Below are 72,089 nucleotides of genomic sequence, written 5' to 3'. Positions count from 1 at the left end.
TGGACAAAGATGATTGCGTTAATGCGATATCCCGGGTCACCCGGGTTATCGTGTTAATACAATCATTCGGATCCCGGCTGACATGCAGAAGCAGGAGAGAGACAGACCTGGAAGAAGCTTGCTGGTGCTGGGCACCTCCTTGCAGGCCAGACCCAGGAACTTTTGCCTCCCCCTGCCCCCCTTTTGGTGGCCCTGCCTTTGCAGCAATTCCCAGAGGCTGCCCTGCCGCCGGTCCTGGCCTCTTCTCTCTAGTACAACCCACCTAGTACAACTTCCTGTTTCCTTGGAGGTAGGCCACAGAAGGGGCCAGGACCAGTGGCAGGGCAGCCTCTGGGAATTACTGCTTCTGCCTTTGAAAAAACAAGAGTGTAAAGGTAAATTGGTGGAAGGGGGCTGGTGAAGGAAGGGGAGAGATGGCAGACTATGGTGGGGGGATTTGATGTGCTAACATTTCATTCTTTGCCTCGGGGGGCAGTGGCGGGGTGGCAGCAGCTCATTCCTTGCCTCAGGGGGGTGGCGGCGGCAGCTCATTCCTTGCCTCAGGTGGCAGATTGTCTTGGGTTGCCCCTACATCAGGGCATATAAGTGGAGGCACCCACTTATAGAATTACCATAATGGGCCCAATATTCAAAGGAAGGGCCGAGAGGGGCGGCAGGGGGGCAAAATTATGGATATCCTAAAAACCCGACTGTGGTTCCCAGGGCAGGTTTGGGAAACCCAACTCAGGAGGTCCTGTTTGCTAGAACTTGATCTATGTAAGTTATGCATAAACAAATCCAGCAGAACCAAACACTCTAGCTGATGCTCCTGGTTTCCTGGGTTCAATGGTCGGTTGGTAAGACTATCTATCCTAGTCAAAGATCCACTGTGTTCTGCCCTTTATGGTGGTCAGATATCCTCCCCTCTGGTCTCGGCTGTGCTGCATCACAGGTTGGCACAGGAACTTAGGTGAGCCATCTTGGATCTTTTTCTCTTTGTTTTCATCTCTCAAAGACACGTTGGGGCCCTTCTACTAAAATGCGTTTATGCGCACTATCACAGAATTTTAACACGCAGCATGTCCAAAACTAATGCTGCATCATGAAGGAGAATTCCCACTATTTTTTGTTGGCAGATCGTGTGTTAACATTCAGATGAACCTGCGGTACTTGCTCCCAGTTAATGCCAAAGTACTTAGAACCTCCTATTTAGGAGAACATAACATAAAAACAATATAAGAATAGCCATGGATTCAAGATGGCGTCTAGGCAGGATGTGGGCGACGGTTGTTCCTAAATAGTAGTACTGATTTTCCTTTTTCCTCGCAACCATGTCGAAAAGGAAGAGTAAACTCCTCTCTCTAAGCAGACCTCCTCCTTACCGGGACAACAGTCAATGTCCTCATTTTTGGTGGTGACCTCAACTCTACTACTACTACTTAACATTTCTAGAGCGCTACTAGGGTTACGCAGCGCTGTACAAATTAAACAAAGAAGGACGGTCCCTGCTCAAAGGAGCTTACAATCTAAAGAACGAAATGTCAAGTTGGGGCAGTCTAGATTTCCTGGGTAGAGGTGTAGTGGTTAGGTGCCGAAGGCGACGTTGAAGAGCTGGGCTTTAAGCAGTGATTTGAAGATGGGCAGGGAGGGGGCCTGGCGTATGGGCTCGGGGAGTTTGTTCTACGCGTGGGGTGAGGCGAGGCAGAAAGGGCGGAGCCTGGAGTTGGCAGTGGAGAAGGGTACTGAAAGGAGGGATTTGTCTTGAGAGCGGAGGTTACGGGTAGGAACGTAAGGGGAGATGAGGGTTGAGAGGTAAGGAGGGGCTGCAGATCGAGTACATTTGTAGGTTAGTAGCAGAAGCTTGAATTGAATGCGGTACCTGATCGGAAGCCAATGAAGTGACTTGAGGAGAGGGGTGATATGAGTGAATCTGTTCAGGCGGAAGATAAGACGTGCAGCAGAGTTCTGAATGGACTGAAGGGGGGATAGGTGGCTAAGTGGGAAACCAGTGAGGAGTAGGTTGCAGTAGTCAAGGTGTTTCCGTTGACGAGGCTGGGAAGATATTTCGCTCAGCCCGCTTGGACCTTCGACCCCACCGCCACCGCAACTCGACGGGGCTTCTGTTCCAAGACCCGAACCAGGAAGCTCGAAGGGGTGGCGAACTCCGTCGGAATCTGTGGCTTTCGCGATAATATCAAAGCAAGTGGCGGGTAGCCAAGGAGCACCGGAGATGGCAACAGGGGAAGTAACGGAAGACGCGACTGCGACTGCACAAGAAGTTCTTCTTTGTTCTTCAGCGATTCAACCGTTAATTAAACCGCAAGAGGTGTCTTTGGACTCCATATGGACTGCTCTAGAAGCCATGCATAAGGTCTGTAATGCTTTTATTACCGTATCTTTAAATAATTCCTCTCAAATAAAGAATTTAAAAGATAAGGTGGAAGGACTTTCAGTGAAACAAGCCAAACTTGAGACCACAACTGTTAAATTGCAAGAACAACAAGCACAGATATCTGGAGATAGAATGATTGTATAACGAAAGATAGAAAATTTTGAAAATTTTTCAAGAAACTTAAATCTGAGGATTTTAAATTTTCCAAAGAATCAATTTACCACACCTAGAGACATGTTTGTAAAATTTCTGAAAGAAGTGTATAAATACTCAGAGCAAGCCCTTCCACCCACTCAGAGAATATATTACTTGGAAACTTTGCCAAAATCTAATAGGAATGCTCCAGGAATTCCTGATACTTCTGAATCATTAGATTTAACAAATATCCTGGAACAATCAGATGAAACTATTGAGACCAGAGCTACTTTAATCGTTTCATTTGTTTTCTTACAAGATAAAGAAACTCTGTTAAGACTATATTTCAAAAATATACACCCAGAATTCAAGGGTGTTAAAATTTCAATTTTTCTGGATATATCTCGTTGGTCTCAACAGAGGAGAAAGAAATTCCTTGAGATGAAACAAGAAACTTTAGCTATTAAAGCAAAGTTCCAACTATGCTTTCCGTGTAAATCTGTGTTGACTTTGAATGAAAAAAGATACATATTTTTTGAGCCCGATCAATTGCGCACGTTCCTGGATGCACAAGGCGAAAAGGGTTAAGCCCATATGAAGAAAGGTCATATAATTAAGGGGTAACCTCCTGCCAATCTTAAGACCTTTGAATGATTTCTTCCAACTTCCACTGGATTTTTTTTTTTTTAAACTATCTTGAATCCTTGATTGTATCTTGTGGACTATGAAACTAAGATTATTATTAGTATTTCCTTTTGAATGATTTTCCTTTGTAAACATGTGATAATGTAGTATCTTATCAAAGATGATGTCTTTCTTAAATGAAACTAATAAACAAATTAAAAAAAAAAAAAAAAGAATAGCCATACTGGGTCAGACCAATAGTCCATCTAGCCCAGTGTCCAGCTTCCAATAGTGGCCAATCCAGGTCACAACTACTACTACTACTAACTAACATTTCTAAAGCGCTACTAGGGTTACGCAGCACTGTACAATTTAAACATAGAAGGACAGTCCCTGCTCAAAGAGCTTACAATCTAAAAGACAAGAGAACAATCTAAAGACAAGTGTACAATCTAGAGTCACAAGTACCTGGCAGAACCCCAAATAGTGGTAAGATTCCTGAATCCCAAGGAGTACAATATTTCATCCTACCAATCCCAAGGAAAACTGTGTCTATCTCAATAGCAGACTATTGACTTTTCCTCCAGGAACTTGTCCAAACCTGTTTTTAAACCCAGGTATGCTAACCGCTGTTACCGCATCCTCCGGCAACGAGTTCCAGAGCTTAACTATTCATTGAGTGAAAAAATAGTTCCCGCATTAACTGAGTTAGCCAGTTAGCGCATGGTAAATATAACATGCTAGCTGGCTAATGCTTCCACTCATGCCATACCCCCTCACAAAAAAATTCTAAAAAAATCCAATAACATATGGTTTAATGTGTGGAAACAGGCAAGTAACTGCGAAACCCCTTAAAATAGTTGCACAGTACCCTATTTACATGTGTTAATTGCTCATTGGTAAAAGGACCTCTTTATTTGTAGGATGTTCCTTTTCTGGCTTTTAGGGACGTGCACTGGGTTTGGGGTTTTAATTTGGAAAATGTTATGCATGTAAAAATGCACACTAAATTGACTTGACATGCATCTATTTCTGAATTAAATGCACATGCATTAATCAAATTTCTGAAGGAAACTGAAAACATATCTGAAAGTTGGACAAAACATCCAAAAGTGATCTAAAAATGTACTGCCTCTCAATTTGCTGAGAGGCCCACATTTTCATTCCTAGGTAGTGAAATGGTGTAGGCCAGGCTCTGATCAGCTTTTTAATTCAATAGCGTTCACAGCTAGGGAACTTGGTGGATGGGGACAGAGGTTTGTTTATTTGGGCTACGCCAACTGAAAAGTAGTCTGCTGCCCGGCCAGAGATGCCAACTTACCCAGCTCCAGGCTGGAGATTTTGAGAAATTCAGCAGAAATTCAATGCTGCCCATTGAAATCAGTGTTGCATAAAATCTTTTTTTTTATTCTTTTGGGATCTTGCCAGGTAATTGTGACCTGTATTTGCCGTTGTTGGAAACTGATTACTGGACTTGATGGATCTTCGGTCTGACCCACTATGGCAATGCTTATGTTCTTATCTTATGTTCTTGTAATGCACCAGGATGGGATGGTCAGAAATCCAAGACTGTCCCAAAATCTCCAACCTGGAACTGGGTAACTTGGCATCTCTGTACCCCTGTTTTGCTGGGCATAAATTCTGGTCTTCCCCTTTGAGTCCAACTGGTCCCTATGGGGTTCTGAGCTCTGGGTTCCTCTTTCACAGCTCCAAGATACAAGTTGAAGAAATGGAAAGCAAAGTATGCTGTTTTGACCCCTGAGGCAGAAAGCAGAACCCCTTAGTAGCGGATGCTAAATTAGTTTCACAAAGTGACTAGTGGTAGTATAGAAACAGTTTATATTATTGTTCTATACTGTGTAGTTCAAAGTGCCAAAGCATCTTCATTTATTCTCTGTATCTCTTAATTAAAAATACGGTCATTACTTGCTTCTGTTTCATTTTCTGCTAGGCATGGATGATTAACCATAATGCTTTTAAATTGTGGTGTGGGTTTGTAAAAGCACATCCCACATGCTTTCAAAGTGAATAATGAGGAAGAGCTCCTTTAATTTCATTCCATCTCTTTGTAAAGGAAATGCATCTATGATCTGCTGCTGTGCAGAGAGGCCCATTGGCAGCAAATCTTGAGGCCTTTAGGCTAGAACTGATTAAAGGTCTTCAGTATTTCCCCCATCAGTACTTTGAGATGAGGCAGAGAGTAAGTGAGATGTGAGCAGTGTAGGGTTGCCAACTAGATCCAGATTCACCCAACAGGGTTGATCCAGTCCTGTGTTTACCCCATTGCATGCAGGGACCTCAGGTTCTGATTTCCTCATTGGATTCCCTAAGAGAAGCAAAGGCTACAAGTCCCTGAATGCAGTGGGGTAAGTAAGTCCAGGTCTGGAAAAACCCTGTCGAGCGAATCTTGATTCAGTTGGCAACCCTAGAGCAGTGCCTAGCCAGAGAGGAAGTCAGGATATTCACAACAAATCTACATGAGTTTAATTTCCATATACTTAGGTTCCAGTGCATGCAAATGGATCTCATGCATATTCATTATGGATATCATAAAAACCTGACAGTGGCTCCCAGGACAGGTTTGGGAAACCCCAACTCAGGAGGCCCTGTTTGCTAGAACTTGATCTATGTAGGTTATGCATAAACCAATCCAGCAGAACCAAACACTCTAGCTGGTGCTCCTGGTTTCCTGGGTTCAATGGTTGGTTGGTAAGACTATCTATCCTAGGCAAAGATCCACTGTGTTCTGCCCTTTATGGTGGTCAGATACCCTTCCCTCTCACCTCACCTGTAGGGCTGAAGACTTAACAGCTGGTGAAAGGAATCAGATGTTAGTACTCACCCCGACTGGAGAAATTAAGCAGAAAGCACAGAAAACTGAGCAGAGATCTGTGTCTGTATTTTAGTTGGATTGCCAATTGGAACCAGATTTGCCTGACTGGGTTGATCCAGTCCTGAAAGAGAGCACAGGCATCAGCACGTAGCCAATGGCTTCCAGTAGATTCAGAATGAGGGAGAGGGTCAGGGAGTGGACTTTATTAAATTTGTGGTGCAACAGCAACTCAACTTGAAGTTCAGCGTGGGCCTTTCTGCACACGTGCAGGCAGGCCTCAAGGTGCTCCACCCCTTGCGCAGGTTTCCATGGTGATAGGAAGCTCATGCCTAGGGGAAAGCACATGATTGCAGAAAGGCTCAAGTCAATGCCTGCCAGCTCATGATCACAGAAAGGCTCAAAATTTAAAAAGGTAAGTTCAGAATAAACCTAGATGTAAGGCATTTGAACTTAAAATGATCAAATACTTCAATACTAACAAAAAAGGATTTAACATTGACTTGGGGTTTTTAAACCACTACCAAATATAGGGTCCCTTTTGCTAAAGTATGCTAAGCCCTAATGTGGGCTTAGCGTACCAAAAAAGGTTTATCACAGGATGTGCTAAAGTATCTTGCGGTAATTTCCCTATTTGTGTGCAGTAATTATGCACAAACTAGTCTTTACATTTTTCTGAGGGGGTGTCTCATGAGCAGAGAGTGGGCATGGAAGCACGAACCAGCTAGTGTGCTCACATTACCATGCGCTAACTGATTAATGCAAGGTTAAATAGGAGCCAGTAAGTGCTCCTGTATTAATTATTCGCAGTTGCTGTGCACTAATAACAACATTAATGCATGACCCACAAATAAAGAAATGGAAAAATCCCTGGATTACTGCTGCAGTAAAAATGAGCTTGGCGCATGGGAAAGGTCCTTGTTAAGATGCTCCAAGCCCAGATCTTGCTGCAGCTTAGCCAAAGGGCCCCATAATTAGGAGAGTGCAGAACAAAAATGTTTGATTTTGTATAATTTTTGTTTTATTCAGGGTTTTAAATTGTATTTTGTTTTAGGGGAGAGGGGATGTCTTTTAGTGGTCTGTACTATTGATAAACAATTTTTTTTCCAATTGTTCCAATGCAATATTTCTCTTCCCAGTTCCCCACTGAGAGGTTGTTCCATGCATCCATCAACCCTTCTATAAGGAAATATTTTCTTATATTATTCCTTATTCTATCCCCTTTCACCTCTACCCAGTGCCCTCTTTATTATATCTCCCCTCTGTTGCCTTTCTTCCAAACTATGCATATTGGGATCTTCAGGGCCGGTCTTAGGCCGAGGCGCCCAAGGCGGCCACATAGGGCCTCACGCTTAAGGGGGCCCCGTGCGGCGCGCCTCAACTCTGCCTCCTCCGCTCCATCCTGCTCCCGCACCGGCGCTCACAGTCCGCTGCCAACCACCCACAACCCAGACCTAGCCAGACTGCACTGCTGCGCGTGAGCCGGCTGCCTGTCAGAGACTTGCAGCAGCCGGGCTGCAATGCTCCCTGGCCCTGCTCGCCCAGTCGCCACTCTGGACCGTACCTCTCCTCCTGAGTGAGTCCACACCTCTGACCCCCCCGGGCCGCGTGGCGTGATGGTCGCGACGCGTGCTGCGTGCGTGAGTGCCGCAGACTGTCTACAGCAGAGCAGTAGATCCGTCCTGCTCAGTCCTCCTGAGTGACAGTCCTGGTCTGCCACTGATGATGCGGCCCACCCCCACGACAACTTCCTTCTTCAAGGGCGGGCAGTGCGGGATGGGCAGAAAGAGTTGAGAGAGTTCCAGTTCCAGCTTGAGCTTCTAGCCACAGCCAGTCAGAGACAGAGTGACAGACAGAGTCGGAATCTTCTTGAGTCAGAGAGTTGTGGTATATATTTTAAAACAATTTTAATATCTTGGTGGTATTTATGTTTTTATATTGTACATTATATTTTACACATCACTTTATTTTATTGTATATCTTTTCATTTCATTTCTATTTTATTGCACATATCTATATTATTTTTGCTTATCAATGGGGTGGAGTTAGGGTGGGGCGGGGCTAGGATGGGGCCCTACCAACTTGGTCTGCACAGGGCCCCGCACTTGCTAAGACCGGTCGTGGGGATCTCTTTCTGCATTTTATGATGGAGACTACTGTCCATTTTATGTGCAATCCTTTGGACTGACTCCATCCTGATTATATCTTTTTGAAGATGTGGTCTCCAGATTTGTACTCAACTCCAAATGAGATCTCACCAGAGACTAATACAGAGGCACTATTAATTTTTTCCTGCAGGCCATTTCTTGCCCTTTGCACCCAAGCATCCTTTTTTTTTTTTTTGAGGGAAGGGGGGGGGGGGACATTTTAGAAATGCCAGGAAACTGACAAAACATATGAGTCCTGTTGTGTGTACAGTGAAAAAAAAACAGACATGAAACTCTTCTGCGGCTGAGAGTGATAAATAAAAAGAGTTTATGGGATTATAGCATAGCAGAAGCCACACAAGTGCACCCAGGTTCCATCCACATATTCAGGCCTCAGAGCTGTCAGAGGCAGAAAAGATATTTTTTTAAAAGCGTCTATATATGTAGGTAGGTGGGTGTTAGTGGGCACGTCTGTAGGCATTAAAGGAGCTCCTTATTCCCATCCATGATCTTTCCCCGTCCTCTGTCTTTATCTCTGACCTTTCTTTCTCCTCTTTGTCCTTAGATCTAACATCTTGTTCCTCCCCTCATCCTTCAATCCCTAAAATTCCTCGCCAGTAAAACTCCTACAGGAACAAAAAAAAATTTTTCAAAACACAAAACAAGGCTAGAGAATTATTTATTTTTATTATGTAAAATAAGCTTACATTTCATATACACACCTCCAAAGTTACTAAGGTCCTTCCAAAGAATAATTCTAACCACACCCTCTCAAAAGGACATCACTCAATGAGATACCTGTCAACGAGCCTTCTCTGGAGTAGCCCCCACACTCTGGAATGCACTCCCTGAAAGACACCCCTCAATGCAAGACTACCTCTACTTCAGGAAGCAAGTGAAAGCTTAGCTCTTCTCCCAAGCCTTCAGTGGAAGAATGAATTAACTTGCTAGTCACACACAAGAACCCACTTCTGCCCTAGCTGAGATTATATTCATGCACCTTTCTTGAAATTAGTCCCCTTTTTTCTAACTCCTGTTACTCTGTCTTATCTATCTATATGCTCCATCATCACTTATACCCTATGTTGTCTATTATGTTGTTCATTGCTTATTGTGTTGACAATGTAAATAGCATACTATGCCATACTATGTACTGTTATCTGAATATTTTTACTGATGTAATTGTCCTCTACCTACGTTTGACTTATTCTTGTTCGCACCACCTTTGGTGAATTTCTTCAAAAAGGTGGTACATAAATCCAATACATAAATAAGGGGCCCTTTTTACAAAAGCGCATAACGGCCTACGCGAGTCCAGCACATGACAAATTAGCATTACCCCCAGGCTACCATGTGCCTCAGGTGGTAATTCTGAATTTGGTGCACTCCAAAAACACACAGTAGAAAATATTTTCTGTTTTCTACCAAGGGGCACCTACCCGGTGGTAAGAGGCAGTTGGCGTGTGCTGCATGCTTACCGCCCGGGTAGCACGTGAGACCTTACCGCTAAGTCAATGGGTGGTGGTAAGGTCTCAGACTCAGGCCAAACATGGACACGTGCTGGTTTTCATTTTGCCGCACGTCCATTTTCCGGCCCATTAAAATAATGTCTTTTTTCCAGATGTGGTACAAAAAAGGATCTGGCGCGTGCCAAAAACATGCACCCACACTGCCGAAGGGCCCCTAAATGCACTACGTAATTGCTGCAGAATTTGCAACTCCTTGCTGAAGAATTCTACCCCCTGACCTGTTGCATGAAACTATGGCTGTAATAAGCTATTGAAAATCAATAATCAGAGAGCTGGGAGGGGAGAAGAAAGCAGGGACAGAACTGTGGGAAGATGGAAATGGTGGGGTTAAACTGTGGAAGATTGGGAAACTGTTGTAACTGGCTTCATGCTGCTGTCATTCCCTGAAAGATATTCACCCATTGGATCTGCACACAGATTTCTGCAGCTGGACATCTCCCATTTAACACTCAACCAGTTTCCACTGTTCTTATAATATCTGGAAACCAACTCTGCTATTCCAAAGGATTTTATTCAGTATTAACTGGAATAAACAGGGCTGCTCTCTGGATACAGATCTGCCCAAGAGGGTTGATTCAGTCCTGGGATGCAGGAGGAGGAGGATACAGCCCATCATGGTGCTGCTCTCCTCTGGAGTGGGGGTATCCTGGGGATTGTAAAATAGGGGTTGATATGTTGGCGTTATTGGAAACGGACTGGGGGAAAGGAGTGAAAGTAGGGGGACTAGAGAATGAGGCAATGTTAAAGAGGAGCAGATCTGTTGTGAAAGAGGGAATGATGACTTAGCTATTATATAAAGAGTGGATGGCTTGAGCATGGCAAAAGAGCCATGATGAGGATAGATGCATATATGTGGGTGTAGGCACCTGAGTGGAACAGAAAAAGGATTGATGGATGAAGAGAAGGAGAGAGAGAAAAAGGACCAAAGTGGGATAAGGAAGGAATGGGTAAAGAGGGAAAGTGTGTGTGTTGGGGGGGGGGGGGGGGAGTCAAGGTAGGGATACATCCTTATTTATGGATACACCCCCTCCCCGCACCAAGATCCCAGAATCTCTTTCCCTCTCCCTGCCCAACCCCCAAGATCCTAGAACCTACCTTCTCATCTATACCCACCAAGATCCTAGAATTCCATTCCTTTCTTCCCAAGGCTGGTGACAAGTTATAGTAGGTACCCTGAGCAAATCTTCAGCCTCACCCCTCCTTCTATGACTTTTCAGTTCCCTCACCTCCCTTCCTTAGATTTGGAAAGATAAACTCATCAGTTGCGACCACTCCATGATCAGCTTGCCTAGAACAATGTTGTAGAAGTGCATAATTGAACATCATATTTTCATATAAATACCAACAACATTCCTTCTTTCTAGTACATTAGCTACCTGCTCTCTGACTCCTAGGCCAGCAATGACTTTCTGAAATATGCAGACAAAATTGATTTGAGCTTCAAGCAAAACACATTTTGTTAGTTTTGAGAGCTCTTTGTGCTGATAGACAATTTCTGATCCGCTGTCTCTTTCTCAGATGTGGTGATACAGGTGGTTGTGGTGATGGTGATGGAAGGAGAGGGGACTTTCATATTCCAAATACAATTACTATTATTGTTATTATGCATTAAGCAGAATGGCCCAGCGGGATTTATGCTTAATCGCATTCATCTGATTTTAAGTGTCTTGGTTGTTGATTAAATTCAGCAGGAAAACTGTGGATCTCCTACCGTGTCACTGACATTTAAGACCACAAAAAGCTCTGAAGGGAGCAGAAAAGGCACCTTCTGGTTCAGTCTGTCCACAGCTGTGCTGTGGAGAAAGAGATAGCACCAGGGATTAAGATTCCCAGCTGGTTCCATTTCCCTCAGCAAGTTCATCCAGTCCTTGTTTTACCCTCTGACATGAATAGATTATATAGTTCTAATTTTCCTATGAAAGTCTTTTCAGTTCTTCCTTTTTCTAAGAGGACTAAGGGGCCCTTTTACTAAGCTGTGTAAGGGCCTACGCGCGTATAGTGCACGCCAAATTGGCAGTACCGGGTGGTAATTCTGAATTTGGCATCTCCTGAATCCCTCGGTAGAAAATTATTTTCTACCACGGGCTGCTTACCTGGCAGTAAATAACAGTTTGCATGCATTTATTTATTTGGATTTTGCATGCACCTTTTTCAGTAGTAGCTCAAGGTGAGTGACATTCAGGTACTCTGGATATTTCTCTGTCCCAGGAGGGCTCACAATCTAAGTTTGTACCTGAGGCAATGGAGGGATAAGTGACATGCCCAAGATCACAAGGAGCAGCAGTGGGATTTGAACTGGCCACATCTGGATTGCAAGACTGGTGCTCTAACCACTAGGCCACTCCTCCACTCAGCAACATTCCATGTAGAATCACCAATAATAGCAACATTCCATGTAGAATCTCAAATAGTAGCAACGTTCGATGTTCCATTGCACTAACCACTAGGCTACTCCTCCACTGGCAACATTCTATGTAGAAGCCTGCCCTTGCAGATCAGCAATGCGGCCGCACAGGCTCCTGTTTCTGTGAGTCTGACGTCCTGCACATCAGACTCACAGAAACAGAAGCCTGTTCAGCCGTGTGGGCAGGGCTTCTACATGGAATGTTGCTAGTGGAATAGCAACATTCTATGTAGAATCTCAAATATTTATTTGGATTTTGCTCACACCTTTTTCAGTAGTAGCTAAAGATGAGTTACATTCAGGTACTCTGGATATTTCTCTGTCCCAGGAGGGCTCACAATCTAAGTTTGTACCTGAGGCAATGGAGGGTTAAGTGACTTGCCCAAGATCACAAGGAGCAGCAGTGGGATTTGAACTGGCCACCTCGGGACTGCAAGACCGGTGCTCTAACCACTAGGCCACTTCTCCACTCGCATTGCATGCTTATTGCACAGGTAGTGTGTGAGACCTTACCGCTAGGTCAGTGGATGGCAGTAAGGTCTAAGGCCAAGAATGGACGTGCACTGGTTTCAATTTTAGTGTGTCCATTTTCCAGCCCCCTTTATAAAAAGGCCCTTTTTGTTAGACACGTTAAAAAAATGGCCCAGCGCGCATCCAAAAGATGCGCTCGCACTACCACAGGTCACTTTTTACTGCAGCTTAGTAAAAGGACCCCTAAATTAATTAATTGGGATCAGACCTGGATTTAGAAATAAGCAATATAGGCAGTTGTCTCCAGTGCCATTTGATCCCAATGTGTGAGAGTGATGTTTACTGCTCTATCCCTCCACTTTTACCCCTTCCCTTAAGCAGCATGTTAGGGCAGTGTTATTAACCAGTGGGTTACAAGCAGAGGCGTAGCCAGGTTTTGAGGATGGGGGAAGCAGACTTTCGTAAACTTGGCACTGCTCAGTGTCGGCCAGGCAGTAGTGCCAGTGTTGTTGCTCAGGTGCAGTGGTTGTGGCCAGCAATCAAACATATAAATGGCAAGTGACCGTACTCACTTGCAAATGCGCAATACAGACTTCCCTCTCTGTCCCGCCCTCGCATCAAGACATCATGACGTCAGAGGGCGGAACAGAGAGGGAAACGGAGTCGAATTGTCAGACGCCGCCGCTGCCGCCTGGAAAGGAACATCATGCGAAACAACCTCCACCCTCCCCGCCGCCGCTCCCGCCCCCCTCCATATCGGGTCCCCTGCACTGACCTGACAGCGCCTCTCACCTTCGTGTGGAAGCGCTGCAGGCAGCAGCAGAGCGATCTACTGCTGCCTGTAGCGCTTTCACACGGAGGTGAGAGGCGCTGTCAGGTCAGTGCAGGGTGCCCGGCACGGAGGGGGGAGGGAGCGGCGGCGGCGATGAGGGTAGCTGGACATGGGGGGAGGGCAGGGGGAGAGGCCATGGTTGCTGGACTTGGGGTGAAAGCAGGGCACAGAGGAGGGTTGCTGGATATGGGGGGAGGGGGGCGGCCAAGGGAAAGAGGAGGGTCGCTGGATATGGGGGGGAGGATCGGTGGACGGGGTGAGGCCAGGGGAGAGAGGAGGGCTGCAATACTCGCCCGTTTTTACGGGCTTAATGGCTAGTAAGTACATAAGCTGCCTCTGCTGCATCCCGCCTATGTTGAAACAGGAAGTTACATCAGGAGGTGGGACGCAGCAGAGGTCCCATGACAGGCTAGAGCAGGCAGCCTATCTTCTTAACTGCAAGTAAAAATATTCAAATTGTGTCCGTCTCCTCAGGAACAGCACACACCTTCCTTCCACTGCTAGACACTATTTAAATCAGATGTTTTTTTTTATTTGTGTGGTGATTCTATAGGATGTGGAGACCACTAGTCCTGAACACCTTTGCCCCAGAGCTTTCTTTCAAATAGGAAGGACCAGGCACTAAAAGGGTGAGTACAGAGGATGGGAATAGGGAACTAAGAAAGTAAGTGAAAGATGTGGAGAGGGGTTTAGGAGACTGGGGAAGGGAGAGACAGAGGGGGCAATGGGAGAGCTGGAGAGGGAGTTAGTAAAAGCCAGTAGGCAGATGAAAAATTAAATGGAGACTAAGGATTAGAGAGTGAGAGAAGGAAAGGAAGAAGACAGGGCAAGAGATGAAATGGAAAAGCCAACCTGGAAAAGAATTTAGGAGAAGACTGACATGTGGAAAGGATTGGAACCAGCCCATTTAGAAAAATAAAATGTTCAGACAACAAATACTTTTTGAGGACTGAATTGTGCCTGCTTTGTGAAATGTACGTTTTTTTTCCTATTTTTATGTTTTTGCAAAGTACAGGAGAAAATACATTTCTGTTTCTCTTTTACCAGTTTTTGCACTGCTTATAAAGTCTGGCTTTCTTGGGGATCTCCATTTCAGTTTTTTTCTGCATGTTTTTTATAGTTCCCTATTTTGTATCACATGAGACTCTGTCCATGTTCTGCATGTGTGATGGAGGTGAAGGATTCTGCTCACATTGACTGTGCCGGATCGATTGTGCTAATCTGGCTTGTTTCGTTTTACAATGGGTATATTGATGTTCTAGTGCTCACTGTAATATTTAGGATACTGCCTTCTCCTAGGTATACCCTTGTTATGTGACTCATGGATTATTACTAAACATAATCTAATATAATAATTTGCATCTCCAGCGTTCTCAAGCTGACTCCGTGGCAGTGTGGCAGTGAAGCCGTGTAGTGTTCGTAGGGTTCGTAATCACCCTGGCAACTCTGTATAGTTGCCAGGGAAAGAAACGTGACATCAGAAGGAGAAGGGACCAACCACAGGCCTCGCACTCACTCTCAATGCCCCGCCTCGGAGGGAAGGGAAGGCTGCATATAATATTCACCCACCGGAAGTTCGTGCCCTCCCTCTCAGTTCCAGCGTCGTCGTCCGTCCCCTCTCCCTCCCAGTTCCAGCATCCCCCCTCCCTCCCTCCCAATTCCAGGGTCCCCCCTCCCTCCAAGTTCCAGGGTCATTGTCCCTCCCTCCCTTCCAGTTCCAGGCCCCCTCCCTCCGAATTTTAAAAGTCATCCTGACTTACCTCGCGCGGTAAAAAGCATGCAGGCTCGGCACTTACTTCAGTTTTCCCTTCACTGTCTCTCAGCTCTGGTCCTGCCCTTGTGGAAACAGGAAATGAGGGCAGGACCAGAGCTGCGAGACAGTGAAAGGAAAACTGAAGTAAGTGCCGAGCCTGCACGCATTTTACCGCTGCTGCCAGCTGCCGTAACCCTGATGAGGTAAGTCAGGATGACTTTTAAAATTCGGAGGGAGGGGGCCTGGAACTAGAAGAGAGGGAGGAAGGGACGACGACCCTGGAACTCGGAGGGAGGGACGACGACCCTGGAACTGGGAAGAAGGGAGGGGGGACCCTGGAATTGGGAGGGAAGGAGGGGGGATGCTGAAACTTCCCTTAAAAACATTAATGGCAGAAGGTGATTACCTTGCTAGCGCCCGTTTCATTTCAATGAGAAACGGGCTTTTTTTTTACTAGTTTTTTCATATAGAGGAGGGGGTGTTAAAAAATGATCAGCCCCGGGTGTCAAATATGCTAGGTATGCCACTGGTTTACTTGGATTTCAGGCAGGAGAGGGGAGATATGATAGAGATATTTAAATACCTATGTGGCATAAATGCACAAGAGATGAGTCTCAATTGAAAGAAAGCTCTAGAATGAGGGGGAATAGAATACGTGAAAGGGAACAGACCCAGGAGTAACCTGAGGAAATACTTTTTCACAAAAAGGATGGTGAATTCATGGACTGGCCTACCAGTGGAGATGGAGGAGATGAAGATTACATCTGAATTCAAATATGCTCAGGACCAGTACTTAGGATCGCTAAGGGAGAGGAAGGAATAGTAGATGGTATATAGATGGGCAGACTGGATAGGCCATATGGTCTTTATGTGCCTTAATTTTTCTCTTTTTCTCCTGCTTAGGAGACTCCTAAATAAAATGACCAGCCTAGGAGTGGGCCTGGAAGCAGTGGACTGGACTAGAAACTGATTGAATAATAGACTACAGATTGTGGTGGTAGTCAACTGCATAAATCCTTTTAAATATCAGGTATTCTATACATCTCTTGGACCCAACCACTAGGAACACTGTGGCCAGCTGGAGTTGGGCATGCTATGGAGGTGATGTGTTAATTCTCAGGGATAGATGACAGGAAAGAGCAACACTGAAGGCAAGTCTTCCCTTCAGCCCTCCTGGCCACAAAGCGTATATATTTCACCTGAGCATAGCGTCTGAGGGGGGAGGGGATATATAAAAAGGGCAAAACAAAGGTACACACCCAATATTTTAACCCTAGTTTGAGATTCTTTTGCAGTTTCCTCATGTCCAATAGCTATCTAAATGATCTGTAAAAGTTCACAAAATCATCCACGGAGATGCCCCAGCCTACATGTCAGACCTGATAGACTTACCACCCAGGAACGCTAAAAGATCATCCCGCACATTCCTCAACCTTCACTTCCCTAACTGCAAGGGTCTAAAATACAAACTAACACATGCGTCAACCTTTTCCTACTTGAGCACACAATTCTGGAACGCGCTGCCGCGCAACTTAAAAACGATCTATGAACTAACTTCCGCAAACAACTGAAGACCCATCTCTTTAACAAGGCATACCACAAAGATCAACAAATGTGAACTCCTCCACATATATTCAATATTGTCCAATAATATTTGCTTGTTATACTAATCTCATGCTTTTTCATTATCATGCTACCCAAGATCCTTCTAAAATACTAAATGTCTATATTATTATATATCTCCACTATTCATGATGTATTGTAAGCCACATTGAGCCTGCAAAGAGGTGGGAAAATGTGGGATACAAATGCAATAAATAAATAAATAAATAAACTCAGGAAAGGAAATGGAGCTGCTTGAGGGAAGTTATACATCAAGGTCTAAATTACAGAGAAACTTCTATTGTAAACCGCATAGTCGCCTTATAGTTCCCTTGCGGTATATCAAGCACTGGAAATAAAAGTAAATAAATAAATAAATATTGTAAAAACTACATTTTCTTGTTAGAGGTGCTTACTGCTGTATAGCTCAGAGAAGGAAGTTTCGATGCGGCTGACCTTTGAGGAGGCCAGGTCAAAGTGTCTCTTTAATGAACATGCTTATGGCAATAAATGTGAATCTAGGATAGGGTTTTGCAACATTTACACCATGGGGAGTCATTAAATAAGGTGAATTTAAGTTTAGCATCAATACAGTAAAAGGTCGCCTTGTTTAATGACTCACCGTCCTTTGTTGATACTCGTGATAGAGTATTCATGACTCACAAACAGCACGGACAAGGGTACCATAGAGTCAAAGGCAGCCAGCATGAAGTGTTGCAAAACAACCCGGAGGACAACCTTTTGTTCTCTTTTTACATTTTTTCTCTATCTTGATCTGACCATCTGCAGTCTCTGGGGGCTGACTGCTTTTGTCTATTCTGGTTGTGAGGCATATAAACCCTGTCACAGCAGTCCAACAGATATCTGTGTAGTACAGGAAACTCAGACTTGGAAGTGTGTTACTGTTCTGTAACTTAATACTCTCAGACCATTTTGAAATAATAAGTTGTACTAGTTGTATCTCTAAATGATTAAATGACCCTTGTGTTGTATTCTGCGAACTTATTAAAAAAAAAAGAGAGAGAAAACTTAGAATTGCCTCTTCAGAGAATGGCTGTATCATCGATGTCATGTCATTTGTGGGCAACTGCCGATCAGAGATGTACTAGACATTGGAAATGTATCTTAAGAAAGAAGGGAATAATACATGTGGGTAAGAGGAACCCGAATTACAGCTATGTCATGCAAGGTTCCGCGTTAGGAATTACGGACCTAGAAAGGGATCTGGGAGTCATCGTTGATAAGACGTTAAAAACGTCTGCCCAGTGTGCTGCGGCGGCTAAGAAAGCGCACAGAATGTTGAGTATTATTAGGAAAGGGATGGAAAACAAGCACGAGGATGTTATAATGCCGTTGTATCGCTCCATGGTGCAACCGCACCTCGAGTATTGTGTCCAATTCTGGTCGCCGCATCTCAATAAAGATATAAAGGAATTAGAAAAGGTGCAGAGAAGGGCGACGAAAATGATAAAGGGAATGGAACGACTTCCCTATGAGGAAAGGCTGAGAAAGTTAGGGCTCTTCAGCTTGGAGAAAAGGCGGCTGAGGGGTGATATGATAGAAGTCTACAAGATAATGAGCGGAGTAGAGCGGACAGATGTGAAGCATTTGTTTACACTTTCAAATAACAACAAAACCAGGGGACATAAGATGAAGCTAGAATATGGTAGATTTAAAACAAATAGGAGAAAGTTTTTCTTTACTCAGCGTGTAGTTAGATTCTGGAACTCGTTGCCTGAGAATATAGTGACAGCAGCTGGCCTTACGGAATTTAAAGGGGGTTTGGACAGATTCCTGAGGGAAAAGTCCATTGAACATTATTAATTTTGGGGGGTGTGGAGGGGGGTTGCCAGGTTCTTGAAGCCACTGTCGGAGACAGGATGCTGGGCTTGATGGATCCTTGGTCTTTTCCCAGTATGGCGGTGCTTATGTACTTATATACTTATGTACACCTCTTAAAAAATTAAAAGGCCGAGGTAATCCACCAAGGAAAGGAGGCTATATGCACCAATTTTTATACTGTTGCAGGGCTAAGCAGGGTTTCCATGGAGGATGGCTCTGCTACATAGAAAAGAAACACTGAAATCAAACAATTCCTGCTGAGGTGGTAGTCATTGCTATTGAGATCTGGATGCAGATTCTCTGTTTAGTAACCTGACTCTTTGATTTTAACATTTGGAATAAATGTGCACAGTTCTAGCTCATGGATGCTGTAGGAGGTCTTTGCAATCACTCTATGGGAAGGCTATAGACTGAGATTGTTTTTGCTTGCTTCAAGTGATATCTCTTTGAAATATATTTTATAGTGTAAAGAATTATGTGATAGGGTACTGTGGAGGGGCATAATCGAACGCCGCCGGCGAAATAGAGATCGCCGGCGATCTATTTTGGCGGCGGCGCAACAGCTGGCCGGAACTGTATTATTGAAAAAGATGGCCGGTCATCTTTTTTTTGATAATACGGTTTAGCCCGACCAAATGCCAGAGTTCGTCGGGTTTGAGATCGCCGGCTTTGTTTTTCAGCAATAATGGAAAAAAATGCCGGCCATCTCAAACCCGGTGAAATCCAAGGCATTTGGTCATGGGAGGAGCCAGCATTTGTAGTGCACTGGTCCCCCTGACATGCCAGGACATGAACCGGGCACCCTAGGGGGCACTTCTAAAAATGTTTAAAAAATACAGAAAAGGCTCCCAGGTGCATAGCTTCCTTACTTTGGGTACTGAGCCCCCCAAATCCCCCCCAAACCCACTCCCCACAACTCTACACCATTACCATAGCCCTTATGGGTGAAGGGGGGCACCTACATGTGGGTACAGTGGGTTTGGGGGGGGGGTTTGGAGGGCTTAACATTTACCACCACAAGTGTAACAGGTAGGGGGGGGGTGGACCTGGGTCTGCCTGTCTGAAGTGCACTGCACCCATTAAAAACTGCTCCAGGGACTTCCATACTGCTGTCAAGGAGCTGGGTATGACAGTTGAGGCTGGCATACAGGCTGGTAAAAAAAGGTTTTGATTTTTATTTTTTTAGTGTGGGAGGGGGTTGGTGACCACTGGGGGACTACAGGGAGATCATCCCCCATTCCCTCCGGTGGTCATCTGGTCAGTTGGGGCACCTTTTTGAGGTTTGGTTGTGAAAATAAAAAGACCAAGTAAACCCAGCGAAATACTGATTAACGTCACTTTTTTTTCCATTATCCGCGAAAGCCAGCCATCTGGTAGCCACGTCCATGCCCGCCCATGTCCCTCCTTCGCTATGCCGCCGACACGCCCCCTTGAACTTTCACCGGTGAGGTAACGGGAAAGCGGCGATGCTGTCAAAAAAGCCGCTTTCGATTATACCGATTTCACCGCTTTTGAGAGATCGCCGGCCATCTCCCGATTTATGTCGGGAAATGACTGGCGATCACTTTCGAAAATAAGCCTGATAGTCTGTCACTTATGGTAAAGGGTGATGGATTTGATATGCTGCCTTTCTGAGGTACAACACTATATGCAGATACTTTCTGTGTCCCTAGTAGGCTCACAATCTAAGTTTTTGTACCTGCTTCAAAGGAGGGTTAAATGACTTGCACAAAGTCACAAGGAGCAGTAGTGGGAATCAAACCCAATTACCCAGATTCTCAGCCCACTGTGCTAACCATTAGGCTACACCGCCACTTAACTGGTGTTGATGCAATTGCAAAATTTTTTAAAAGAAAATAATGTGTTAGACCCATGGCAATTTGGATTTTGTTAAATGCATAACACCGAAATGTTATGAATCTCAGTTTTAGACAGTATTCGTGCTGATTTTGATCGAGGAACCCAATGTTTGATGGTGACCCATGATATTGCAGCTGCATTCAAAAGCTATTGAAGTGGCTGGAGGCAGGGGAGAACAGTTTTAGATTGGTTCATTTCATTTTTGGATCAGCACCAGTTTCGACTTTGTATTGGTACCAGTCTATGTGGAAGACTCTTTGCTCTACTGTTCAACTAGGCTTTGCCTTAATCTGCATTTCTATTCAATATATGTATGGTGTGAAGAAAGAATGTGTTTTAAGCCTGTGAAATGTATTGGATATTTTCCTGCATTAATTATGTTCTGAAGTGTATTGTTCCTGTTTGGTCAGCAAGTGGTGTTTCTTTGCTGTAAAGCTGTTACAGAGAAATGAATGTTCTTTTCTTCAATTTTAGCACACAAACAGAAAGCAAGAAGCAGTATATTTTCGAAATTTTCTTGTTCTGGGCTCTAATTGGCCCAGGGGCTCATTTTTATTTGAAGTTACTGGCTTTTGTCCATTCTTAGCCAGGAAGAAGAGAGAGGCAGATCTCTTTGCTGAGGCTCAGAAGAACATAAGAGTAGCCATATTGCGTCAGACCAATAGTCCATCTAGCCAGTGGTGTGCTGGTAAATGTTTAAGAACAGGCTCTCTCCCCGGTCCACCTGTGCGCCCCCACCCCGTCTACCTCTGCGACCCTCGTCCACCTCTGCGCCCCCCCCCCGGTCCACCTCTGTGCCCCTCATCCACCTCTGCGTCCCCCCCCCCCCCAAATTGCAGAACTGGCTATAGCCGGGGGGAGATAGACTGGGGGGGGGGGAATCTAATTCATGTTTAAAGTGGGATAAAATGTCATAAATAAGTAAATAAAAATAAACTTTTAATGTTGAGCACCTGATTCTCAAAGTGGACATATTCCAAATACTATAATGAAAATAAAATGATTTTTTTCTACCTTTGTTGTCTGGTGACTTTGTTTTTCTGATCATGCTGGCCCAGTATCCGATTCTGCTGCTATCTGTCCTCTTAACTCCGTTTCCAGGGCTTTCTTTCCATTTATTTCTTTACTTTCCGCCTTTCTTCTTCATTTCTTGCCCTACATCCGTAGGTAAAAGCTGGGTCCTCCGCAGACTTGATTGTCCAGTGGATCCAGCTTCTGCCTATTTTCTTCATCCATGTGCAGTTATTCTCCTCTCTTCCTTTTCCCTCTTCTCATCTCCTTCCTCACTCTTCCCTCCCCTCCATCCATGTCTAGCATTTCTTCTCTCCCCCTTCCCTCTCCTCCATCCATATCCAGCAACCCTCCTCTCCCCCCTGCCCTGCCCTCCATCTACCCATGTCCAGCAGCAACCCTCCTCTCCCCTGCCCTCCATCTACCCATGTCCAGCAGCAACCCTCCTCTCCCCTGCCCTCCATACACCCATGTCCAGCAACCCTCCTCTCCCCTGCCCTCCATCCACTCATGTCCAGCGACCCTCCTCTTCCCCCTGCCCTGTCCTCCATCCACCCATGTCCAGCAACCCTCCTCTCCCCCTACCCTGCCCTCCATCCACCCATGCCCAGCAACCCTCCTCTCCCCTGCCCTCCATCCATCCATGTCCAGCAACCCTCCTCTCCCCACTGTCCTCCCCTCCCCTCCATCTGCCTTCTTCCAGCCCCCCCCCCCCGCTCATCCATCATCCGTCTGCCATCTGCTCCCCGATAGCCCTCGTTTCCTTCCTGCGCTGCCGCCCTGCCTTTAAAAATTTTATTTTCCCTCGAGGCACACCAGCGTTGAAGACAGCAGGCTCAGCTTGGCTCAGCTCGAGCCTTCCCGTTCCCTTGCATCATGGCTCCGCCCTCACAGAAACAGGAAATATGTCAGAAGAGGACGGAACCATGATGCGAGGGAACGGGAAGGGAAGGCTCGCCGAGCCGAGCTGAGCCTGCTGCCTTCAACGCTGGTGCGCCTCGGGAAAATAAAATTTTTAAAGGCAGGGCAGTGGCGCAGGAAGGAAATGAGGGCTATCAGGGACGGGAGCTGCAAACCGGAGATGATGGGAAGCAGAGGCGAGCCGGCTTGCACTGGCTAACAACCGGCTCGCAAGATGCCAATAAATTTAACATCCGGCTCTTGCGAGCCGGTGCAAGTCGGCTCCAGCACACCACTGCATCTAGCCCAGTATCCTGTTTGCCAAACAGTGGCCAAGCCAGGTCACAAGTACCTGGCAGAAACCCAAATCGTGGCAACACTCCATACTACAAATCCCAGGGCAAGCCGTTGTTTCCCCATGTCTGTCTCAATAGTAGACTATGGGCTTTTTCTACAGGATTTTGTCTAAACCTTTTTTAAACCCAGATACACTAACCGCTGTTACCACATCCTCTGGCAAAGAGTTCCAGAGCTTAACTATTCGTTGAGTTAAAAAATATTTCCTCCTATTTGTTTTTAAAGTATTTCCATATAACTTCCTCGAGTACCCCTTAGTCTTTGTATTTTTAGAACAAGTAAAAAATTGATTTACTTCTACTACTTCTACACCACTCAGGATTTTGTAGGCTTGGTGAATTATATGTCCTGATCTTCCCAGGTACTTTTTAAAAAGTAAAACGAATGTTTAGTTAGTGTTATAATTGATCCATATTTCAGTTACCTGTTATTAGGCCCCTTTTACTAAGCCGCGTAAAAGTCTACGTGCGTCCAACACACGAAAAATGGACCAATGCACATTCAATACATACATCTACAACAGCACAAGCCATTTTTTGGCACACCTTAGTAAAAGGACCCCTTAGTGACTTGCCCAGAGTCACAAGAAACTGCAGTGGGAATCGAACCCAGTTCTCTAGGATCAAAGTCTACTGTACTAACCAGGGGCATAACCAGATCTCGTGGTGGGAGGGGGCCAGAGCCCAAGGTGGGGGGCATATTTTGGTCTACTGCCCTTCTGCCACCTCCCCCCCCCCCCCCGCTACTGCCCTGCCGCTCCCCACCCACTGCTGCAAGAAATACCTTGGCTGGTGGGGGTCCTCCAGGGGTCCTCTGCCGCATTGCCTGCTCCTGCTCTGTCTTCCCCTCATGTCCTGCATGCTCCTTTTAATGAAATTAAGCATGTTCAGTTTCACTAAAAGGAGTGTGCCGGACATGAGGGGAAGACAGAGTAGGGCAGGCAATGTGGCGGCGCCGGAGACCGGAACTGGACAAGGCTTCAGCTGGCGGGAGTTGGAGACCCCCCACCAGCAAAACCAGGGGCCCAGAGGAAATTTGAGGGGCCCAGGCCCCCATGGCCCCACATAGCTAGGCCACTGGTACTAACCACTAGACTACTCCTCCACTACATGGTGAGACATCTGCATATATTAAAGCTAATTTAATTTATTAGTTTGTGATATTTGTTTTTGTTACATTTACTATATTGTGTATGTAATTTTGTAATTCGCTTAGAATACCTGATGCAAAATATATGATCTGTTCAATAAACAATAAATTACATATTTGGGTATTATCATTACCTCATCATTATCTTTTAAGTCACATCTCAAGAGTCTTATTTTTTAAAACTGTTACATCCTATGAGAGAAATTTTTAAGTTCAACAAACTTCAGAACGGTCATTCAAGCCTTTGTTTTCCTTATTTTTGATTACTGTAATTCTTTGTTATTAGGGGTACTGTTTTCATCTTTTCTTGCATTGCAAGTTGCACAAAATGCCATGGTGAGGTTAATCTGCAATGTTTCCCAATTTGAGCATATTACTCCATCTTTGACTAAATTATATGGGCTACCGATTAAATGGAGAATCCAATTTAAAATTTTGTTATTAGGTTTTAAAGCACTACGTGATGAGACAGCTGCATATATTGCAGCTAATTTAAAAATTCATACCACTATGCATAATTTACATTCAGCTAATACGGGGTTGTTGAATGTACCATTGTTTAAACAAATATATATCAGGAAACATTTTTTTATGATATCTGGACCAGCTCTTTAGAATACATTACCAGTTGCAATTTGTTCTATTTCTTCCTTGTTGACCTTTTGGAAACACCTGAAAGCACATCTTTTTCAATCAGCATTTTCTGATTAAATAGAGATGGCCAGTGATTGTATGTTTATAACATTTTATTTTTTTTTTACTTTTGTTTTAAGGGTGTGATTATTAATGACATTTGTGTAATTATTATGTGTGTATATTGTAAGCTGCCTAGATTGGTAAATGTGGAGGGGCATTTTTAATATGACGTCTATATCCAGATTTGGACATCAAAAATCAAGTGATGAATATGGCCATTTTCGAAACTAAAAATGTCTATCTCCTTGTTTTGAAAATGGCCATTTCCTAGATGCTTTTAGACGTTTTATGCTCAGTATGTTTTTTTTTCTTTTTGTGACCATTTGTGGGAATAAAAATGTTCAAGGGGAAAACGCACAAAAACAAGCCATTGGGACATCGGGGGGGGGGGGGGGGGGTCAACATTCTTAGTAGACTGGCACTACAGACCATGGATGTAGCCAGACCTCACGGTGGGAGGGGGCCAAACCCGAGGTGTGGGGGGCACATTTTGGTCTGCTGCCCCCCCCCCCGCCGCCTTGACACCCTCCCCCTGCTGCCTTGCCGCCCTGCTGCTCCCTGCCCACTGCTGCCACAAATACCTTGGCTAGCGGGGGTGCCCAACCCCCGCCAACTGAAGCCTTCGTCCAGCACTGGTCTCCATCACTGCCACATTGCCTGCACTGCTGTCTCTTCCCCTCATGTCCTGTATGCTTCTTTTAGTAAAATTGAGCATGCTCAGTTTCACTAAAAGGAGCAGGGGCCCAAAGGAAATTTGGGTTTCCCAGGCCCCTGTGGCCCCACATGGCTACACTACAGACATCCCAGCAAAGCAGTGGGGCACCCTGGGGGATGTTGAAGTGGACTTCATATAAAAGGTCCCAGGTGCACATCTCACTGTTACCCCCTATATTGTATGGTAGCCCTCCAAAACCCACCAAAAACTACTGTACCCAGCTGTACACCACTACAATAGCTCTGCAGGTGTCACCTATATGTGGGTACAGTAGGATTTTGGTGTGCTCACACTTTTCACTACAATTGTAACAGCTAGAGTGGGATGTGGGCCTGGGTCCCCTTCTCTGCAGTGCACTGCACTGACCACTAGGCTACTCTGGGGACCTGTTGCTGCTCTAATAGGACTGACCATAACATCTGAAGCTGTCATAGAGGCTGGTATGTACTGTTTCTTTCACATCTTTGGGGGGTGGGAGGAGGTCAGTAACCACTGGGGGAGTAAGGGGGTCATGCCTTAATACCTCCAGTGGTTATTTAGGGCATCTTTTTATGACTTAGTTGTTATTGAAACAGGTCCAGACCAAAACATCCAACTTTTAGCCCTGGACATTTTTTGCTTTGTTCCATTATGGCAGAAAAATCTCCCAAGTTGTAGGAACACCCAAATCCTGCCCCCAATATGCCCTCAACACACCCCCTTATGATTTGGATGAACTGCATAGAAAAAGTCTTTAAAATGTGTTTTGAAAATAGCGATTTGGACGTTTTTGCAAGAAAAAGCTCACTTCTGCTTTGTGCTGGTTTTTTTGGACATTTGTCTGTTTCGAAAATGAGCCCCCAGAGCGACATATAAAAATGATTAAACAAATAAGTAAGTGCTCCTTTGCAAAATACCATGAGAAATCTTGTTTACAAATCCTATTGGGATATTTTAAAATGCCTACAAATTTCAGATTGTAAGATCAGATGTAAATTTTTGTGGGGAAATGTGGAGCAGAAGTGTTTTTTTTTTTTTTTTTTTAAATGGAAGTTCAGTCCTGCTTTCACAATGCTCATATACCCAGTGGGATGAAATGGCAGAATGTTAACCCTTTGTGTTGTGCAGGTTCTCAGTCTCAGCCAAATGGCCAAACCCTGTGCTTGGATCTTAGCTACAGGCCACAACTGCCAAACTTGGGGCTCCTTTTACTAAGCCACGGTAGTGATTCCAGGTGCGGCAAATGAGACAAAGCCCATTCAATTCCTATGGGCTTCGTCACATGTACCGCACGAGAATCACTACCACAGCATTTTCTTCCTACTTGAAGATGAGGAACCTCAGACGCCACTGTTCCCTTGTGTCCGCCTTTTCCTTGTATCAGAAATATTAACAAAGTCAGAGAGATTGTATAATTAATACAATCAAAGTAACCATTCAGGGAAATGCATTTCTGATGAATGTACTATGCTAATACAGGTAGGATTTCCCAGCAGAATCACTCCAGGCTTAGATAAGGGGGAGAGACTGAGCCCATCTTCAAGTATCTGTGTCGCTTTCCTGTCTTCTGTTTCATGCTTGATTAGAGCTTTATATCAATTACTCATTTTCACCTTATGTAGCACAGACTCTGAACCTAACAAATGTTCCTTCTAAACACAAAAGAACAAGAGGAGAGAGATGTCTGGCAGAAGACCTGAATGAGTAAAGAGGGGAAAAGGGAGAGAATGGGAGCGGTAAGGGAGAAGGTGAGGGTAAAGAGAAAAAATATAGTAAGGGGAAGTGAAGTGTGTAACATGCACAGTGCTGAATGGGGAAGAATTAATTAAGTGGCTCATTCAGCCATAGCATTTGCCTGTCCCTTCTCCGATGGTGTTCCTAGGTTGTGGAATATGCTTCCTCAGACCTTGTGGTAGTTACCAACACTGTTCACTTTCTGGAAAAAATTATCTTGTTGGGCAGACTGGATGGACCATGCAGGTCTTTTTCTGCCGTCATCTACTATGTTACTATGTTACTATGAAGGCTTCTTTATTTGCCAAGGGTGATCTGGTAATTATTAGTGGTTGGTTATGAGTGTGGAGGAGAAGGGTTCTGAGGATGGGTTGGGTTATTGCAGGGTTATGTTCTACATTAGGACTCATGTGTGAATGGGCTACTTATTGAAACATGGGTTAATTACTGAAACAAATAGGCAAACCATAAATAGCCTGGAAACCAAAGAAATCACTTCAGACTATTTTTTTATTGTAATATAATAAAGCTACAAATTATAGTGATTCTTAAAACATACAATAAAAATAAGTAAATTTTCCTTTTACAGGGGATCTGTATAAGTTATATGCTGGCAGAAAGCAAGATTTTACTATCCTTCAAATACGTATATTTATTTATTATGCTAAATGTTAAGGGGTTGACATTCTCAGGTAGGAGAGACTCCTACCCTGTTAAATAGCTCTGATCAGGTCCCTATAGGACACTCGGAGGGACGTAACCCGAAAAGTGCCAGTGAACATCCTGTCGGACCACTGCAGCATAATCCAGTTAATGCCACGGAGGCCCTGGGTGGAATCAGATCAGAGCCAAGAGTTACCTGGGCACCTCCAATATTTGGCAGCGGTACCTAGATAGCAGCCAGTTAACTTAGGACACCAAAGAGGCTCTTCTAAGTTAACCGGGTGGCTATCTGGTTATCACCACTAAATATCAGTGATATCCAGGTAACTCCTGGCTGCCACTGAATAGGGCCGGCACTGTACATCTGGGTATAATTCAGCTCACAACAGCCAATGTTTAAAGAAATGCTGACCACCGTTGCCTGAATATCATTTCCTACATGTTTTTGGACTTAGGACTAAACAAACTTCACTACTGTTATCATTAAGGTAAACAGAAAAGAAACTACAGTTTATATGAAAAACATCTTTCTATACGGAATAAACTATTGCAATTTACAATGCTGTACACCACCATTACCAATTTCTACTTAGTTGCTAGAAAGTAAAATGAATGACTGTACTTGGGTAAGCACTAGGGGGTCTTTTACAAAGGCATGGTACTGTTTCTAGCATGCACTAATAATTAGCACACACTAACCTTGCGGGGTACAAATGTGATAAATAAATAAATAGAAACTATTGAAAGCCCATCTATTCAAACAGGTTTACCCGAATGACTTGACCTACCATAAACAAACATATGCAACCCATCTATTTACCAGTTCAACTAATCAATACCAACAATGACTCAGAAAATATTTACTACCAACCGTCTTACCCTTCATGCTCTTCCCCAACTTCTCCTTTATCGCTGAACCTCCTTACCTATCCCTATCCTTTCTCCCATACCTCTTCTATCCCATTTACTCCTTGTTCATTTGTTCTATCACATACCTCCTTTGTGGATTCTGATACTACAGATTGTATTCTTTTGTTACTATGTAAGCCGCATTGAGCCTGCGATGAGCGGGAAAGCGTGGGGTACAAATGTGATAAATAACAAATAAATAAATAACCTGGGGATTCTATATAGCGTGCCTAGAGATCCTTGCCAAAATCCAAACAGATTCTATAACAATGCGCATAACTTAACAAGCTTAACAAACTAATGAGTGCTGATAACAGCACTTAACAAGCAATTATTTGCACTGATTAGAATTTACGCACAAAACTCGCTAAGTGTATTCTGTAACGAAGTGCGCCAAACTTCTAATGCATGCAGGCAAAAGGGGCATGGTTACGGGCAGGGAACTTATATTATCTTACGCTGATGACACTATGCTTTTGTTACCAGTACCATCTTTATACCAAGATTTGATTGCTTCCTTAACAGCTAGGATGAATGCAATTCAGAACTGGGCCTTGACAAATAGATTCAAGTTAAGTGCTCAAAAAACAAAGATTTTGTGGTTTAAGAATCAGGGTGTTGATACCCCTTCTTCGATAACATTGTTTAATGACAAGATTTTTGTGGTAGAATCTGAAGCTAGAGTGTTATGGAAAAAAAACTTTGTTTAAAATGAGGAAATTATGATTAGTTAGACAATCAGTACGCTTTTGCATTACTGGTCCAAATGTTAATCCTGCCGCATTTAGGTTATTGTAATATTTTATTTTTTGGTATTATGAAAAAATACCAGGGGAAATTTCAACTAATTCAAAACACAGCAGTGAAACTGATTTTTAAACTGAATAGATATAGTAGTGTTTCGTCATGCCTCATCAAATTGCACTGGCTTCCTATAGCTGAAAGAATTAAGTTTAAAGCTTCTTGGAGGTTTTTTTCAAATTTTATATCATTCTACATCTGAATTGTTGATCAATATTGTATCATTACTTACTGGATGATCTGATCAATTGCGAGAACAATTGGTTTTATCTCCACCTTTTTATAAGAGAGTTCAGTTTTAGAAGATGTTTAATTCTATATTTTCTGTTTTAGGAGTTTCCTTAAGGAATTCACTTCCCTTTGTTATTAGGTTGGATAACATGTTTCTTAGTTTCCAAAAAGTGATATGTGATAGGTTTTAATTGTTCAATGAATTGTTTATTTGTTGTTTTATTATATATGTTGTAAACCACACGGAACCCTGGAAAGGGGAGTTTGGCTGTATAAAAGATCTGTTATGACTAGCTGTTAAGCCCGTAACAACGGGCTAGTTTTTTGTTTTCCTATGGCCTCCCCCCGTCCACCAACCCTGCTCTCTCCCCTGCCCTCCCCCCATGTCCAGCAACCCTCCTCTCCCCTCCGCTCCATCCACCCATGTCCATCAACTGTTCTCTCCCCTACCTTCCATCCTCGGGCTCCCATCCACCACGATTGTGACCTCCTGTGCCCTGTTGTCCCCGCCGCCGCCATTTCGCCTTCCCCCCCGGCATTGCCCCCCCTCTTTCCGCCATCGTCGTGTCATCAGTTCTCCATCGCTGCGTCTGTTTCCCGCAGTTCCGCCCCTCCTTCCCTTCCTGCTCCCTCCTCCTCCAATTTCCATGCCAATGTCCAAGCCCTCCTCCCTATTGGGCTGTACTGCTGATGGAGGTGGGGCTTGGACTTCTACACTCTCAGCGTTCCGACTCTACTGCGCATTTGCAGGTGAGTCGGTCACTTGCCGTTTATATGTTTGATTTTATTTTGATTTGAACAAAAAGAGAATTGAACACAGGAGTTCCACAAGGATCACTTCTCTCACCTACACTCTTTAATTTGTATTTGGCTCCCCTGGCAAATCTAATAGGTAGTTGGTAATAGATTTTCATTTTTTTGCTGATGATGTTCATGAAAGACGATTGTTTCTGAAGTTTCTGAACTTAATAACAGACTTCAAATCATGACAAACTGGATGTGCGAACATGATCTGATTTTGAATGTTGGCAAGACATCTGCAGTGTGGATTTCCCATAACAAATGGGTCTCATGAACTGAAACAGTGCAGTGAGGTTTGATGTGCAAATTGTTAAAATTATAAGACCATGCAGGGCATAGTGCGAGAGGTGGCAGTATTGGGTCCACTGGGAAACAGTGATCATAACATGATCAAGTTTGAGCTACTATTTGGGATGAACCCACAAAGGAAATCTACTGTAGCTGTATTTAATTTTCAAAAAGGCAACTATAATAAAATGAAGAAAATGGTTAAAAAGAAGTTAAAAGGATCGGTTGCTAAGGTTAGGACACTAAATCTGGAATGGACGTTATTCAAAAATACCATCTTGGAAGCCCAGACCAGATGTATTCCACATATTTGCAATGGTGGAAAGAAGAGAAAACAGCCAACATGGTTAAAAGGTGAAGTAAAAGAGGCTATTACAGCCAAAAGATTGTCCTTCAAAGAATGGAAAAAAGACCAAAATGAAGAAAATAATAAACAATATAAGCACTGGCAAGTCAAATGCAAAGCATTAATAAAGAAGGCTAAAAGTGAATATGAAGAGAAACTTCCGGCAGAGGCTAAAACTCACAGTAACAACTTTTTCAGGTACATCAGAAGCAGAAAGCCTGTGAGGGAATTTGTGGAACCATTAGATCATGAAGGAGCAAAAGGGGTGCTCAGGGAGGACAAGGCTATAGCGGAGAAACTGAATTATTTGCTTCGGTCTTTACGGAAGAAGTTGTAAGAGATCTGCCTGTACCGGAAATGGTTTTCAGGGGCGATGATGCGGAGAGGAACTGAAAGAAATCTCAGTGAACCTAGAAGATGTACTGAGCCAAACTGAGAAATTAAAGAGTAGTAAATCACATGGACCAGATGGCATACATCCAAGTGTAATCAAAGAACTCAAGCATGAAATTGCTGATCTGCTGTTAGGTTGCTATCATTAATTGTCCATAGTATCCGAAGATTGGAGGGTGGCCAATGTGACGCCGATTTTTAAAAAGGGTTCCAGGGGTGGTCTGGGAAATTATAGACCGGTAAGCCTGACGTCAGTGCCGGGTAAAATAGTGGAAAGTTATTATAAAGAATAAATTACAGAACACATAGACAAACATGGTTTAATGGGATAGAGTCAGCATGGGTTTAGCCAATGAAAGTCTTGCCTCACCAATTTGCTTCATTTCCTTGAAGGCGTGAATAAACATGTTGATAAAGGTGAGCGGGTTGAAGTAGTGAAATAGATTTTCAGAAAGCTTTTGATAAAGTTCTTTATGAGAAACTCCTCAGAAAATTAAAGAGACATGGGATAGAAGGCAATGTTCTGGTGCGGATTAGGACTTGGTTATTGGACAGAAAACAGAGAGTAGGGTTAAATGGTCATTTCTCTCAATGGAGAAGGGTGAACAGTGGAGTGCCGCAGGGATCAGTACTGGGACTGGTGCTATTTAACATATTTATAAATGATATAAAAATCAGAACAAGTGAGGTGATTAAATTTGCAGATGACACAAAACTATTCAAGTTTGTTAAAACATGTTCGGACTGTGAAATATTGCAGGAAGACCTTAAGAAATTGGAAGGCTGGGTATCCAAAAGGCAGATGAAATTTAATGTGGACAAATGCAAGGTGATGCACATTGGAAAGAATAATCCAATTCATAGTTACCTGATGCTAGGGTCCACCTTAGGGGTCAGCACTCAAGAAAAAGATCTAGGTGTCTTTGTAAATAATACTCTGAAATCTTCTGTTCAGTGTGCGGCAGTGGCCAAAAAAAAAGGAAACAGGATGCTAAGAATTATTAGGAAAGAGATGGTGAATAAGACCAAAAATACTATAATGCCTCTGTATCATTCCATGGTGCAACTGTGCCTTGAGTATTGCATTCAGTTCTGGTCACCATATCTCAAAAAAGATATAGCAGATTAGAAAAGGATCGAAGAAGAGCGACCAAAATGATAAAGGGGATGGAACTCCTCTCATATGAGGAAAGACTAAAGAGGTTAGGGCTCTTCAGCATGGAAAAGAGACAGATAAGGGGAGATGTGGAGGGGCATAATTGAACGGGGCACCCAAGGTTTCCTGGGGCCATCCTCGCAGGACGGCTCTGGGAAGGGGCATGGAAACCCGTATTATCGAAACAAGATGGGCGTCCATCTTTCGTTTCGATAATACGGTTGGGAACGCCCAAATCTCAACATTTAGGTTGACCTTAGAAACGGTGGTCCTTAAGTCGTCTTTAAAGATGGTCATCCCTGGTTTTCGGCAATAATGGAAACCGAGGACATCCATCTCAGAAATGACCAAATGCAAGCCATTAGGTCGTGGGAGGAGCCAGCATTCGTAGTGCACTGATGCCCCTCACATGCCAGGATACCAACCGGGCACCCTAGGGGGCACTGCAGTGGACTTCAGAGATTGTTCCCAGGTGCATAGCTCCCTTACCTTGTTTGCTGAGCCCCCAAAACCCCCCCAAAAACCCACTCCCCACAACTGTACACCACTACTATAGCCCTAAGGGGTGAAGGGGGGCACCTACATGTGGGTACAGTGGGTTTCTGGCAGGTTTTGAAGGGCTCACATTTACCATCACAAGTGTAACAGGTAGGGGGGATGGGCCTTGGCCCGCCTGCCTGAAGTGCACTGCACCCACTAAAACTGCTCCAGGGACCTGCATGCTGCTGTCATGGAGCTGGGTATGACATTTAAGACTGGCAAAAAAAAATTAAGTTTTTTTTTAGGGTGGGAGGGGGTTGGTGACCACTGGGGGAGTAAGGGAAGGTCTTCCTCGATTCTCTCTGGTGGTCATCTGGTCAGTTCGGGCACCTTTTTGAGGCTTGGCTGCAAGAAAAAATGGACCAAGTAAAGTTGCCCAAGTGTTCGTCAGGGACGTTCTTCTTTTTTCCATTATTGGCCGAGGACGCCCATCTCTTAAGCACGCCCCAATCCCGCCTTCGCTATGCTGCCGACATGCCCCCTGAACTTTGGTTGTCCCCGCAACAGAAAGCAGTTGAGGGCGCCCAAAATCGGCTTTCGATTATGCCAATTTGGGCGACCCTGAGAGAAGGACGCCCATCTCCCAATTTCTGTCGGAAGAGGGGCACCCTTCTCTTTCGAAAATAAGTCTGATGATTAAGGTCTGCAAAATCCTGAATGGTTAGAACAAGTAGAAGTAGATTTTTTTGTTTGTTTGTTTAACTTGTTCCAAAAGTACAAAGACTAGGGGACTCTCAATGAAGTTATATGGAAATACTTTAAAAACAAATTGGAGGGTTTAAAAAATGTTTGGACAAGGAAAGTCCATAGTCTGTTATTGACAAACAAAACAGCGAAGAGGACCAACAAAAGAAAAAAACAAAATAAGAAAAAATAAAAAAATAAGAAAATAATAATAAAAGAACTCAAAAAAAATCCAAGTATATATAAAAAAATGTGTAAGGCGTCCACACTTGGTTGTTGAAATTGAAAAATAAACTTTATTTATCAATTGATAGCAGGGAGAAAGGGACTTGACACAGCTGTGTTTCAGCCATATAGGCCTGCGTCAGGAGTCTTCTCACTGTATGCTGATCTTATATATTATCCAAATGGGCAGAGAATGTGTACATCTTTCCTCACACGGATTCGGAGATCCGGGGACAGATCACCCTCTAACTTGTCTGCGATCCCGGCACCTCCCTTCAAACTCCTCCGGTCAAATTTGTACCTGAGATCGCCCACCAATACCACAGAGCGTTCCGTCTCCGATGCCCCATCTCCTATAACACAGCCAATTGAGACAGACATGGGAAAGCAACTGTTTGCCCGGGATTCGTAGCATGGAATGCTGCCACCATTTGGGTTTCTGCCAAGTACTTGTGACCTGGCTTGGCCACTGTTAGAAACAGGATACTGGGCTAGATGGACCATTGGTCTGATCCAATATGGCTACTCATGTTATGTTCCTATGTTTTTATTATTTTCACATGATACACCAATTAAAACTAGTTCTGACTTGATGTCATTTGGTGAAGATAGTTCATGCCTTCATTACCAGCAGGTTGGATTTCTGCAGCTCCCTTTTTAATGATTTGAGTAAGACAAACCTGCAACATTTGCAGTTGTTACAAAATACAGCGGCTAGGATGATAACTGAGAGCAAAAGGAACGATCATATCATGCCAGTTCTTTATCAATTACATTGGCTCCCACTGGATACTAAAATTACTTGAAACATTGTGTTTAGTGTTTAAATCTCTTTATTTGAATCTTTCTGTGTACCAGGACACTGTGTTCATCTCAAAGAAATTGCCTTCAGTTACCAGGACTGAATATTATTAAGCTTTCAATGACAAGGAAAAGGGCATTTTCTTATGTGGGTTCTCTACCTTGGAACACTTTGCCAGATGAATTGCAAACTGCTTCCTTTTACTTTTTGAAAACTTGGTTGTTTCAGCAATTAATGTTTGTCATTTTTAGATTCTGTTTTGTATTGTAGGTTGCAATGTGATATTATTTTGTCATTATCACTGTTTTGGTTTGTAAACTGCTTTAACACTTTGTACAAAGTGGTATATGAAGTCATAAAATCCAATCCTGCCAAATATATGATATATTTATATTTGGTTTTTGATTGTTACTTAGCCCCCCCCCCCCCCCCCAATATTCTGCCAGCGGTGATCAGTGGAGGGTTTTTAAACGTTGATCACCGCCAGCTAAATTATCCCCCAATATTCAGTGCTGGGCTATGTCCAGGCACTGAATATCGGGGGATAATTTGAGACGGGAAGGCTGCCAGAGCTTATGTGGGCCTGGCCAATATTCAGTCAAGGCCATGTAAGAGTTATGCGGCCTTGGCTGAATATCTGGCTGGAGCTGTGTAACTTGTTTTTGTTTTTTTCTCTTTAAAAAGCCCCTGAGCCCCCTCCTGCCCCCATGACAATGACCCTCTGTCCTTCCCCCTCCCTCAAACTCACAGCATTAAACCCCTTAGAGAATCCCTCCCAAGCCATCCAAATAGGCACTCTTCCCGGGCCTACCTGTAGCACTGGTGGTCTGTGGTGGTCATTGAGGGCAGGAGTGCAGGCCCTTTACCACTGCCCCTTGTGGCCTCTGAATGAAACTGGCTGCCACGACCTCACAGTACTGTGAGCTGCCTCAAGAGGTTGTGGCAGCCAATTTCATTCAGAGGCTGCAAGGTGTAGGAGCAAGGGGCCTGCACTCCTGCCCCCAATGACCACCAGGGCTACAGGTAGGCCTGTGGGAGGGCCTACATGGGTGCCTAGAGTGGGCAGGGGGCCCTCTGAGGGGTCAAGCTGCAGGCTTGGGAGAAGGGGTAGGAAAGAGAGTCATTGTCGGGGAGCAAGAGGGGGCTTGGGGGCTTTTTTTTTAATTATTTAACAAATTATGTGGCCCTGGCCTGATATTCAGTGCCGCAAGCCGCATAGCTAGTCTGGCCAAAGTTAGGTCAGCTTTTGAGCTGTCCTAAATTTAGCTGCTTAGCTATGTGGGTCCTGGCACTGAATATTATCAGCACCCACATAACCCTGGGCTCCTCCCTAATGCCGCTCCTTGTACCACCTCTGACCTGTCCCTTTTTAGGGGGGTAGGCGGCAACAAGTGATTTAAGCATGCAGGAGCCTCTTCTACCTGTTTAAATCGCTTTGAATATGGCCCCATAGAATTTATGTTAATATAACTTTTATTAAGCTGTGGTAAGCACTAATGTGTGCTTACCACAGGTTATAAATGTACTAGCACAGGGTATGCTGAGGCATCCAGTGGTAGTTGTTACATGTATGCGCTCTACCCATGCGCTAAGAAATACAATTTATTTTTTAGTGCTGGGGATGTGTATTGGGTGGAGAGTGGGCATGGGCTATGTTAATCGGTTAGCACATAGGCATTGCCACGTGCTATTCAATTTGCGCAGGATTAGCGCATGAGCCCTATCTGCCTATAAAATAGGTGGTGGTAAGGGCTCACACGCTAACAGCCATGAGCTAATGGAGAAATTATAATGTGCAAAGAAATAGAACTATCCACTTGCTGAAAAATGACTGAATTAAAGGGGAAAAGGCCTCTAAGAGCTCTGAGATCAGAAACTAATCTCACGGGGCTTAAACAGACACCATGGTCTTCTCTTCATCATAGGCCAGAAAACCCCCCAAATGCCACATATCTAAAGGAAAATTTTAACCCGTGGTCAAAAAACAACAATACCTGACAAAGATAAGTGGAATTGTGTACATTGGATAGCCTAGTTCTCGCTGTGCTCCAGTAATGCTCTACACATAGACTACGTATTGTTGTTTTTTGATCACGGGTTAAAATTTTCCTTTAGATCTGCGGCATTTTGGGGGTTTTTCTGGCCTATGATGAAGAGAAGACCATGGTATCTGTTTAAGCCCCGTGAGATTAATTTCTGATCTCGGAGCTCTTTGACGCCTGTTCCCCTTTAATTGAGTCATTTTTCAGCAAGTGGATATTTCTATTTCTTTGGATATTGTTGTGCTTCCACACCACACGCTTAATTTTTTAGTTGAAATGATAATGTGGCCATTATTGGAAAAATAGAAAAATCTGTCTTACCAGCAGTGCTAAAAGTGGCCTCAGTACACGGGAAGGATCCGAGTTGAGGCTACCACAGGCCACTTTTTAGCACTGTTTGGTAAAAGGGTGCCTTTATGTTGTATGTATTTTATACTGCCTTGAGACTGATTAGATCGGCAGTTAGGAAATCAAGATAAGCATATAAATCCCTTCTGCACCTGATAGTTTTCAGGCTTGCAAGTGGGATATAATAAATTAAACAAATAAATAAATTACTGACAGCACCATAATCAGACAGGTTGCATTATCTGAAAGAATTCCTTAATTTAGACTGCAAATGTCAATGCAGACTAGAAATGGCTGGGCATGTCAAAATTCTCAATTTCAAACTAGCATGCATTCCATATAAATACAGCTTCTTAAACAAAGCATAGCTATGTTTGATAAAGGGAAACAGTAGTTTTTCTTGAAACTTATCAGCATGGAAAAACGAGCAATGTGAAAGCAGCATTCAGACATTTCTGAACTATAATGGCATGGCTTAAAGTCAGCCTTTTTTCTGCCGTGTTTCCTTTCTGATGAGACAGATCTTTCTAGCACAGACACCTTCCATTGGAGATATTCTAAATGAACAATCTCATCTTGTCTTATCTTTAGCTGTATGTAATGCATTTTTTCTAGTGAAAAAGGTGCCGGTACTCAAATGCCAGGCCACCCTTCAGGGGTGGGGTGATCACTGAGGGACCCACCCCACAATAGCCAGGCCCCCTGTAACCATTCACAGAATCTATGACAAGCCTGAGCTCTTTCATTAAAACTTGGGGACCATGGGTCAATTTTAGCACAAAATGGAAAAGGTGCCGGTACTCAGTACCCCCAAGTAACCCCTCAAAAAAAGCCCTGGCTGTATGACCAGCTGTAGTATACATTTCTCTGATGTTTCGACTGTTGTAAGAACACAGTCAACACTAACTTTCTCAGAAGTGACCTTCCTTATAACCAAGATAGGCAGCAAAGTGGCAGATCAATGATGATAAAAGTCCAACTTTGTTCACCACATAAAAGCATAAATAATTAAATACTTAAAAGCCTGACACAACCATGTTTCGCCTTCTAAATGGCTGCATCAGGGGCTAATGAGAACCAAGAGGTGTATTCCAGGTGTGCCACCTAATGGTTAAAAGCTTCCTTCTATCCAGCAGCAGCTCGTGGTGGATCTTTCTGTTAAGCATACTTAGGGGCCCTTATACAAAGTGGCAGTAGAGCTAGCGTTGCTTTGTTACACGCCAATCTGGTACTACCATTGGCTCACCACGGGAGCTGGCGGTAGTGCTGCCCCCACCGTGTGCCAGAAATTATTTTTTACTTTTTTTCTGCCGGGGGCTTACCTGGCTGTAATCGGGCAACGTGGGAACCCCTCGGGAGCCGGCGGTATTGCCGTCCCCACTGTGTGCCATAAATTATTTTTTTTCCACCGGGGGCTTACCCGGCGGTAATCAGGTAGCATAGGAGCCCCTACCGCCTCCTAAATGGGAGACGGTAAGGACCCCCACAAGAAATGGTCATCCTTTTTTTTCTTCATAAAATCCCCGCTATATTAAAAGGGGCCTCAACAAATTCACACACCGAGGACACCGCAGGGCCCCTTTTACTGCAGCTTAGTAAAAGGGCCCTTAATTTTTTCCACATGTTGGTAACTTTCTTTTAAAAAATGATGCAGGCTGGTGAAAAAATAATTGGAGAAGAGAACAAGCCTCAGAGATAAGGGAAGGGAGGGGAAAGAGACAGACAAAGGCAGAAAAAGGAAAATAAAATTAAACACAGCAAGAAACAGATCAGCTGAGTAGAAAATCTGAAATTGTTTTTCTTACTTGTTAGGCACAGAAAGTGGCAATGGATAAATCATAAGCCTAATTTTGGTTTCTGGGTACCAATCAGGATATTTTTGACTATTACTGCTCTCCTTGTGACATGTTAAGAAACTGGAATTAATTAGGGGTCCTTTTACAAAGGCACGCTGAAAAATGGCTTGCGGTAGTGTAGGCGTTGGTTTTGGGCGTGCAACAATCCATTTTTTAGCGCACCTCTAAAAAAGGTCTTTTTTAAATTTTTGCCGAAAATGGGCGTGCGACAAAATGAAAATGGCTGCGCGTCCATTTTGAATCTGAAACCTTACCGCCAGCCTTTGACCTAGTGGTAAAGACTGGGTGGTTATGACCTTAATGCACCAAATGCCACTTGGCGCGCATCCGTTACGCATGCCCAAAAATAAAAAATATTTTTCAGACGCGCGTATCAGACGTGCACCAAAAATGAAATTACCACAAGAGCCACGTGGTTGTCAGGCGGTAAGTCCATTTTGGCACACATTGGGCGCGCATAGACGCTTAAGCGGCTTAGTAAAAGGACCCCGTGGAGGGGCATAATTGAACGAAAATGTCTATCTCCATGGGTGTTTATCTCCGAGAACGGGTCCGTGAAGGGGCGGACCGAACCGTATTTTCGAAAAAAAATAGACGTCCATGTTTTATTCGACAATTTGTGAGCTGGGCGTTTTTGTTTTTCAGTGATAATGGAAAATGAAAGCGCCCAGCTCAAAAACGAATAAATCCAAGGCATTTGTTCGTGGGAGGGGCCAGGATTCGTAGTGCACTGGTCCCCCTCAAATGCCAGGACACCAACCGGGCACCCTAGGGGGCACTTTTACAAAAAAAAAAAAAAAAAAGGTAAAAGAGCTCCCAGGTGCATAGCACTCTTCCCTTGTGTGTTGAGCCCCCCAAATCCCCCTCAAAACCCACTGCCCACAAGTCTACACCATTACAGTTTATTTACACGCTTGCCGCTTGATATACCACAATTCATATATATGCCAAATTGGTTTATATCATAGAAATAGAATTACTGGAGAAGAAATTAGTAGAAAAGAGAGAACAAAATGCTGGCACAGTGGAACTGCTCTAGGCTGTTAAATATTTTTAGGCTCCAGCCCGGGAGCATCAGGGCACAGCTTTGAAGCTGATGACGCTACATGTGAAATGGCTCATAAGCCGCATTATTCATTTATCAGGGGGGAGGATCAGCAACCTCTGGAAATTTTTTTTTACATGTTTGAACTTTTTAATGCATGCATATCAATTGTAAGCAATTTGGCCTTATAGCAATTCTGGACTAGAATGAAAAGAAATTGTGCCTAATCCTCTTTTCTGGTACTTAAATGAAGTATTCCTTCCTGCAAGAAGGGCATGAGCTCCCTATGTTACAAGCACAAAACTTTTGGTACAAGCTGTGATTCCTTTGAAGCATTCAATCATCTTCTAAACAATGCAAGAATAATCCAGTCCTTCAGTGAAATAAGATTAGTGAAGCATCAAGCAGCGTAGAAGTGTACTAGGGGTTTGACCTCTGAATTTTCATTCAGGAGAGGTCTGGGGCTGTGTATTCAAGAGTTCTCTTTGCTTCTAATTCTCCTTACAGAAATAAAGGTTGACAAATAAAGATGTAAAGTGATGCCTCTTTATTGGACTGATTTAATACATTTCTCGAGTAGCTTTTGGCAGCTAATACTTCTTTCCTCTTGTCAGAACAAAATGAGCAAAAGATGACATTACCAGAAAACAAGTGACTCATAAAAAGCATTCCAATAATAGACTGAAGGGAAAGAAGGGGGGGGGGGGGTAGGCATAGGGTTTCTAGCTCAGGGGTCACAGGGCTGATCGGCAGCATTAACCTTTTGGTAGACTCTAGGCACAAGAGTTTTGGGCCCTCATCTGTAAACACTCACAAAACTTGTGAACACCCCCCACGTATACTTCTGCACAGTGACGTTCCTTGGTTGATTGGCTGGCACCCAGGGCGGGCCGCTGTGCACCCCTCTCCTCCCATGCAGTGTCCCCCCCTGGGGTGTAGCGTCTCGTCCCTCCCTCGGTGCATCTTCTCAAGACACCCCCCCAGGTGCATTGCCTCTTACAACCGCCTTGGCCTCTTACCTCCTGGGGTGTTGGGAGCTGCCGCGTGGCTGTCGGCTCCACCGGTTCCCTGCTCCCTCTGCCCAAGAACAGGAAGTAACATCAGATGGAGCAGGAAACCGGCGAAGCTGACAGCCACACGGCTGCTCCCTGCACACCCCCCCACCGCCCCGCCCTCGGTACACCGCTGCTTCTGCATCTAATTACATCACCTTCCTCATCACACTCACCCTGACATAAAAGTATCACCTTACCCTCAATCTCCCACTTTCATCATCCTCCTTGATCCCCCCACAACCCCCGAGCAAGCAAGATTAGATGAGGAGCGGTTTGCACTTGCTGCTGCCAGTTCTACTACTGGATTTCTTCAGTGGTTGAACTTTGCAGGTTCAGCTGCTCTCAAGAGATCACAGGACCAGAAAAGGAGGCAGCAGCAGCGGGTCAAAATCACTGCTCAATGACTCCTCCTTCTGGCTACAGGGTATAAGGAGGGGGGGAAAGGAGAAGAGTGGGGGAAGATAGGCTCTTTCCAATCAATAGGGAAGACGCATATTTGAAAAAAGTATAATATTTATTGTAACAATAAATATTATACTTTTTTTCAAATATACGTCTCCACTATTGAATGGAAAGAGCCTATCTTCCCCTCCTCTTCTCCTTTTCTCTCTATATTGTTTTGTGGGGATTAAGTTCACCTCCACACTTCGTGTGACTTCCTTTTTTAGGGTATAAGGAGAGACCAGGGAAGGCCCAAATTAGGATGTCCAATAGCAATAATTAAGGGGGAAGAATCGTCTAGGTTTAAAAAGAAGGACATTTTTATTTAGACCTGTTTCAATCATGCCCACGGTACAAAAGGGTACTCTGATTGAATAGCTGACCACTAGAGGGACTAAGGCATGACCTCTCATGAATCCCCCAGTAGTTACTGTCCCCCTCATTCACCCCTGAAAATGACACCAGAAAGGGAACCTAGGCTCCCTGACAATTTCAGGTATTATGGGCATTCTGAACTCAACAGCAAGCAGACCTGAAGGGAAGCCTAGTGTTTAGTACAGTGAACTGTAAATCAGGAGCCAGGTTCAAATCCCACTTCAATTCTTTTTTTCTTTTGTAAATTGTGAGCTCCCCAGAACCAGAGATATACCTCCTACTGTACCTAAATATTAAAGACACCTGGAAGCCTGAGGTCTATTGAGGTGTTGTATATTCAAGTACAGTAGGCATTTCCCTGTCTATGGAGGGCTCACCATTTAAAAAGCAGTTGCAATAGAATATGAAGCTGGCCTGGGAGCCCTGGATTAAAGTCCACTGCACTGACCACTAGGATGTCCTTCTGCTCTGCAGGAACATCTGTGTCACCATTTTCATACAAATGCTGCCAGACTTCTTTGTCCCTGAATTTTTGGCGTTCATAATTTGGATGTTTTATTTTGGAAAATGGTTGTTCATTTTAGATGTTCTTACCAAGGAGGTTAGATTGAGAACAGGAAGCGGTATGATGCAATCTAGCCCATTATATGGATTGAAGCCAGTAGGCGGAGATTGCCGACACACTGGTTCACTCAAAACAATAGCGAGTGCTATTGAAAACAATAGCAAAAAGATTATTAGAAAAAAAGGGATTGCCTATGCGTGGTCCATCTGTAAAAAGTCAAAAGCTATTCCAGTTGGATAGTCAGTGCTTTAATAGGTGGAGGACAAAAGATTATTTTTTTAACTTATTTGACAGCTTTTTAATTTATTTGAAAGCTTCCCATATTTAGATATAAATATCACTAAATCACAACTGAACATCACTAAAACAGCTTCAAAATTTATTGTAGCTGGTAGAAACAACACTAATAAAGGCTGTATTTTGTGCTCATTTTCTACTCTGTTCTATACAATACAGTAACACATGGACAAATTTCAGTAAGGATATCCTGTTTACTGATAGGTTCATCTTAACTGCTGGGAAGTCTGGTGTTATAAAGATTGGAAGTAAAATTAAACTCTCCTTTCATCGGGGCACATGAAATCACATCTTCACCTCATCTCTTTTGTACAAATAGATTATTTTGTTTTGAGCATGTTTCAGGGCCAAGTGGTTTTCATAAGTCAAAATAATAAAAAAATAAATATTTTCTTTCATGCAGATCTCTCATTTGTTTAAATATAACTAAATGGGCTATAAGCTCCTGAGGCAGTCCATTAGTTTTCTTATATTTTGTCCTTGTGATGACTTATACTGTGCCAAAACTGGAAATACAGTGAGACAGAATAATAGAATTCAGTAAAATACAAAACTTATTAATTAACATTATCATTGTGCTCACATTTGGGTAATAACTGAGAAAATGCAGTTGAAAAATGACTTTTGGAAGAAATAAATATATATCACAGAACTGGAAAATGTTGGCACATTTAGACTGACTCTGGACTTCTGCATGAAGGTAGCTCTGCCCTCATTATTGAATATCTCTCTTTTAAATAGTAGTAATAAACAATATTATGTGCATTTTTATAGTATACCACTGCATTCCACAAAAAAGGAGCAAATTCCCACAAACCATCTTTCTATTTTGACCTATGCACTGGAAAAATAAAGATTTTAAGTGCTCCCAGGTTTCAACCTAATTCATGTTTAATGTGGGATATAACTGTCATAAATAAGTAAATAAATAAATAGATAGAAACTCTGAATGTTGAGCACCTGATTCTCATAACATGATGTCTGTTTTAGTGGTCCTTTACCAGGAGAAAAACATCTCTGCATGAATACAACACATGCTACGGTGTCCCTATAACCAGCCCCTCCAAATGACACACTGATTACGATTTATAACAAATTGCTACTCTACCTATGAAAAGTTATTCCGTTATTATACTGCCTCTGTATACATCTGTATGCTGCACAAGCTGGAATGTTTGAAAATATAACTGAGATTAAATAAAAATGCTACCAACAATAAAGAATGACAACATGGATGCAGCAGCTCATAGGTTTGTTTACTTTGTTTTGAGTATACACAGAATGACGGCTGCATGGGGAAGGAGAAACACAGACAAACCTAAGTGGCTTCAACTTATTGACGTCATGCCATCTCCTGTTCTCAAACCTCCTTGGTTCTTAGATATTTTCACACAGGAAACTGATGTTTTTCCTGTTTCAAAATGACTGTGAGATGGACTTTTTTTTTTTGGGGGGGGGGGGGGGGGGGATGCTATAAGCAAGACATCCCAATACTGACTTGGATGTTCTTTTGAAAATGTCCCTCTATATGTTCCACTTCTGCTTACACTCTTATGTAGTCTATTAAGGTGTTTTATTGTGAATTATATCAATACTGTAAATAGCATACTATGCTATAATATATACTGTTATTTTAAATATTTTTTCTGCTGAAATTGTCTATTGCCTATACATCACCTCTGGATGAATTTCTTCAAAAAGGTAGTAAATAAATCCACATAAATAGACAAACCAGAACAGTTTCTTAAACTCCACCTCTTACTGTTTAGAAATGCAAAACGGAGAGATTCTCCAATAGCAGAAATGAAGCCGGCTGTTCCAAAAGCCCAAAGTTTAAGGTCACTGTGACAGTGAGAAATCACAAGAGAGGGAGATTTCATTTTCTGCTACAGAGAAAAAGAACAAAATGCAAGAAAATGTTTTCTCAGCCTGCCGAGAATGCAGACTTGTTGTTACAGCATGAAGATGGATGGGAGAAGCAGCCAGAGCAGGCGAGAATGCTGTTCCACTTGCTGATTGATTGTGCTGGTGGGCATTTATGGTCTATCAGTTATAAAGTGCAGGCCACATATATTAAAGAGTCTTAGACAGCATGGCTCACTCAGGAGCTGATGTACTAACTTCTGGGTTAGTGGCTTGGTTCACACGGAGTGAGCTAATCATATAAATGAGCTGCGCAGAAAACTTCCATGCAAACTTAACTTCCCCAAGGGGCTGAAAATAAATAACTACTGTACCTCCTGAAAGTAGTTTTCTTTTTGTGAAAACCAGCTCTCGAAGACAGCTTTGAGAATTGATTTTTCTTTTATTCTGAGTTAATGAGTTGCGCTATATGATAACGAATCACAGCAGATCACTCACTCACCATTCTAGTAAACTTTCATAAGCTATTATATACAAAAAAAAATCCATTACTTGCAAGGTATCATTTTGTATATTTCAGAACATTTTTCACATTTTGATTCCATCTACAAGAAGTTCATGGTTTAGTACAAAGGCCTCCTAGACTGGTATAGAGCAGGAATTTTCAAGCCAGCCCTTGGGACACACCCAGCTAGTCAGGTTTTCACCATATCCATAATAAATATGCATGAAATATATTTGCATGGGTTACATCCATTCTATGCAAATCTATCTTATGCATATTCATTGTGAGTATCCTGAACACTTGACTGGATGGGTGTGTCCCAAGGACTGGGTTGCAAACCACTGGAATAGAGAGCAGACTGATCTTTGGAAAATCAAAATTCTAATCTGCCAAGCCCCTTCGTGAAAAATTACATTGGCTTCCCATTAAGGAACGTATCGCCTTTAAGGTCTGTACCTTGATTCATAGGATTATTTACGGAGAAGTTCCTGAATACATGCTAGATCTGGTTGACTTGCCACCCAGAAACAGTTCCAGTTTCTCCCGATCCTACCTAAATTTACATTATCCAGACTGCAGAAGCCTAAAATACAAATCTACCTACGCATCCAACTTCTCCTTCAAAGGCACACAACTTTGGAATGCACTACCCAAAATCTTAAAATCAACTCAGCATCATCTAAATTTCAGAAAATTGCTGAAGACCACCTTGTTCAAGAAGGCTTACCTTCCAGACTCAACCTAAATTACTTCTTCTTGGTTTCAACAAAATTCATTGACCCTTTTATCTTGTATTATCTTATTATCTTTGCTGTTTTATATGATACCTATTTGATTACTATCTTACTATTACATTGTTTAATTGTACTTCTCTGAACTGTAGCCTGCCTATGGTTATGGGTAAGCCACATTGAGCCTACAACTAGTGGGAAAATGTGGGGTATAAATGTGTTAAATAAATAAATTAAATAAATAAATTCTCAGAGCAGAGACCTACACAATGAACATCACTTAGGGGTCCTCTACGAAGCCGCATAAGCGCCTACACACACCCAACGTGTGCCAATTCCGAGTTGCCGCCCAGCTACTGCGTGGCCCAGGCATTCTGCAGGAAATGTCACATGTGTGCATGCTAACAGTGTGCAAAAAATATTTTTGGGGAGGGGGCGTGTTGGGGGCGGAGAGTGGGTGTTCCTATGCTAAACAGTTAATGAATCTACATTAGCGCATGCTAATTGGTTAGCACAGGAATACCACGTGAGCCCTTACTGCCTTCAAAATGGGTGGCCACATGCTAATGACAACACTTCTGCATGGCCATGAATACAAATATACGAACAGTGGATCCAAAAGAAGTCCTCTGACAAATGATGTTTCCCAAACAAGGTCTTTATTTAAATCAATAAAACGACCTGACACGAATCGTGTTTCGGGCGTAAAGGCCTGCGTCAGGGGTCTATCGACCTTTGATGCAAAAAACTGGTAAAACAGATGACTCACAGTCAAATTGTCTATTAACAAAGATATCAGCGGGCACAAGCACCCTACTCCACCAACAGGCTACATCCAATACCACATCCGTTGTCGGGTCGTTTTATTGATTTAAATAAATACCTTGTTTGGGAAACATCATTTGTGAGAGGCCTTCTTTTGGATCCACTGTTCGTATATTTGTCTTCCATTTCTCCTGAGGAGAGATCACCTTCTGTAGGTGTTGGCCATGAATACAACCTCCTCTCCCCCCCCCCCCCCCCCCGAAAACTGCCCATTTTTCGGCTGCAGTAAAAATGGCTTTAGCATGCAGGAAAAACCCACATAAGGGCATGCTAAGGCCACTTTTTACAGCAGTTTAGCAAAGGATCCCTCCATTTGTTTACTGTTTTTATAAGTTTTGTAACTCTATTTTCTGTTTCAAGGATAACAAGGATAACTCAGTTGTTTGGATTGAGATCTTTTTGAATGATGTGTGAAAAAACTTTTTAGAAAAATAAAAGTGAACTGGATGACTTTTTCAAAGATAAATATAGTATTAGTTGGCATGTGGGGTTAAAACACATATTACCATGCCTCCTGTACAGACAGGCAAAGAGGGGATGTAGACACAAGTGACAAATTATAAACAACAGCACGCTGGAATGATATGTGAAATTATACATCTCTCAAGACAGTGATAACCAAGCTCACCCTAGTCTAAAGAAAGACTGACAAGAAAGGGCACAAGGCTCAGATGTCATTATAAAAATAAGAAAGCTGTTTATTAACTATATTGGCAGCAATAATAGCCATGCAAATCAGAGACCCAAAATGATGGTAGGACAATTAATTTATGCATCTGTCAAGGCAGGGCAAGAAAAATACACACTAGCTCCTAGTTCTATAAATTATAGAACACCAGACTCTCAAGGCAAAGAGAAAGCAGTTCAACCTGACGGATGACAACACTCTCACACAAATACGAACAATGGATCCAGGACTACAGCTGGGATGGCAGGGGCAGGAACCCCCAGGCAGGTCTAAAGATGGTAGCTCTTCCCAGGCCGGTCAGCATTCAGGCAGGGGGGGCCACTAGCGTGTGGCTGGCTTGACTTCTCTCTCTTCTTTACTCCATCTTCTCTTCTCATGATGTTGTCTGGAGCCCTTCTTATACCTTTTCCTGGGGATTTGCAGAGTCATGCTGACCGATGACTACATCTGGTGTTTTCCATTGTTATGTCTTTGAGGGACCACAAACCCCGGCTTCAGACACCGAAGTTGCTTTTCTCTCGTTCATGAAGGTCCCCAGTCTGTAAACAAAGTTGATATGAACAGTCATTTTGCCTCTGTTTGCCTTGATGTGTCAGCAGTTTGCTTGAGGCCTCTTAAAAGCCTCTGCATAGAAACTGACATGGCCCAAGTGTGTGAAAATTCAGGTTCACGATATAGAATAGTGCTTTTCTGTAGGGTCACTTGGGGGCCCTTTTACAAAGGCGTGCTGAAAAATGGCCTGCGGTTGTATAGACTTGGGTTTTGGGTGCATGCAGAATCATTTTTCAGCGCACTTGGAAAAAAAAGCCTTTTTTTACATTTTTGCCGAAAATGGTCGTGCGGCAAAATCAAAATTGCTACGCGTCTATTTTGGGTCTGAGTCTTTACCGCCAGCCATTGACCTAGCGGTATAGTCTCACATGGTAACCGGGCGGTAATGACCTAGGCGCGCCAAATGCCACTTAGCACGCAGCCAATACACGCGTCCAAAAATAAAAAAAATTTCAGACACACATATCGTACGCACACAAAAAATGAAATTACCACAAGAGCCACACGGTAGCTGTGTGGTAATTCCATTTTGGTATGCGCTGAGCACGCGTAAACGCTTATGCAGCTTAGTAAGAAGGCATCTTTTTTTTTCCCCACAGACATGATGATACAGCAATGTACAACGTGAGAACCAAACAGAATACAAAACTAATGCCACAGTAATTAAGACAAGGAAACGCACAGTTGTTCATAGTAAATATAGTAAATGATGGCAGATAAAGACCTGTACGGTCCATCCAATCTGCCCAAGAAGGTGTCTGGAGTTTTATTTGACACTCTGTACAGGTTATACTTCTTCATGATTAAACACTGGTTCATAAACAGGGCATGTGGCAACTTGACACCTTGCCAACCTCATATAAGCAGTTATATGATGCAATTGTGAACATAATACCACAATACCATTGCTTTCAACCCTAAGAATATCTTCCGCTCTTCCACTGCTATCTAGCATCGTTTATTCACTAATATCAACTTTATAACCCTTCCCCAAAAGAAATACGCAGCACCTTCAATCATTTATTAAATTTGGTGTACTGCTTTTATTACGAGCAGATTAAAGCAGTTTACGTTAAAAGCAATACAATATAATTAAAACATGAAAAACAGAAAAGAATGCCAATTTATGATAGGAAAGAACTAGCTACTTACCACTCATACAAGAAAACAGAGGAAAACATACAGAGACAAAAACATCACAATAAATCCAACTTAAATAATTCACTCAACTTCCATTTACCAGTCCTGGTCTCTCGTTGCAGGATCAACCCATACCTAAACAGAAAAAGCCTGTTGAAAGCTGTGTGTTTTCAATAGAATGCAAAAGGATGTATAGGATGTTTCAAGATGGAGCTGCTGCGGTAGGGAATTCCAAAGTACAGATGACAAAAAGTAAAATGTACTTGATCTAGAATGTGCATTGAATGTGATACAATATAGGGGTACTTGCGCCCTCTCTCTGCCAATTTTGGGGCATACAGTAGAGAATGACACGGGGATAAAGTTTGTCCCTGTGGGTTCTGTCTCTGTGCCCTGCCACCGCGGGCCCTGTCTCCATCCCCGTCCCCGTGGACTCTGTCCTCATCTTCAAAAGCCTCAAACACTTATTTTATATTTATATTTAAATCTTTTTATTAAAGTACAAAAAGGGAGTATATGCAGTGCCCTTGTTTATAAATTACAAATAGAAAACAATAATAATAACGAGCAACTATAACAACCCCCCTCACCACCACCCGCTACCCTTCCAACCCCAACAATAACTGACTTCTACTACTTCCAGGAATCCTAATCCACCCTGTTAAAATGTCCAGGGGTACAAAATACAACCTGTTCTGTATGCCCTAGAGGGGAAAAATATGACCTATGAAGTAGTGTTATGATTTTTTAATCTGGGGATGAATACTAAGTCATCAACAATCTCAGGATTCAGTCTAGCTCTCCTGTCTTCCAAAGTCCTTCCTGCAATAGAAGATGTGCTGGTAACAGGAATATACAGGAGCCCCCATGCAAATTTTGCTAGTTGTGGCCAGCATGTTTTCTTTTTATCCAAAAAAAAAAAATCAAAACATCCTCATCTGCATCACTCAAACATAAATAGCAGTCCAGTTCATTAACAGGCTTCAAAATAGAAGATGACACAGGGACAAAGTTTGTCCCCGTCCCCACAGGCTCTGTGCCCATCCCCACAGGCTCTGTCCCTGTCCCCATGTCATTGTCTAGCATACGTAATCACAAAAGAGAGGGTAATACAGCATACAATATAAACAAGAAAAAGCAACACTGGGCCTTCAAGAAAGAGACAATGGCAGTCCTTTATTGTGAAAAAACCCGACATGGGCCGTGTTTCGGCGCACAAGCGCCTGCCTCAGGGGTCTGACATAAAAACACAAAGATAATTATAAATACACATTTCACAAAAATTAACATCCATAAAGTAATAAACAATTAAAATGCAAAAACATTAAAAATAATAAGATATACAATATTAAAATATTAAAAATAAATGTATGAGGATCAAAACCTTGTCAGTGATAACCCAAAGTGTTTAAAATAAAATAAAATAAACTTCCATGAACCATTATGAACAATCATATACACATTAATAACACCATTTACAAAATCATAGAATGAATTAAAATAATGTGATATATTAACCTATTGTGATATGACTCACTCTGTAAATATTATAGTATCATGAGTGATATGGCAAATTGTATTTGTGAGTTGTGAGAAAGCAGTACTCAATATATATCTGCATGAAGAAAAGGGGGAATGGCTTACCAAAGTGTGTCTTCACAATATATGAGCAAGAATGTTCAGACAGTCTGAGTAAATTGCCTAATGTGAAACAGGAAGGTGTGTTTAATTATCCATTGAATGCTTAAGAAAAAGAGCTCACCTCTGTGGTCCATTATAAACGATTGGGCATAGTGTTTAAAATAGTGTTGCATTGTCTAGCATACACCATAGAAGTCTGCCTGGTACTGGTCCTGGTCCTATTTCCCAACTATTGAAGTTGCCATCACAGCCCACTCCAGCCTTGGTCCTCATCTGTCTTTGCCAGTTATGGGATCCAGATTGCAGAAATCTACCTGGCATTTTGTCACTTCTCATCTCTGCAGTTGCTGTCAAAGTTCCAGTTATGAGGTCGTTTAAGTTTTTCTTTTTATTTGATTCCATTCTTTTTCTGTATACTTATTTTATTTATTTAGATTTTGCTCATACCTTTTCAGTAGTACATAAGTACATAAGTAATACCACACTGGGAAAAGACCAAGGGTCCATCGAGCCCAGCATCCTGTCCACGACAGCGGCCAATCCAGGCCAGGGGCACCTGGCAAGCTTCCCAAATGTACAAACATTCTATACATGTTATTCCTTGAATTGTGGATTTTTCCGAAGTCCATTTAGTAGTGGTTATGGACTTGTCCTTTTGGAAACCGTCTAACCCCTTTTTAAACTCTGCCAAGCTAACCGCCTTCACCACTTTCTCCGGCAACAAATTCCAGAGTTTAATTATGCGTTGGGTGAAGAAACATTTTCTCTGATTTGTTTTAAATTTACTACACTGTAGTTTCATCGCATGCCCCCTAGTCCTAGTATTTTTGGAAAGCGTGAACAGATGCTTCACATCCACCTGTTCCACTCCACTCATTATTTTATATATCTCTATCATGTCTCCCCTCAGCCGTCTCTTCTCCAAGCTGAAAAGCCCTAGCCTCCTTAGTCTTTCTTCATAGGGAAGTCGTCCCATCCCCTCTATCATTTTAGTCGCCCTTCGCTGCACCTTTTCCAATTCCACTATATCTTTCTTGAGATGTGGCGACCAGAATTGGACACAATGCTCAAGGTGCGGTCGGACCATGGAGCGATACAACGGCATTATAACATCCTCACACCTGTTTTCCATACCTTTCCTAATAACACCCAACATTCTATTCGCTTTCCTAGCCACAGCAGCACACTGAGCAGAAGGTGAGCTACATTCAGGTATACTGGGTATTTCCCTGTCCTTGGAGGGCTCACAATCTATGGGGGTCTTTTAGTAAGCTTAGCTTGAGATCTGCAGCAGGGCCCATTTTATTCCTATGGGCTCTGCTGCAGATAACTCGAGCTAAGCTTTAGTAAAAGACCCCCTAAGTTTATACCTGAGGCAATGGAGAGTTAAGATCACCAGGAGCAGCAGTGGTGAGATTTGAACTAGCCACCTCTGGATGTCAAGACTGATGCTCTAACCACTAGGCCACCCCTGTGTATCCTCTGTGTTTATCCCATGCATTCTTGAATTCCATCAGTGTTGTAATTTGCAACCTCTCCTGGGAAGGCATTCCAAGCATCCACCACCCTTTCTGTGAGAATATTTTCCTACATCCCCACCCTGCAACCTCAATTCATGACCTCTGGTTCTAAAGCTTCCCCATCTCTGACAAAGATTAGTACGCATATTAATACCTTTTAAGTATTTAAATCTCAAATGTTAAAAGAGCAGCACAAAGTCGTTAATGTCACTGGTTCAGTGTACTTCCAAAAATGTCATGCATTTTTAAGCAAAGTTGGTAATGCAATTGGAAAACAATATACAGAAAAATACAAGAGCTCAAGGTCCACTGAATCAGTGATGTTAATAACACTGCCCAGAGTTGTGCTGTTCTTAACAGTGCTAACATCTGAGGTTCCTTAAATTAACATAGTTACACACTCTGAATCAGTGCTAATCCAGTAATTTTGAACCACTTGCCATATTTTGGGTTGGAATAAAATGGGCTCAGTATTCAAAACAAAGCTTAAATCTGAAATTTAGGTACCTAAGTTTTGTTCTCAAATTTGTCCCCTATTTACGTGAAACTTAGGGTCCTATGTTTCCAGCAGAAAATATACCTAAAAATAGGAGCCTAAAAGATAAACTCTTAAAGATATTCATTGTATAGAATGAGGACCTGCCTGATATGGCTCACTATGAGGCCACTCGTTCCTCTGCCTTTTACTTCTTTGCCACTAAGGTGTGAAATGATCTCCCATCACACATTCGATCAGAATCTGATTTTTCTAAATTTAAACTGCTTTTAAAAATGCACTTTTTTCAAGTGGCCTTTGGCACTGAGCTTTGGGCTTCTTGATTTTACTGTTCCCCATATTACAATCTAATCTAATAGACTCCTCAGACTCCCCCTCCTTTACCTGTGTGATTGTTATGGCCTGGATAGCTTTTGGGCTGTCATATGGGCACTACTCTGAAGAGCAGGGGAGCTCCAGGCGATGATTGATGAGTCACCGGGAGACTGAGCAGTGCAGGACTGCAGGCTGGACACAGGAGCTGGACCTGGCTGGAGCAGAGAACAAAGGCTGATGTTAGGCAGAAGCTTGGCTGAAGTGAGGCTGGAGCTTGGTGGAAGCTTGGCTGAAGCGAGACTGGAGCTTGGCTGAAGTGAGGCTGGAGCTTGACTGAAGCTCTTGAGTTTGGCTGAAACTTGGCCAGAGTTTGGCTTAAGTGAGGCTGGAGCTTGGCAGAAGCTTGGCTGGAGCTTGGCTAAAGCTTGTGATGTGATGTGACATATCTCTTGTATATCGCCAACTCCCACTATCCAGTGGTTCAAAGCAGTTAACAGAAAGAAATGTAAAAACAATAGAATTAAAAAAGAAGGATGCAAGGTTGGAGCTTGGCTGAAGCGAGTCTGAGCTTGGCTGGAGCTTCACTGAAGCAGAGCTGAAACAGAGCTTACAGGGGTTTTGTGAAGGAGGGGAATACCGTCACTGTCGGGCTAAAGTAGAGCTCCAGAATGATGTAATCCAGGGCATCCAGTAGAGCCCTACCAACCAGGTACACAGAAGCGCATGCACGCATCAATGAGCAAGAGTCCATCGGCGTCAGCTCCTGTCCTGCCAGAGGTTCCAGTTATCAGCAGCGGTTAGATCAGGGCCCTTCCCCTGCCACGTGAGGTAGGTCCGGGTTGGCCTTGACAGTGATTGCCTGACTTTCCTGTCTACAAATGGCTTTTTTTTTTAATTGTGACTTCATTTGTTGTTTGTTTTTATTGTAAACCACTGTAACCAGAGGCCTTTGTAATGGTGGTACATCAAATACCGAATAAACTAAACTTAATTTAGTACCCTCAATCATATCTCCCCTCAGCCATCTCTTTTCCAAGCTGAAGAGCCCTAACCTATTTAGCCTTTCCTCATATGAGAGGAGTTCCATCCCCTTTATCATTTTGGTCTCTTTCTTTGAACCTTTTCTAATTCTGCTATATCTTTTTTTGAGATACGGTGACCAGAACTAAGCGCAATACTCAAGGTGAGGTTGTACCATGGAGTGATACAGTCCCAAACTCTCCCCCCAGGACATCCCAGGACCCCCCGCCCCCCCAAGCACTGGATGCAGGATAGGGAGAAGGTATCGGGAATGCAGGGAAGGGCCTGCCATTGGGCAGAGAGGTTGCAAGAGGGATCAGGAGGTTGGTTCGGGGGTGGGGGAGAGATTTGGATCCAGGTGGTTCTGATTTAGGGGGTCTGATGCCTGTGTGGGGGTTCTAATCATGGGGTCTGATGCCTGGGGGGGGGGGGTTCTGGTGTGGAGTTGATTCCTTGGGGTTGGGGTCGTGATTGGAAATAAGTTTCTGATTTGGTTGGTTCTGAATGGGGATTATGAATCAGAGAGGCTACAATGGCTCTGTGGTCGAAGAGATACACAGGTTTGCAAAATGGCTGCCTTACATATGTAGGTTAGGTGCCATATGTGTAGGTGAAAGTGTCATCTACATGCAGGGGAGGATGAATTTTAGAAACTTAAATGTGGGAAAATACACAGGGAAAGCACCGGGTCTTATTTTGTAGTATGTATGTGACTGTGTAAATCATGGCTCACATGCATGTAAGACATGTCTGAATACAAACCAGAATCGGAGGATTGGAGTAGGTCAGAACCAAATATGAGGGCAGAAGTCACCAGGTTGGAATTGTATCCCATGTCAGAGTTGGCTGGGTCAGGGTACAACCTGATGGTGTAGACTACTGGATTAGAATCCGACACTAGCAGAGAATACATTGAATCTAAACAGAATTTAAGGGAGGTGTCATTGGGTCAGAACAGAGGTCACAGAGTCATAATCTAACACCACGCAGGAAGTGAGGATATCAGTTTCTAATTTTAGTATTTACAGAGTCCTCATGCATTCTTAATACTAAATCTGAGGGGCCTAGGAATAATGCCATTTTACACAGGTAGAAAGCTGAACTCCTTCAATAAGATTTTATGGCAGTAAGATTTATTGGTGTTGATGTGAGGTCCAAGGGAGAAAGCAGGATGTGTGCTACATAGATATACTAATGGAGATGTCTGGGTAATAAGAAGGAAAATGTTGTCACTAGAATTTATAGTCATCACAAGACCAAAGCTGCTGCCCTTTGTATTTCTTGGTGAGGGAGACAGAGAGAAGGAGAGGTTAGGTGAAAGGATGCAGTTATAATTGATGAAGATGTTAATGCCAGTTATTTCTTGACTGTCACGTCCTTGAGTTATTTCTCTGAAGTTGGAGTGCAGCAAATACTGAGTGGAAGCAAAACGTGACTGATCCATGTTCTATTTCTGTCCCACTTAAACCAAAGCAGGAAGGCAGATGTGGGTGGGGATAGGGAAAGGAAGATGTCTGCAGCTTACAAAGAGATTTAATTAGAACTGTTACAGCGGACTTAGAAAGAAGAAAGAATGCCTGACAGAGCTCAGTGACACTCCTATGTACTGCCATGCAGAAGGTTTGGGTTCAGGTCCAAGGCCCAAATTCTGCTCATCATGGTGCCATAACCCGATGGAGGAAGGTTCTACTTTGATAGGAAACCCAAAAGGAGGAGGAGAAAGCTGCTATACTACAAACAAACAAAAAAGAAGAAAAGGGGGTTGCTCCAGCAACAAGGTTAGATTGAGAACAGGAGATGGCATGACATCAAAAAGTTGAAGCCAAAAGGTTAATCTTCCCCTCCCTGTCCCTTGTGCAGCTGTTATCTCCCTATACCCAAAACAAAGGAAACAAATCTACGAGCTGCTGCATCCACATTGTCATTCTTTACTGTTGGTAGCATTTTTATTTGATCTCACTTATGTTTTCAAACATGCTGGCTTGTGCAGCATATGGATGTACACAGAGGAAGTATCGGTTTCATTGGTTAGAGTAGTAAAGTAACCTAGTGGTTAGCGCAGTAGACTTTGATCCTGGGAACTGGGTTCCAGTCCCACTGCAGCTCCTTGTGACTCTGGGCAAGTCACTTAACCCTCTATTGCACCAAGTACAAATAAGTACTTGTATATACTATAATATGTAAACCACTTTGAATGTAGTTGCAAAAACCACAGAAAGGCAGTATATCAAGCCCCATTTCCTTTTACCCCCTAATTAGTTCTAAATCATAATCATTGTGTCATTTGGAGGGGGCTGGCAGAGATGTTTTCACCAAGTAAAGGGATACCAAAACAGACATCATGTTATGAAAATCAGGTGTCCAACTAAGTTTTTTTTAAAAGATTAATTAAGTTGAAACCTGAGAGCATTTAAACTCTTTTTTTCCTGTGCACACATCAAAAGAAAAAGATGGTATGTGGGCACACGTTCCTTTTGTTTTGTGGAATGTAGTGGTATAGTATAAAAATGCACTTGCTTTTTTTTAAATTTCTACTATTTCACAGAGATATATTGAATAATGAGAAAAGAGCTTCTTTCATGCAGAATTTTTGTCCGGATTAAGGCTGCTTGCATGTCTATGTGTATTTTTTTTTTAACCCTGGCAGGTTTCTCCTATCCCAACTCAAAAGTCCCTACTCTGTGGCTGAATTGTCACAAGCCTTCATTCACAACCACCCAGGATTATTTCCCCTGTTTTTATTTCTCCTTCCCCCATCTCAGCTCAGCTGGTGAAGTGACATTCTTCAGCTAGAGGCCACAAACTATGGCTTCATCCAGAACCTGCTTAACATGAACCCTAACTCCAGTCACTAGGTATCATTTTCGAAAGGACACCTATACCTCCCTCCTCCCCAGAGGCTGTGAACGTTGTCTTGAAAGCAAGCTCCTGTAGTCTTAACCATGACATAACTGTGAAATTCAATTCAAAATTCTATGAAAAAATAGCACTCCATCCTATTTTGTCTGGTGCTACATTTTTATGAAAACAAATGAATTGGAACAGCATGGTTTTTAGTGCAGCATTTGGCTTTTTAGCTATGCTGCTGCATTCAAATATCAAATTATAAATCACAATTCAGCAGATGTGATGAATTTATCAGACATCATTACTATGAAATGAAATGGAGTATGTATGTCTCAGCACTGTGCTGTTAGAGATGATTACCTACTTGGTCTAATGGTTGCATTTGCCCTGCAAAACAGAATGCAGTGGGAGTGGTCAAGGGAAAAGAGGACAAAAAGGATGGAAGCTAGATGATGTCCAGAATATTAAAAGTTTATTAAAACATCCAAGGACTCGGCACGAGTCATGTTTCGGCCACAGAGACCTGCCTCAGGAGTCTAAAAATAACAATCAGAACAAACTAATACCAATAAATAAATCAAACTATACAAATAAATCCATCTAAGTACATAAAAACATGACATATACGTATAAAGCGCTCCTTAATTAATAAAAGTGGAAAGCGCTTTATGCCTATATGTCATGTTTTTATGCATTTAGATGGTTTTATTTGTATAGTTTATAATTTTATGGATTGGTTATTGTTTAACAAAGAATACCCAGTACTTCCTTCATCCGTAACTGTCTTGTCTGTCTGTATTACTTAGATTGTAAGCTCTTTTGAGCAGGGACTGTCTCTTTGTGTCAGGTGTTCAGCGTTGCGTGCATCTGGTAGCGCTATACAAATGCTAATAATAATAATGTGTCATTTTTAATTGGTGGAAGTTTATTTATTGATGTGAGAGGTCCTTTTACTAAGCTGCGGTTAAAAAGTGGCCTGCAGTAGTGTAGGCACGTGTTTTGGGCACACACCAGGCCAGTTTTTACCACGTCTACAAAAAAGTACTATTTTTTAAATGGGACGGAAAAAGGGTCCGCGGTAAGTGCCCAAAATCGGCCTGAGCCCATAATGCCACCCATTGATCTAGCAGTAAAGGCCCACGCACTACATGTGTGGTGACCAGTCGGCACACAGCAACTGCCGATTACTGCTGGAACCAGTGTGTGTAGGAGGAAATAAATAAATTACCACCAGGAGGGCATGCTGGCCTGGTGGTAGTTTCATTTGGGCATGCGCTGCACGCATGTACAGCCTACCACAGTTTAGTAAAAGGGCCCCTTAGTTTGATATAATTGTTTTAGACTCTTGAGGCAAACCTCTGTGGCCGAAACATGACGTGTCAAGTCCTTAGATGTTTTAATAAACTTTTAATATTCTGGACATTATCTAGCTTCCATCCTTTTTGTCACCTTCACTGTCTTGGATGTATCTTTGCGATTAAGAGGTTTCTTGTTATTCTGGGGGGGGGAGGTGGAGTTGGGGGGGGATTTTGCCAATGAAAAAAGGACAACAAATATGTGTGGAGCGATTTGTACATGATACACTGTAAGCCTTGATCATACCTTTCCAACTTATTATGGTTATTTTAAGTTTTGTTAAGTGAGACTGGATTGGGAGGGACAGTTTTGGACTGGGTTAAAATATTTTTGGTCAGTCCGTCTTAAAGAGGGAAGGGACATTTTCTTGTTTTTAGCACCCTTGGAGTTGAGTACCTCAGAGCTCACCCTTATCCCCTATGTTATTCAATATTTTTATGTTTTCATTTGTTTCTGTCGCCGTGGATAAGGGTGAGTTCCTTTATGCAGATGATATTTTTATTTTACAGATTATACGTAGTGACATAGGGCTCCTTTTACAAAGCAGCACTACCAATTAGCGGCAAACTGAGGGGTCCTTTTACAAAGCATTGGTAAGCACAACGCAGGCTTCCCGCACGCTAACTCAAAACTATTGCTGGCCCAACGTGGCAGCTGGTTGTAGTTTCAGCTTGAGTGTGTAAAAAAAAATGTTTTCTAGAGTGATGCTAACCCGACGGTAATCAGGCATCACCATCTACTGTCTGGTTACTGCAGGGTTACCACAGGAACTCTTAACGCCACCTCATTGGGTGGCAGTAAGTGCTCCCCGCTGCATGGCCACGCAGAAAGAGTTATCTTGCCACATGGTGTTTTAAATCACTAGTCTTTTTACCACCTCCTCAAATTAGTACTCACCAGCCACCCGCAATTTAGAGAAATAAAAGACTAGGAAGGCCATGCGTATGAGAAAAGCAATTCTTTTATTACTTATCAAGATACAGATACAAATTAGTATTTTCTCATATGGGAAAGCAGTACTGTTACATAGAAATGTAATCTGTGTCTCTTCCAACATACTGCTCTAGTACAGCTGTTTTTAAACCTTTTGTGTTAAGCGCTAAAGTAATGTGAAGCATTGCTTATCTTCCTCAGAGATCATTCTGTTCTCTGTTCTCATCATGTATTTTCCCTTAAGTTGCTAAATCACATTCTCTTGTTGTTTATACTAGTTTTTCCCAAGCCTGCTTGCCCGTAAGGGTATCATAATAGATCATAAATTTCTGAGTTTACACAGGCTTATGTTCTTTAATAAATTACAGGCTTCTCAATCTCTGATAGATTCCAGAGTTGCACCGGCTTGTTAGCCTCTGTCCTTTTTGACCTGTGCTGGGGTGCTGACCTGTGCTCATGATTCCACAATGGCCATTTTTTAGGGACTTTTTACCCGCTGCGGTAAAAAAGGTCCTGGTGTGCGGGGAAAAACAGCCCCCACTGCTACCACAGGGCTTTTCCCCCCACAGCTTAGTAAAAGGACCCCTGAATGCAAAGAAGCCCATTCAATTCCCATGGGCTTCTTTGCATTCAGCGCGCACCAATCGGTAGAACCACTTTTTAAAAGGAGCCCATAGAGAGACTGCAACTTTAAATTGGGGGGGGGGGGCAAGATGGCCACAGAGCGAAGTCGCTAACAGGCAGCATTCTCACAGCTCTCTGAAACTTTATCTACGAGATGCCGAAGCGACGGAGGAAAACTGCCTCCCATGCCCCGCTGCGACAGACTCTCTCTTCTCAAGACATTCGCTTACTTTTATAGGCAGCAGTGACTCCATCTACCGCAGTGTCGAGTGTGTCGGAAGGCAGCCCGCTGAAACGCGCTGGTGCGAATGGAGGCACCGCAGCGTCTCATGGGCTAGAGCTGACGCTCAGCCCCGACACGAGGGAACCACCCCCACAGCCGTTGAGCTATAGCACTCCGACGGAGGTGTCTCTGAACGGGTCTCCCAGCAGGGGTGAAACCGAACAGAGCCGGGAAGAAGAAGATCTCCCTGTTGGAATGCAAGGAGCCTTGATGGAAACTGTTACACCAGTAACACCTATGGTGGGAAGTGCTGCTAAACTGAATTCGGGACCAATTTTGGAGAAAGAGGTACCACCAACACCTTTTCTTTTTGAAATGCACAAACCAGTTGAAGTAACTTTAGACTCTCTTTGGACCTTAATAGCAGACCTAGGGAAATCATTATCACCACAGATACAGAGACTAAATCAAGAAATGACAAGACAAGATCAAAAAAATGAAGGTTTTGGATTTAAAAGTAGGAAAAATGGAACAATTAGAACTAAAAAGAGATTCAGACATGGAAAAAAATGCAATCCCAACAAGAAGCTATGATAAAAGATTTGACCTCATTAAGAAGAAAAACAGAATTCCTAGAAAATGCTGTCAGATGTAATAATCTCCGTTTTTTTAAACTTTCCTAAACAACTCACTAAATCTCCTCGAGATATGTTAAAAAAATACGTAATGGAGATTTTGGGAGTAAAAAAGGAACTTATTCCACCTTTTGCACAGGCGTACTATCTTCCTACTGATGAGCGTAGTGAACAGAGAAAACCAGAACAAGCACAGTTGTTGAATGTTACAGAATTACTTGAAACATCAGACTCAGAAATGGTTATTCCAACAACTTTAATTGTGATGGTGGCTTTGTCACCAGATAAGTTATGGTTAATGTCTATGTTCTTTGAAAACAAAGATAAGTTGTTTCTTGGTCAGAAAGTACAGATATTTCCTGACGTCTCTAGAGAGACGCAAAAGCGTCGTAAACAATTCCTTCTAATGAAGCCAGGGGTAACTCAACTGGGTGCTACCTTTTATTTGAGATATCCGTGTAAGTGTGTGGTGAGAGATCAATCAAACAAATATGTTTTCTTTGACCCGGCTCAGTTAACAGTATTCTTAGCATCATGGCGAAATGAAGGTTCTTAAATATCAATTTCCCTGTTATTTAGATAATAACACTGTGTAATGTTATCCTGTTGACGTTCTTTCAGCTCTAATATGGAAAAAAATGTTTCTGTTATGAAATATATTCCATTTTTTTTAACATCTTGCCCTAACTATGTGGACTTGAGCAAGAAGTTTCAAAAAATTTCTTTTTCTTTCCTTTTATTGTACTATTTGGTACTTTTTTTCATTCTTGGTGAAATGTATTGCTTTTTCAAAACAAGCTTTGCTTGATTATAATTGTAAAAATTGTTATAAATAAATAATTAAAAAAAAAGAATATGTTAAATAATTAAATATTGGGCCAATTATAATATGTTACAATTGAACCCTACAGAAACTAAAATTTTGTGGTTGGGAACTTGCCATATTTCTGTTCTGTTAGCAGCTTGCTTAAACAATTAACAGTACATCTAAAGTGCTAGGATTTATACTACTTTCTCCTCTGTCTTTTGAACCTCAAATTACGTCTATATAAGTAGGGGAGAGGGATTCATTGAAACAATTTAGGGCCAGTCATTCTTACTTTTATGAAAATCAATTTACTTTATTGATTCAATCAATGATTTTTGTCGGATTATTGTAATTCCTTTTATGCTGCTACCACTGATGTACTTTTGAAAAAAAGTTCAACTGCAGCTAGATTTTTTTTTTTTCAAAAGAAAAAGTTTGATCGCGTATCTCCGCTATTGATCGACCTTTACTGGCTCGCACTTCAGGCAGGGGTTACTTTTAAGTTAGCATTTTTTCTTTTTAAAATTTTTAATGGCATGGCGCCCAAAGGTTTATCCTTAATGGTTTTGTTCCCTCTTGACAGAGGTTCGTCTAGGACAAGAGATCATTACTCTTTGATTTTTTTTTTCTTTCTTTCAAGTCAGTTTTGTTTAAAGAAAACATTAAAATTATATTTTTCTTATAAAACAGTTCAGACTTGGAATGATCTCCCTCTACCAATTAAATTGTCCTCTTATTCTAATTTTTGGAAATATTTAAAAAAAATTTGTTTCAAAAATTTGTAACCATGGTTATTGTAAACCTCTCTGGACCCAAGTATGGGGAATAAAGAGGTCCATAAGAGCTGAAATTATATTAAATAAAAGATACATAAATTCAACAGTGCTGTCCTCCTTTCACTGACGATACCTCCATATATTTACAGGTGTATTCACAAAAACACTTTTTAATCCCTGTTTTTTTTCTCTGATTCACAACCCGAGATGGATTCTTCGATAGGAGAAAGAATGAGTTTCCTTTCGGTGTTCAAGGTGTTTCCTTCAGACTCATTAATAAACTATAGACTACTGTATGGGATGCTTCTACAATAACTTCCCTCCAAGATTTTGCAAATGAACAATCACATTGAGGTAGACAATTTTTATATGTACAGCATCTGTTAGCCAGCATTCTGTTCTCATGGAGACACAACTACATTTCTCCATCTGTGTCCATGGTCTCTTCCCCCCACCCTCCCCACCTCCCAACTGCTGGACCAACCAACAGATCCTCCTATGAACAGAAATTCTAACTTGTAATTGCCCACAAGCAATATCTCCCTCCTTATGGTTAAACTCTGGATGGGGGCTCTCTCTCTGACTCATGACTTAAGCCAAAATCTCCACCAATCCACAGTGTTTTTATTATTTTTAGAGACTAGAGGAGTGTGTAAAGTCTTCTGATTCCATAAACATTTCACACAGGACCAAAATCAAGACCTAAGGAAGACTTGTTTACAAGGCAAAAAAAAAAAAATCCTCATATACACTGCCTCACATAGGCCCCACAATAACATGTGACAAACTTTGTATCAAAAGTAAAAAGTGTAGAACTTGCCAGCTGGTAAATATTTATGAGAAGGGACTTACAGTAATAAATTCAAATGACGGAGACAATGGGCTCTATAGATCCAAATTCAATCCAAATGTGATGGAGACCGAGACATCTATTATTTGAATGCATCTCAATTTAGATATATAACTTTAAGATTAGCTCTTTTCTTCCTTTCATGATACAATTCCCTGTGCATTATGATTACATAATTAATATTTGAAGCACTGCCAAGAAGTCACTGCTTCATTATGCATTCCTCTCCTACTGCTCAGGGACCACATCCAGCCTGGTAAAAGGGGTCAATGTTAGAGGTCAATATGCATATTGACAGATTAGCATAAGAAGTTATTCTCGTCTTTCCAACTTTTCTATATTCTGAACTTTACTTTATTTGCTTGATTTTCTCCCTTTTACAGGATACCCAAAGTGCTTTCCAATAAAATACAAATATGAATGAAGGAAAAAGGGAAATAGAGCAGTTATATTTATCCAAGGAGCAATAAAATACAAATATGAAAGAAGCAAAGAGAGGGAGCTAGAAACAGCTATGTTTATCTGGAGAACCGAGGGCCCCTTGCTGCATGGCCATTTCAGGGGGGGGGGGGCCCCTTACTGCCACCCATTGAGATAGCAGTAGGAGCTCCCGCGCTAACCAGGTGATAACCAGGCAGCACTGTCCGATTACCGGATATGATGTCGCACTAGGGGTGGGAAATACCAGCAGTGCTTCCTGTTTAGCGAATGTTAAGCCCGTGTTTGCCTTACCGCCGCTTAGTAAAAGGGGTCCTGAGAGAGGAGTCAAGAGATCAAGAGATTTAAGTAGAGATCACGTAAAAGAATATTAGATCAGCCTCAGTCCAGTTCTAACTGTTTTGCCCCCTCTAACTGGAGAAATTGATTTATCAGCCAGGGTCATGTACCCAGTAACTGATATCAACTCCTATTTGCCACAAACATTGTTCCCTTTGAAGCAGGGGTTCTCAACTCAGTCCTTGGGACACACCAAGCCAGTCAAGTTTTCAGGATATCCACCATGAATATGTATAAGATAGATTTGCATACAGTAGAGTCACTGCATGCAGATCTCTCTCATGTATATTCATGGTGGCTATCCTGAAAACCTGACTGTCTTGATGTGTCCCAAGGAGTGACTTGAGAACCCTTGCTTTGAGGAATAGCCCAATGGTTAGTGAATGGTAGGGGAACTGGGTTCAATTCCCACTGTGGCTCTTTTTGACCTTGGACAAGTCACTGAACCCACTATTGCCTCATGTACAAAATCTTAGAATGTGAGCCCACTAGGGGCAGAGAAAGTATCTGTATATAATTTGTCAACTGCTTTGGTTTTACCACAGAAAGAAGGTATATACTCTTTAAACTACATATGCATGCTATCGTATGTGCCAGTGCACAGTATTTTGCAGTGGTGCACAGAGGAGACACAAGCCGCTTCTGGAGAGGCCAAGAAGACTCCAGGACAGGGGTTTGTGCTTTCCTCCTTGGTAATCTGGGCTGGATTGTAATCTATCTACAAGGCATGTTCCTTAGTATTTCCAGGAATTCACGTAAGGTTCAAAAAATTGAAGAGACTTTAAAAATACAAGGAAGGAAGATTGAAGAATTAATGGGCCAATTTAATCAGATTAAGAACTCTCAGACTACTATATTGCAAGATCGTCTTTTGTTCCAAAGGAAAATTGAAGACTTGAGAATTATACTCGATTTCTGAACTTGCACCTGACCTGTTTTTTCCTCAGCTAATGTCAATGTCACTTACTTTTGTCTTTAATCAGGATAAGGAAGCTTTAATGCGAATTTACTTTAAAACAAAAGATTTGAATTTTTTGAGTCAAAAGTTTCTATATTTTCTGATGTATCTAAATCTACACAATCCAGACGGAAACAGTTCCTAAGCCTTCGACAAAGAGTTTTGGATGCAGGTGCTAAGCTTCCGTTTAGATATCCCTGTAGATGTGTTCTTCGTTTGGATAATCACACCTACATTTTTTTATGAGGCTTCTCAGCTACAATTTTTTCTAGAAGGCAAAAGTACTGTTACAGATGGAACTTGAGTCACTTCTTGACTCCCTGAACCATTTATGTTAATAGGATTGTTCACTAGCCAGTTATTATTAAGATAGTATCTTGTATTATTTCCTGTTCCTCAGAAGTTTGTGAGACTCTTGCGTCCCTTGCTTTGTGGACTATAGAGAGTTAATTTTTTCTTTTTCTTTTAAGTATTTTCTTTTTGGAGGAACTAAGTTTTCTTATTAGATATTTGAAATTAGCTCTTTGTCCCTTGTTTAAAAAATTCTTTTGCAAACATACATCAAAAAAAGGAAAATATGCTGCAACTATGCGATTCAGTGGGTGTGTAATATTGGCTAACTGGTCCAAATAGACAAATGAGCCCAGGGAAGAATACAAGAAAATTAAAATTAATAACAGGACTTGAAAGGGAGAGAGTTAATTGGTTCAGGTGCAGAAGTTAGTAACAGGAACAGTAACACAGGAAGAACATCTACGTCAAATCGTAGAAGCTGATCAAAGGACGAGTCCAACACTGGAGATAGTGCTTAAAAGACTCTTTATTACTTGCTCATACAAGAGGCCCTGACATGGTCCGTGTTTCAGCCTCACAAAACGCCTGCATCAAGGGTTTCATTAGTATTCAAAGATATACACTATGTAAACAAAGCTGCCTGAAGGCATCCACTCAAAAATATATACATTGCAATCGAAGCTGCTCAAAGGCATTAGCTCGAGTGAGAATACTGGGCAAACCAGCCTTCCCTGATGGGGTCTGCTCAATCTCCAGCATTGGACTCATCATTTGGTCAGTGTCTACTCTGGCAGAAGTTGATCTTAATTTTTTAAACCTTGGAACCGGGACCCGTTCTACCCATCACGCCCCTCCACCCCCCCTTTTCCCCCCTTACCTCTCCCCCTTTCCCTTCACCATAACCATAGGCCGAAGCTTGATTTATTATTAACAATCCAACTTTAACATTAAAACATGATATCTCCCTCCCCACCCCGAGCCACAAGTGTCCAGGCATAACCTCCACAGTCGCCCCCCCACCGCCACTCGCCATGTAAGCAAAGCAGCACTTTCGTATCTGGCCACCGGGCTCCGCCTTCGCAGCAAGTGCCCCAATCCGTGTGGACCTCCACACAATTTCCAGGTCACCCGACCAGCCTTTCAAGGCCTGCTTCAGACCCCCTGAGCCCACTCTCCGTAGCTCGGGGTTTGTTTTTTGCCGCTGTGACAACTCCACTGCCATCTATCTGAAAGAAACAAGAACAACCAAATACAGCACCCCCATCATCCCCTGCTACACTCGCTGTAAGGGCGGGAGGGTGGGCAAACCACCTCCGAGGATCAGGGAACGCCCTGAGCCTCGGAAAAGCTCACACTTTTAATTTTCCTTCAGCCCCGCCCCCCAACCACCTCACCTCCAATGGGCAGCTCCGTTGGCTAATAAGGCACACCCACGCCTTATGAATCAACCACCCATGCTCCTCTCATGCACTCAGGCCGCACCCCTCCTTCCCCCCCACTCACATCTTCTTCCTGAGCCTTCTCGAACGGTCCCAGCCCTCATTTAAGGAGGGCCCTTCGAGACCAGCTCTCGGGCCAGTTTATATGTTTCAGTAGACAGACAAGTCAAGGTTATTGCTTCTTGCATGTTATCACTGCAAAGTATTTACAGGCTCTAACTATTGGCAATATGCAGGGAAAATGTTGCCTCAGCTAGTAAATGCTTTTCCGAAAAAGAAAGAGCAAAAATATGTCTGGCATACACATTACATTATATTAAAGACTTTATAATCCACATTTACCTGCACAGTTCAATGTGGATTACAAAACTAATAATTAGGACTATCCCTAGTAAAACAACAAAATTAAAAATACATGGAACCGTCAAAAAGGCAAATCAGCAGTTAGAATTTAGATGAAACAAACGTCTGAAAAATGAAGGTTTTTAAGGATTTCCTAAATTGCAGATAATTCCTCTCACACCTAATAGACATTACAAAAAGAGAAGATTTGATATAAAATAGAAGTGATTAATTGCTTACATGACTTGGCCTTCTTAACAGTTGGAAAATGAAGTAACATCTGATTATGAGAAAAATGTAAAATTTCTGCCTATGGATAAATGAATAAAAAAGTTAGCATATATGAAGGCGCAATACCATATCAAATTTTGAACGCAAAAATACAAAGGGGTCCTTTAACTAAGGTGTGCTAATGGATTTAGTGTGTTCTAAATGATAACACACCCAGTATATTCCTATGGGCATCATCATTAGTGCACACTGGGGGTCTTTTAGTAAGGCGAGCTAGTGTTTTTAGCACATGCTAATATTTAGTGTGTGCTAAATGTTACAGATGTTCATATATTCCTATGTCCTATGCCCCAAATATTAGCACGCATTAAAAACATTAGCACACCTTAGTAAAAGAGGTCCACTAATCAGTGGCGTAGCAAGGACGGCTGCCACCCGGGGCGGTTCGCCGTTGCACCCCCCCCGGGTGCAGCACGATGACACCCCCCCTCAGCGCATCAACCCCCCCCCCCCCCGACCCAGTGCCTACCCTCCTCAGCTCCCTCCAACCAGCTGAGCACCCTACCTTTCAAGAAATTTTGGAAGCCGTGGAGAGGCGAGGCGCAGCACCTCATGCCTGCAAGTAAAAGAAGCGAGGATCGTCATCGGGCCTTCCCTCATGCTGTCTGTCCCGCCCTTGCGGAAATAGGAAGTTGCGTCAGTGGAGGGCGGGACAGACAGCGTGAGGGAAGGCCCGATGACGATCCTCGCTTCTTTTACTTGCAGGCGCGAGGCGCTGCGCCTTGCCTCTCCACGGCTTCCGAAATTTCTTTAAAGGTAGGGTGCTCAGCTGGTTGGAGGGAGCTCGGGGGGGTGTCATCGTGCTGCACCCGGGGGGGGGGAGCTGGCAGGGAGCACCCCCCTGAGCTGACACCCGGGGCGGACCGCCCCTCCCGCCCCCCCCCCTTGCTACGCCACTGCCACTAATCATTACCATATGCTAAATCTGTTAGTGCACTTTGGTAAAAGGGCCCCAAAGTTTGAAATGTATCTAGTCCTTAATACGAAACCAATTGAGTTTCAGAAATAAAGGAGAATCTTTGCTTCCAGATTAATATTTGCAGCTCATAAATTTGACAATGTTCTGAACTGTCTGTAGTCTTTGTACAAGTGATTTGGAACAACCTGAATTCACTACTTTGCAATAATCTATTTGCGATAAGTATTTGAACAATCAAATGAAATAGAGACATTTCAAAAACTTTTCTAATAGCTTTTAGCTTTCTTAGGGGTCCTTTTACAAAGCTGCAGCAAAAGGGAGCCTGCGCTAGCATCGGTGCATGTTTTTGATACACGCCGAAGCCCCCCTTTTACTGCAGCGGGTAAAAGGCAGGTTTCCCTTTTCTTAAAGAAATGGCCATGCGCAGCGGCGTACCAAGGGCGGGGCGGTGGGGGCGGTCCACCCCAGGTGCACAGAGCAGCCGCGCGCCTGTCGGCTCCGCTGGTTCCCTGCTCCCTCTGCCCCGGAACAGGTTACTTCCTGTTCCGGGGCAGAAACAGCAGGGAGCCAGCGGAGCAGAGAGCCGCATGGCTGCTCCCAGCAGCCAAGAATGCACCTGGGTGGGGGGTATCAATGCGCCGGGGGGGGGTCGTGCTTACCCGGGGGGGTGTGAATCGGCGATCCGCCCTGGGTGGCAGCCGACCTAGGATCGTCACTGGCCGTGCGACAAGTGAACCACTTTGGGGGGGAGCACTTACTGCCAACCCATTGAGGTGGCAGGGCTCCTGCGCTAACCTGGCAGTAACTGGGAAGCACGTGACACTGCCCATTTACCACTGGGTACACACAGGCACTACAAAAATTGAAATATTTTTGCAGCAACGGAAATGGCACACAATGGGGGAGTGAACTATTGCCGTGCTGCTGCGGTAGCCCAGCGGTTCTTCCCTTTTAGTGAGTGATAAGTCCGCGTTGGGCTTACCACCACTTTGTAAAAGGGCCCCATAATAACAAAAAAGAGTTTTTTATTTAGTTTATTACACACAGCTCAAACATGATATTACAAACTGGAAAGTTTTTTTTAACATTCCCATTCTGTTTTGGAGACTTCATATGCAGGAAACAAAAATAATACCCAGCCAGCAAGAAGAGCTATTTTCCTTTCAAAGAAAAACAAGTTGCTTGTCATTTCGAAATACCTTCCAACACAGAAACATATCAAACCAAGCCATTCCACATTTATCTGCTGAATCTCTTCTCTTTTTTAGTGCCTGACTACATGCCATGTCAATAAAAACATTTTTGAATGCATTCTGTAATGAATTACCATATTGCGTAATAGTATGTAGAGCTCACAGGGTAATGTAACAAAACATTTTTGCATGCAAAAAAAAAGAAAAGGTTTTTGCTCATATGAACCTGATCCTTAGAGCTATGGCCACTAGCCCACTCAGGAGATCTTAAGAAGCCAAGTGCTGACTCCGCCCACGGAATGTCCCAACATAGCCGGCTTTGTGTTTGGCACTAACCGCAATATTCAGCAGCACTTAGCCGGTTAAGTGCCACTGAATATTAGCGGTTGGCCCCAACCAAACGATTTAACCAGTCAGTGGCAGGCTAAGGGGCCTTTTTAATAAGCTGCGGTAAAAAGTGGCCTGCGGATTCTAGGATTCTATATATCGCGCCTTAATTTCCACACAGAAATCAAAGCCTATTCTATAACAATCTGCTTAACTTAATTGATTAACTAGCTAATCAGTGCTGTTAATTGGATGTTAACAAGTAATTATCATAACTAATTGGCATTAATTAACATTTACGCACAGAGCTTGCTATGCATATTCTGTAACATGGTGCACGTAAACTCTAAGTCGCATAGTTAAAAAGGGGGCATGGCCATGGGTGGGGCAAGGGCATTTCTAAAATCTATGTGCTTTGTTATAGAATACATGTGCTCTGCACTTAATTTACATGTCTGGATTTACACCAAGTAAAACGTGGCATAAATGGCTTGACTAAATTTGGTTGTATGGAGAGGTGCTCAGCATCATTCCATATACCATGCAGAAAATAATGCCTATTCTATAAAATTTAGGCATACTTTAGAGAATACACCTAGATGTATTTTTTCCACGTGGAATTTTCAGTCGCCATATATAAAATCTAGCCCTATGTAAATACCTTACAGTATATAAACTCCATTGCTTCAGCTACTAGCTTAGATTGTAGGACTTCTAGAGCTGGGACCTACCTACTGAATCTGCACTGTAAGTCACCTCAAGCGTAGGTTTAGAAAGGCAAGTTTTGTTCCTGTTCTCTAAGGGGTATTTCTGCTTACTGTGATTCTTATTTTTCCCCTACTTGTTTGATCTCCTTTCTCCTCCCCCTAATATTGGGAACTGGAGTGATGAGTGGCATTTAATAGTTTTCCTTATTAATTTATGTCCTTGTTAACTTATTATTTGTGTGCACTCATTTTTCTTATTTCAAGGAATTCTCTCGAATGTGTATTTTGAAATTCAATAAAGATTTAAAATATAAAAAAGAAAGGCAAAAACTTTAATTACATCTAAATCCAGACTGATTCCTTATTTTATTTGCAATATGTATGATGTAAATCTAACCACTGCAATGTACTAACCTTCTCTGTATAGTATTTACAAAGAGGTTGATATCCAAAATCCCACCTACTGAGTAAGATAACCAGCTAATTTTAACAATTAACTTTAGGAGAACATTCAGCTGAACCTAGGTGGCTAGGTTTTCAGCTGACTATTTACCTAAATCTAGTCGATCAAGCCACAAGTCCAAAAATTATCCCCCATCAAGGATAATGGTCAAAAACTGCAATATTTCACTGTGCAAAGTTGGTATAACTGATGGCAGTTACTGCTACAAAAGAGACCGTTTTGTGTCAAGGGGCATGAAGACCTATGCAATGAAGATGTTTTGGTGTTCTTATTTTTGATTGCTTTTTGAATATTTCTATAATTGCTCTTTTACATAGAAAATGTAAAGTATGCTGTGTAGATCAGTTAAAAGAAATGTACTTTAATGCATTTTAAATAGCAAATGTGAAAAATGCTCTTTTTCCCTGCCTGTCCTCCTCTTGGGGTCAGTTTATCACTCTTTGAGTGTTTACAAGGCTTGAGGCATGAGCAGGCATGGACCGAGAAGCACCCATGAGGCAGGTGCTGCATTCAGATTAATGGAATCCCAGACCTGGAACTGTCATGTGGCAGGAAGTGGAGTCAGCAAGCAAATCAGAAGGCTGGAACATGGGTGGGAAGTGAATTGGAATGTACAGGGTTGTCAACTGTCTCCAGAAGGAACTGAAAAATATCTTAAATATAACTATAGATATCCCAGTGAGATGGCAGTTTAGAAACAATGAAACTTTAGGGATATTTCAGACGCAGGTCAATCTTATAATACAAGTACAGGGCCCTCTATATTAGGAAACTGAGAAACCTTAAAAATTGTAACAGCAAGAGGAAGCTGGGTATTGCGTTCCTTGAATGCATATTTTTCAACAAACGACAAGTCAAAGGATCAATGGAACAGTCCTAGGTGGATTCTTTTGAGCAGTGCTGTCTCAAGGTCTGTGATGTCCTAAGCCAACTGATGCTGTGACCTCTTTCCTCACCCCAGTCTGCATCAGCATCCCCCTCCCCAGCATTGGGTGTATCTGCTCATATGGTAGTGATACGAAATGTGTATTCTCATGCACTGTGCTTTTACAGGGTGACCCACACTTGGTTCTTTCTTCTCCTGCTATGGCTAGACTTGTGCAATCTTTTTCTTGGTGCCTTTTTTGTAGACTAATCTTCCACAATGCCTATGGGAGGAGGAGTCTTTTATGAGATTTAAGAAGTGCGTATTTCCTAGTAAAAAAGGTGCCGGTACTCAAATGCTAG

Source organism: Microcaecilia unicolor, chromosome 8 (assembly GCF_901765095.1).
Source record: "Microcaecilia unicolor chromosome 8, aMicUni1.1, whole genome shotgun sequence".
Lineage (NCBI taxonomy): Eukaryota > Metazoa > Chordata > Amphibia > Gymnophiona > Siphonopidae > Microcaecilia > Microcaecilia unicolor.
This window is presented reverse-complemented; position numbering follows the sequence as displayed.